Below are 72,089 nucleotides of genomic sequence, written 5' to 3' on the forward strand. Positions count from 1 at the left end.
GGTCGTTAAGCGGTTAAGCCAACAGATCGGAATAGATATTTATCAATGAAAAGTGGACATCACAGGCGAGAGATGGACGTGATACGTCGGATGGTGGGAGGTGCCGGATCGCTCCATGGCTGCTAGCGGCGTTCGCTGCGTCGAGGCTCCGACGATCCCACCAGCGGACCGGCAGACGGCAGCGTGAGAGGCTGCGTGCTCTGTGGACCGCGCGGGAGACCTATCACCGCTCCCCGATCAAGACCCGACGCTTCTGGGGGACCTAGCCAGCAAGCGAGTCCCCAGGTACACCACGGAAGGAGATCACATCGCCACTCAGCGCCATTCGATCCCCTGGGTGAACACTCTGCCCTGTACCGGACGGCAGAGCGAGGCGCAGCAGAAAGCATGGTTAACACGCAGCATGTGAATCGGCGGGGCTACTACTGTGATAGCCCCTCGGAGCTGCACAGCCCTGCGGATGGACGGAGGGAGGGCCTAGAGGATTGGTGAGGTGGGTCGGGACCTACCCCCCCCCCCCTTTTTTCTCACCTCCTCACTGTGAATGTGCTATTTTTGTCCTCAGGCATAAGATGAATCAATGTGTAATGCAATGCAAGGACTAGCTGCTAACTCCATCAAGGCATTACACATGGGAGAACAGACAATTAATTTTTTCTTTTCCCTCTGAATTGGGTCTTGGGACGTACGTAGCTATCTGTGATTTAATTGTGCAGGAGATACAGGGGATAGTAAAGTGAATCATTTGGACCCCACATTCATGCATCTCTGATACCAGTATCTCGAGCACATGTATCCATCTATGTTCCTAGTACTCTGAGCATAGGCACTCATCCCTGATCTCAGTTTCGTGGGTGTGTGCATCTATCTCTGATCCTCGTGCGCTGGGCACGTGTATACATACCTGAGCACATACATCCAAGGGACAGTAGAGTGGACCATTTGGACCCCACATTCATCCATTATTGACCACAGTATTTTTGAGCACATGCATCCATTTATGATTACAGGGCTCTGATCGCACGCATGTATTCCTGATCCCAGTATTTGGAGCATACTTGCTCGCTTTGCTGAATACCTATCGGGGAGGTTAGGCCTCTCATCTTCATGGTATGGAACTCTCTTGAACTGCTTAGGATATTCCAGGTCTAACCTGCGGAGCAAACAGTGTAAAAAGAGCAGAAGTACCGTAGAAACCTAGCTGGTATAAACGCCCTATTTAAATGACGGTTATCTATATATAGGGGGCACCTTCAGTTGCACTATTACCCGTAAAAGCCATAGCATTACTGTTTAAGTCTGGAAGTGGTGTAGTGACTAGAGGGAAATAGGATAAGCTAATCTACTACAAACAAGTTTAAACAGCCAAGAGGCGGAGGTGTATCCATCTATCTCTCAGCAGGACTTACCCATTCTGCATACTGGACCCCCCTTTCTGTACTGAGTCAAAGACAGCCATTAGGCCTGACTCTCAGAAGGGGAAATATATATATATATATATATATATATATATATATATATATATATATATATATATATATATATACACAGGGACCTTCAGGCTCTGGTGTAGTTGGCAGTAGTGGGACGTGATAAATTACCCTCAAACTGGGGGAGAGAATTAGACATACAAATAAAAACAAGATAAACAGGTCCACGAGAGGCATCGCCTCAAAAGCACCTAAAAGTAACGCTGGGACTAGCTCAATACAGCAGTATATGACCCAAGAAGGAAACCCCAAAAGTCCTGGACCGGTAAAAAAAACTGAAAAAAAGAAGAACGAGACTAAAACAGGGGAAGGCAGCTCGGATCGCTCAAAAGGAGAAACAACTATTGAAAGTGATTACGAGCATAGCAGATCAGAAGAGCTAAGCCAGGACATACAACCGCCAACGAAGGCAGAGATGAACGCTATGTTACTGAGGATGGAAAATGTCATAAAAACAGAAATCAACAGGATAAGAACAGACCTAGGAGAGCTCTTAGATAGAGTGGAAGAGACAGAGAAAAAAATAGAAGAACAAGACCATGAATTAAACAAAGTAAAGGCACAAGTCAAAGCTCTGACCGACAACCAAAGAATGTTAGCATACCAGTTAGAAGACCGGGAAAATCGCAACAGGCGTCAGAACCTCAGGATTTGTGCGATAGTGGAAGAAAAAGGAGAAGACATAAGAACGATTATGAATACACTATTTAATCCCCTATTAGACAAAACAGCAGACGCAAAGCCCCTCAAAATTGAAAGGGTACACCGAGTGGGAAACCCCAAACAGACAGAGAGAGATGGACCAAGAGATGTCATAGTTCGGTTCAGGAACTATGAGGATAAAGCTGAAATTTGGGGGAGGTTGAGGGGGAGATCTCCCATTAAATATAGAGAGACTGAGCTACAAATATTCTCCGACCTATCAAAAGATATTATTAGAGCTGATGCACACTCAAAATGTAAAATATCAATGGGGCTTCCCCGCATGCCTTATTGGTCTAAAGAGGGGGGAAAACCGCACGATTAAGACATCCAGAAGAGTTGATGGGATTCTGTCATAAAATGGATTTAATAATACCCGATCTGCCGGACTGGGTAGCTTAAACTAATAAAACTGGGTCAGATAGTGAGTTGGGGGGGGGGGGGGTTTGGGGGGGAGGGGGAAGAGAGGGGGCAGCCGAGGAGTTTTCCTGAGCACCACCACTAGTGAGGAGACGATGGTGAAGGAGAGGAGGCAACCAATAGCGGCTCCTAAGCCAAGAGTGGGCCAAGGGGAGGGAGGAGAAGGGGGGGAAGGGGTAGTAGGGAAGGTGTTGGGGGGAGGGGGGGACCATCTTGGGGATTCTACAAGAAAGATTTCAACATTTTCAAAACACCTATAGATGACAGAAATCAGTTTTCTCTCGTACAATGTTAGAGGTTTGAACTCTCATGTTAAGAGACAAAGTTCTCAGCGAATTGAAGCATCATAAAGGCAGATGTTGTCTTCTTACAAGAGACCCACTTAACATTAGAGTCCAACATAAAGCTGTATTCCCCTAATTACCCCATATGGTTCTATGGAGACACAATATCAAAGAAGTCCTGCGGGGTCGCTATAGGAATTGCGAGAGGTGTCCAATTCACATTGGAGGACAGATTGACCGACCCCAAAGGAAGATTTTTATTTCTGAAAGTAAAATTGGGAGGGGTGGATTACACCCTGTCAAATGTCTATGCCCCCAATGTGAATCCGGTTAAATATGTAAGCAAAATCCTTAGAAAATTTTAAGATTTTGAGGTGGGGCATGTGGTGTTAATGGGGGATTTCAACTTCTGCATGAATCCCGTACTTGATAGCACGTCCCGGGCACAGGGGACTAATAGTGAGCAGTTAAAAGAACTGAAACATCGAATGTCATATAACCAAATGGTAGATGTATGGCGAATCCTGCATCCCAAAATCTGCGACTATACTTTTTACTCCCCTGTGCACGGGACGTACTTGAGGATAGATTATATCCTCATAGACCATAGACTTCTTGAGAGGGTAATTGACACAGGAATTGAGATTACGACGATCTCAGACCACGCCCCTATAACCATAAAAATTAGTACATCTTTACAGAAAACAAATTCACAGGAGTGGAGACTGGACGAAAGTTTATTGGGAGATGAAGAGGTTGTAGGAAGAGTCCAAAAGGAACTGGAACTTCCGGGAGAATGATACGGAGGGGATCTCCAGGGCCTCCCTATGGGATGCCCACAAAGCATATATAAGAGCAATTTTTATTGCTGAGGGGGCAAGGAAAAAGAAAGAAAGAACCAGGAAATTAAAAACATTAACTGAAGAAATTTATAAGTTGGAACAAGACCATAAAACACAGGGCCAAAAGAGAGAAACACTCCATGAATTGACCCTAAAAAGAGATGAATATAGAGCACTCTCAGAGCAAGAAACAAATAAATTACTAAACAGAAGGGTTAGAGAAAGATACATATGGGGGAACAAACCCAGCAAGAACGTAGCTAGAATGGTACAAAAAAAGAAAACAAGAAACTTTATTGAAAAGATTAAAAAAAAGAATGGGGAATTAGCCTATGCAACAAGTGATATTGCCGAAGTCTTCAGAAGCTATTATGAAGGCCTATATGCAGTACAACAAAATAATTGGAACCCTGGTGAGAAAGAGGCCAAAATAAGGGAAGTATTACAGAAAGCAAATTTGCCTAAGATAGATGATCACGTAACCGTAAAAATGGACGAACCTATAACGGAGGAGGAAATAAGCGAGGCCCTAAAAAATTCTGTTAAGGGGAAAAGCCCAGGGCCAGATGGCTTTACGACCATATACTTGCAAAAGTTTAGTACCATTCTGATAGCTAGACTTTGCCACTACTTTAATGGGTTGGGGGCTGAATACGAGATGAGCCGGGAGGCACTGGCAGCAACCATTACTGTAATAAAAAAAGAGGGAAAAGATAATACGCTCTGCTCAGGGTTTAGGCCTATTTCATTACTGAACGCAGATACAAAATTGTATGCCAAGATCCTGGCCGAACGCATGAAGGGGATAATGACAGCAATGGTACATCCGGACCAGGTTGGCTTTATACCCGGCAGGGAGGGTAAGGACAATGGGGTCAGAGCAATCCTACTCCTTCGGCAAATTAAAGAAAATGGGCCCCCCATGTTCGACAGGGTAGACTGGGGGCTCATGATGCAAACGTTAGAAAACATAGGAATTGGCCCGAGGATGATGGGGAGGATTAAAACTTTGTACTATCACCCTTGCGCTAGGATCAAAATCAATGGGACTCTATCTGCACCCCTCGAGTTGAGGAACGGGACCATGCAGGGGTGCCCCCTGTCCCCTCTTTGTTCTATCGCTGGAACCCCTTCTGGCAATGGTACGGAATAACCCCGATATTATGGGAGTTAGAGTTGGAGAAGAAGAGCATAAATTGTCCGCCTTTGCGGACGATATCTTATTCTTTATAAGCAGCCCCAGAACCACACTCCCCAATCTAATTGCCAACTTAAAACAGTATGGCGAGGTTTCTAACTTTAAAATGAATGTATCCAAGACGGAGATCTTGAACGTTAATATTCATAAGGAGGAAGAACGACACCTTCAAAAGGTGTTTAACTTCTCTTGGCAGAAAGAGATAAACTATCTGGGTATAAAACTAGCTAACTCTCTAAAGAAAATGTATAGAGTAAACTACATTCCCCTGTTAGATGAAATTAAACGAGAAATTAAAACTATCCTTAACAGACCAATCTCATGGTTCGGAAGGATAAATGTCGTAAAAATGGTCTTAGTCCCTAAAATTTTATATAAATTTCAAATGATCCCAGTAGCATTGCCACAGACTTACATTAAAATAATAAACTCTCTGCTGATGAACTACATTTGGAAAAATAAAAAACAGGATTTCCGCTCAAGTACTAAAAAAAAATAAGAAAATGGGTGGACTGGCGGCTCCAGATATCAGAAAATATTACTATGCTACGGTCCTTTCACGGGTTATAGAGTGGGCCAAAGAGAACCATGACAAAAGATGGATTAACATTGAATGCGCACTTGCAAGGGCACAACTAGGGAGAATAATTTGGAATCCACCAAAATATAGAACCTTACTCACGTCCACACACGAAATTACATTTAACGCACTACGGATTTGGGATAGACTACACAAACAATTGAAATCGAAATTTAATTCCCCACTTCTAGATCTTAAAGATAATGAATATTTTGCACCATGGACAAAAGGGGTGGGTGGAAATTGGATTAGAAATAGAACCCAGGTTAGGGATATAATTCAAAAGGGTAAAATTTTGACATTTCACAAGATTAAATCCAAGATAGAATCCATGATGTTAGACGAATGGCGATATCTACAGCTATCACTCTTTATTAAGCGCCTACCGCTACCCTTGCGCCCACGTAAGGAGTATACACTGATCGAACAACTTTGCATAACCGATAGTTCAAAAGGTAACGTCTCCAAAATTTACAGGTTTCTGTTGAAAGGGGAAGAGTCAGAGATACCAAAATATATCTTAAAATGGGAAAGAGAATTGGATGTACCTAGAGGGAAAACGCCAGCAGCAAGAATCATCAATCTGACCCATACTTCGGCAGTAGATGTAAGGACCGCCAAGATGAATTTTAAATGCATAACGGGTTGGTATTCTACCCCCGACAAAACCAGCAATTATAGAGAAGGGCAGTCAGCGGAATGTTGGAGAGGGTGCGCAGTAAGGGGGACAATGGCCCACCTGTGGTAGGACTGTCCGAAAAAAAAAAAATTACTGGAAAAAAATACTGTCACTGATCAAGGTTATAACTAAGAAAGAGATACAAGAAGATCCATGGGTTGTCCTGTTTCACAGGGGGGAAGAGACCTTAAAAGAATATAAAAGATCCCTGATTCCCCACTTGCTCAATGCAGCCAAACGACTGATACCTAAGAAGTGGAGGGAAGTGGAAAGCCCACAAGTATGGGAGTGGATGGATTCCGTGGAGAATACATATAGGAGGGAGGAGTTAAAGGATGGGGTGGAGGAGCATAATGTAGATCACAGGGACAAATGGGTAACCTGGAAAGAATTTTAAAAAAACTGGAGCTTCGCGGAAAATCTGAGAGAGCTATAGAAAGGTTAAGTAGTAATAGGTCCAAATTTGTAAAGATGGGACAGTGGAGTCACGAGATGGTGGGGAGGGGGGATAAGAGGGAGGGGGGTAATGTTGGCTCTATTTATGTATTTTCTTACTTTTCTTTAAGTCTACTTATCCCTTTATAAAATCACCAAAAAAAAGGGGGGGGGGGAAGGAAAAGAGTAGACGATAAAAAAAAAAAAAAAAGGGAATTAGCACGCATATTTAGAAAAAGTAATCATTTATCCGCATATGATGCTAAACTTCAACGGAGACGATGGGGGTCCATCTTTCATGAGAAAGTCTCCAAGAAAGTTAAGTCTGAGTGGTGAAAAAAAAAAGTGGACATCACCCAGCTTGGATTAGGAATATACTGAAAGGCCAAATGCTGAGGGTGAGATGTAACTGCACTAAACAAAAAGATTTTATCTTGCAGGCAAATGTTCTTAAAGAGGAATTTTTGCAAAAAGGTTACAGGGAGGATGTCCTGGATAAAACAATTAATGAAATAGCCAATATACCCAGAACCCAATGTCTTGTTAAAAAGGATCAACAGCCACCATCTGACCAACTTCAGTGGGGATTTATTTCAAATTTTCATTACCAACCTAGGAAAATTGAAAAGATTAAAAAAAAAATATTGGTATATTTTTTGTATATATTTTAGATCCACCTGGCCAACAAAAAATATAAATTGATTTAACCGCTTAGGGACCGCCCACTGTAGATATATGTCGGCAGAATTATCACGTACCTGTACATGGCCCTTTAAATGCCTGCCATGTGGTCGTGAGCGCGCCGGCAAGCTCACGACCCTGCCGCCTTCCCCGTGAGTCGGACCGCGGGTCCCACGGACTCGATCGCCGCAGGGATCCCCGCGATCATCTCACGGAGGTATAGAGCGGGGAGATGCTTGTGTAAACAAGCCTCTCCTTGCTCTGCCTAGTAAGAATGACACTGATCTCGGCTCCGTGTACTCGGAGCGGAGATCAGTGTCATGTGACAGAGAGCCCATCCCCCTACAGTTAGAAGCACAAGGCAGGGAACACTTAACCCCTATAGCGCCACCTAGTGGTTAACCCCTTCACTGCCAGTGTCATTTTCACAGTAACCAGTGCATTTTTATAGCACTGATCGCTATGAAAATTACAATGGTCCCAAAAATGTGTCAAAAGTGTCCGATGTGTCCGCCATAATGTCGCAGTCACGAAAAAAAATCACTGATCGCTGGCCATTACTAGTAAAAAACAAATAATAATAAAAAAAAATGCCATAAAACCATCCCCTATTTTGTAAACGCTATAACTTTTGCGCAAACCAATCAAAAAACGCTTGCATTTTTTTAACCAAAAATATGTAGAAAAATACGTATCAGCCTAAACTGAGGGAAAAAAAAAGTTTTTTTAATATATTTTTAGGGAATATTAATTATAGCAAAAAGTAGAAAATATAGATTTTTTTTCAAAATTGTTGCTGTATTTTTGTTTATAGCGCAAAAAATCAAAACCGCAGAGGTAATCAAATACCACCAAAAGAAAGCTCTATTTGTGGGGAAAAAAGGACGCCAATTTTGTTTGGGAGCCACAACGCACGATTGCGCAATTGTTAGTTAAAGCGACGCAGTGCAGAATCGCAAAAAGTTTATCTGTGTAGAAAATGCATTTCATAAAGAATGATAAAACATAGTAATAGGGGTATATCTAGCATTATTAATATTCATAATAAATCATTTTCTATAGATGAATTTATCACATGCAATACCTCACATGTGGTTTATTTGTTGTGGTGTCCATGTGGGTTGTACTATGTGGGGAGGACTAAAAGACTCCCCAAGATTCGTTTTGCCAAACATGTAGCCAATATAAAGAAAGGGTTTAAAAAGCATAGTGTGTCCCTTCACTTTAGGGAAAAGCACAATCAAGATCCCACACTACTGCAATTTTGTGGGGTAGATTGTGTATTTCCATCATGGAGGGGCTCTAATCGAGTTAGGGACTTATCACAAAGAGAAACTAAATGGATTTTTCTATTAAAAAGTTTTAAAAAGTTAAAATATTGAGCTGGCTCTCAATTGTTTCATAAGTATTTTTTTTAATTTAATTCATGATTTTGATTGGCTTATGGTAATACTAATAATAGGAATGGGTTCCTCATGTTTTACATGTAATTTTATAAATAATTTTAAAATGTATATATTTATTTTGTTAGTTCATTGTTATAGTAAGTATATAACATTTTTTAACATACACTGCTAATTTACATTATTGGCTGCAATCAGTGACAGAGTCGCTTTGGTTTGGTGTTGTCTTTCTTGTTATTAATAATATGTTAATCTATGATAACACTATCCAGCCAATCAGGAGGAAGACATGATGATGAAACGCGTCGGCACGTGGGTGTACGGCAACCATTAGTGATGTTGGACGCAATACCGGAAGTGACGTTCCGAGGGTTACGATTTTGTGTGGGTGAGATACCGTTCACACACGCTGGTCCGCTGTGACCATGTTATGCCAGTTCCTTGCTGCTTCAGTGGACTTGTTACATGCTTTTATTTATTTGATCCCATGTGAGTGTAATGTTAGAAGCATTTTTTAACTTGAATACATTTTCATCAAACGATTCTGCACTATTGGAGCACTTTGTTTCTTTATTTGTGGATTTTCCATGAGACCTACTTTCACAATTGGATATCGATGGATGATTTAACCCTTTGTGAGCTGTCGTGTATTTGTCGAGCACAAGAGTGCAAGGCAACTTCATCTGGTGAGTGCGCATCTAAAGGGGAGCCGAGTCTTCATTTGCACGCTGTTTTTTTAAGTTAATCCTTTCATACTACACAGTGTTGAATCACACTGAGCTTTCACGCTTGTTTAATGGATTGTTCAGTTGTAAACTTTGTTCAATCATTCATGCAATTCAGAATGACCAATGTATGTTAATGATTATCACTTGTCACTGTGTAATTTGTTATTCATGATTTAAAGTCACTTTAACTAACAGCGCCGCTATTTCCTATTAATTTACACAGTAAATGCTTATGATTATCTGTTTAATTTAAGTGGCAGCTTTAAACACTATTAGGTGGATTCAAAAAGACGTGCATAACGTTAGGCAGGCGTAGCTTATCTCATATACGCTACGCCGCCGTAAGTTAGAGAGGCAAGTGCTGTATTCACAAAGCACTTGCGTCCTAAGTTACGGCGGCGTAGCGTAAATGGGCCGGCGTAAGCGCGCCTAATTCAAATTGTGATGAGGTGGGCGTGTTTTATGCTAATGAATCGTGACCCGGCGTGATTGACGTTTTAAACGAACGGCGCATGCACCGTCCGTGGACGTATCCCAGTGCGCATGCTCCAAATTACGCCGCAAAGACTCATTGGTTTCGACGTGAACGTAACCTACATCCAGCCCTATTCTGAATCGACTTACGCAAACGACGTGAAATTCGACGGCGGGGCCGAAGTCCATACTTAATATTGGCTGCGCCATCTTTTTGGTGGAATATCTTTAGGCCTGAAAACGCCTTACGTAAACGGCGTAACTTTACTGCGACGGGCAAGTGTACGTTCGTGAATAGGCGTATCTCCCTGATTTACGCATTCTAGGCGTAAATCAGCGTACACGCCCCTAGCGGCCGGCGGAAATAGACAGCTAAGATACGACGGTGCCGGCGGTTGTATCTTAGCTAGATTTAAGTGTATGTCAATTTGAGAATACACTTAAATATAGGACGGCGCAGATTCTGAGTTACGACGGCGTATCTACTGATACGCCGGCGTATCTCTCCCTGAATCTGGCTATATATTTGCTCCTGGTGCTTTGGTGGTACCTGTAGTGTGGGTGTATGTAGCTTTTGGACCTTCTGATTTTATCTATGTACATATTTCTACCTTTTGTTATTCTGAAGAAATCCATGTGTGTTTGTCTGTGTCCATGTGGAAAGTTTATCTGATGGGAGCGGTTTCTTAATTATAAATCAGCTGCTACCCCTGCAGGGCTTTAATGAGGAAAATTGCGGCATCTGCATCCCTTTAGACATGATTTCCTATTGGTAGTATCTCACAAAAAATGTAATTTTTGTTGCAGAGGATGCTTAAAATCTGACTTGTATCTTAGGGTAGACTTCTGGGAAATCAGTGAGCCAATCACACAAGCAGGAAATTATGTTTCTGAGGGGTGTTCTGTACACATTCTGTGGTTGCCATATTGCATTTTACAGAGAATTACAGAGCTGCAGATTGGAAAGGAAAGGTAATTTTTAATAACATTCAATTATAATAGGACTTGAGTCACAATAGTATATACTATTTTATATGTAACACTACCCCCGAAGGAGCTGCTGGTTTAGATTTGGGCCTGCCGTTACCTTACTCTTCACCATGCTTATCCTAGGGGTCCTTCTTAAAGAGTTATAAATGTCCACACCAACACTTGGTTTCTTTTTCTTCAAGCTTTTTTACTAAACAAGTTCTGTTATAGGGACAGAGGGTTAGGGAAGATTCAAGTACCTTGCTTTGCGGATTGTGGGTATGATCTTGGATCCAGAGGACAACTGTTCCCACACTGAATCCAGCGACCACCGGATAGGCCTCTCTCACTGACCTAGCAGCCGGTGCGAAGCTCGTTCAAAAGTCTCTGCCACAGACTTGATGAATGCTGTCGAGTCATTACACGGTCCTCTGTCACAGGACCATGCAACCACACATGAATTTTGCAAAGTTCAAAGAAATTACACAGCTCACGGTGCCAGGATCTTTCAGCCAAACCGGCTGCACTATGAGGCCAGGATGCATCCTCTAATTGAATCCTCAATTGTTCGGCTTCTTCCTGCAGAGAAGACAGCACAGGACTACCCCTGGACTAGTAGGCCCCAAAACTTCTTGGCCTACTCGCAGTAACTGAGCCTCGGGCCAGCAGGCCCAGAGACCAAAAGATTGCTAACACATCCCTGAGGCCAGGAGGGCCCTCAGGTCAGGATCAGAAGACCCCACCAGAATGATGTCTGTCCCTTAAGTACCCCTCACCAGAATGCACAGCGGCGGGGACCACTCCACTGAGCTGCTTCTAGGCAAGAAGCACCCAATACACCCAGCCTATTGCAGTTCCAACCTTGACCCCTGGTGACAGCGACACCCACAGCTAAACTACAGCTCAGATAACTAAATTTGCAAAATAGAGCCTACTCAACAGGAGCAGGGCGCTATACATAGTATTATAATTTTTCCCACTAAAGGAGTATTACCCTTTAATGAATTTTAAAATAAATGCATTCATGGATCATGGATTTACACTAGTTGGTATTTGGCCTATTTTATCTTATTGCTTGCTGTTTATCTACTGGATTGAATGCAAACTAATGTAGGGTACAAGGATAAGAGCTTCCGGGTTTTCCTTTTCAACAAGCACTCTTCGATCACTCTTACTTTGGGGGCCGTGCCTTTCTGATAAGCCTACAATTTGGCCACTGTGGTGATGTGGAGGTAATGCGGAGAGCACAGTTGAAGATTTCACTTTAAAAAAAATTCACTTTGCATCTGTTTGCGCATTTCACATTATCGAAATAATATATTTTTTTTAGGAATCACTTCTGCATGTTTTAATCAGCTCTAAATGTAATTTTATTTGTTCACACATCTACAGGGATTCAGACCCTGCCACTTAAAACACTGCAAGTGCAGCAGCTGACTGATTATTATAAAATCACTCACATTCACGTTGCATATGATTACAAACAAACAGCTATTTTTTTCAGAATACCAAAAGGTAGGAATCTGCAACAACGTTTGGTAAAATTCTTGCACATGTACATACAGTAGACCAGCCAGAGGTGAATTTTTTTTATTTCCTCAACAAAAAACGAGTAATGCACACGACCGTTTTTCGGGTTGTAAAAAAATGTCATTAAAAACAATCGTGTGTGGGCTCCAGAGCATTTTTCACGATGTAAAAAATGGCCATTAAAAATGTAGAACATGCTCTAATTTTTCACGTAGTTTTTAACGTTGTCGTTAACGTCGTAAAAAATGGTCGTGTTTGGGCTTTAACGACGTGAAAAAAACGTGCATGCTCAGAAGCAAGTTATGAGGGAGCGTTCTGGTAAAACTAGCGGTCGTAATGGAGTAAGCACATTCATCACGCTGTAACAGACTGAAAAGTGTCTGTTACTAACACGAAATCAGCAAAAGCAGCCCCAAGGGTGGCGCCATCCGAATGGAACTTCCCCTTTATAGTGCCGTTGTACGTGCTGTACGTCATCGCGCTTTGCTAGAGCATTTTTTTTTCACGATCGTGTGTAGGCAAGGCCGGTTTAATGATCAGGTTGAAAAAAAGGTCGTTTTTTCTAGACCATTAAAAATTAAAGCGGATGTGCCAGTAACAAATACTGCAGCTGCTGACTTTTAATATTAGGACACTTACCTGTCCTGGAGTTCAGCGCCGTCCGCAGCAGAGGATGAGCGATCGCTCGTCTCTCTGCTGCTCCCCCCGCCATCCACATTGAGGGAACCAGGAAGTGAAGTGCTCCGGCTTCACTACCCGGTTCCCTACGGCGCATGCGCGAGTCGCGCTGCGCCTGCCGATTGGCTCACACGCTGTGTGCTGGGAGCAGAGCGTTCCCAGCACACAACGGGGAACAGACGGGAAGTCTGGAAAAACCCGTCTTTTGCCCGAGACGTGTGGCCGGAAGTGGGTGCAAATACCTGTCTTTAGACAGGTATCTGCATCCCCCTCCCCCTGAAAGGTGTCAAATGTGACACCGGAGGGGGGGCGGGTTCCGATCAACGTGAGTTCCACTTTAGGGTGGAGCTCCGCTTAAAAAATTTTAAAACCCCGAAAAAACGGTCGTGTGTACGCGGCATTACTCTTTAGGTTTTTGTCAGGATGAAGAACAGTTAGATCCTTTCTGTCATGTCAGTGCTGGGGAAAAGGGAAGGAGAATCTCTGTTACCAGGACACGACATCAGCAGTAAAACTGTAAGTGGGACATATATAAATGGATAAATCTCCCAACTGCTGCTACAGACACCAAAAAACAGGGGGAGGTTCTGTAACTCTATACAAAACTAAAAAATGTTTTGGCTGGAGTTACAATTTAGCACGTCCTGCTTTTACTTATTGCAAGTTGAGCACCATAAAATAGATGAGAAGGCACAGTCCAGATATTACAAAGGCTAAAAATTCCACTGCTGCCATCTTCCTGCCAACGGGAATCCAGCTGCCAGTGTTGCGGCTTGGCTGCTCTTGTTGTCCGGGGCCACATGACAGTACAGTGGAGTTCCAAGGGACTCCAACTGTGTGGCCAGCCTTCCAATCATGGTACGAAACACTCCTTGGCCTCGGTAAAGTTTGTCTGTGTAGCCCACACGCATTTCTGAAGACTGCTCACTTATCACCCATGAAAGGGGTGCTCCTACGCCTCCTCTCCTCATGCACACTGTGGGGAAGCTCTGGATGCACCGACTTAGGTAACGCTCACTTCGTTCGTTACCACCAAAACCCCAGAGAGCGTTCACGAGGTGTGCTTCGTCCGAGACGAGCGATGAGTATTGCAGATCCCTGGGAAAAAATTTGAAACATAAAATGATATTTAAAGGGGAAGAAAAAATGTGAACAGAAACCAAGTTTTTAAAAGGAAATTATAATGGGGCTGGCTGTGTACCTTTTTTTTTGTTATGTCAGTGTAATTAAGCTGTTTTAAATCTTTCACCGTTTATTTAAAACCCTTACTATTCAAATAAACATTTAATACAGGCTTGAATCCAAGATGGGAGTTCCACTGAAAATTGTGGGTGAGCATGTGATCCTCCTTTGGAGTTTAGCTTTAGAGACTCCATTTCATTTTGGTTATCCCTTAAAGTTTCCTTTCTTCAGCTGTGTATTTCTCTGCATCAAGCCAGTATTGACCTTAAAGCGGAGGTTCACTCAAATAACATCTATATCAGACTAAATTCTTTATACTTCTAACATGTACAATTGGCATTTTTTTTTTAGGCTGCACATACCTTATAATCTATATTTGCAATCCGGCTTCTAGGTACTTCTCATGCGGGAGTAGGCGTTTCCAAGCTGAGTCGCAATGTAATCTGGGAGTTCGCCCAGATGATTGATGTCTATCAGAAAATGTTCCCCCCGGCGAATAAGGCCCCGCCCCCCGTATTGCGTAGTTGCGTCACGGAGTTTCCGAAAGAACCCGAACATGCAGAGCTGCGCGTCAGCTCTATACGGCGCATGCGCAGTCAGCTCTCACGGCTCCTAGTCGGTGCGCAGGTGTGTAGAGCTGACTTGCCGCTCTGCATGTTCGGGTTCTTTCAGAAAAACTGTGACACTCGTGACGCAACTGTGCAATACGGGGGGCGGGGCCTTATGCGCCGGGGGGGAACATTTTCTGATAGACATCAATCAGCTTGGAAACGCCTACTCCCGCGGGAGAAGTACCCGGAAGCTGGATTTCAAATATAGATTATAAGATATGTGCAGCCTAAAAAAAAAAAAAAAAAATGCCAATTGTACATGTTAGAAGTATAAAGAATTTAGTCTGATATAGATGTTATTTGGGTGAACCTCCGCTTTAAGTGTCTACTAAGAAGAACTGTATTTTTTATTTTCAGTCGGCGGTATTGGCGGACATCGTGATTTATGTTGTATCTACTTCGAGGGGACATTTATTTTTCTGTTTTTTAATAAAGTACTTGTCAAAAACTGTTGTGTTTTTTTATTTACTTTTTTACACTTTTTTTGGTGAATGAGTAGGGGTACAGTGTACCCCATATTCATTCATGGGGTGGGATTAACAAGGGGGCTTCCAGATTCAAATAATAAAAAAACACTTATATGGTGTGCTGTGTGTCAGTACAATATTTCTGGCTCTTGGCTATGATCTAATAAACTGAAATATATATATATTTTTACCTTTTACCTTTTCATCTCTTCCTCTGACATTGTACAAATGCTTGCTTGATAGGCAATGAGTCTCTACAATACTTTGGACTGTTGAGTTTGGAATATCCTACTTTAATTGTATTTTTTTTTTTTCAACTGATTCATATTCATGTTCAGCACATCAGCTGCCTGAGCTCCACAAAAGGGGTTTGAGGATTGTGGTTTGTGGCTTGTACAATGTGTTACGTAGATCACAAAAAGCTATAGTCTGACTTGCTTGGCAATTTATATGATAATCGCTTTTTTTTTTTTAAGTAAATACCTCACAATAGTTATTTTGCTGTGTTGCTGCTGCAATGCTCAGTTATTACTGCTACACAAAATACATACTAGAAGGCAAAAACTACCTACAACTACTCACACTGAAGCGCTGCAAAAACGGCAGATAAAACGCTGGTTGCTTTTGAGGCGCATTTGATGCGCTAGCGGTGACCTTAAAATGAAACAAAAAAGAGTAGTTTTGCAGTGCTTTTGAATCCATTTTGGGCAGGGGGGGGTTTTTGAAGCATTTTGTAAAGGGCTCCAAACATTCCCCAAAGATGCTGATTGCAGGACTTTTTTCACCTCCCTGCAAATGCACCGCCCCATTGTGAAAGCATCTGTTGAAATGAATAGGAGCAGTTTTCAGGCGCTATTTTTAGCGCAAAAGTGCCTGAAAACCTTCTGAGTGTGAAAGAGGTCTAAGACATCGCTCAAGTATGTAAATAAAAAGACTTGCATTTTTATATTTTTTCCCTTGATACAAGTCTCCCATGTCAGTTCCTGGCCCTCCATGCAATTTCTTTGCCAATCCCTTGACTATTAGCTTAGATAATGACCTTTTTTTTATCCCATTCATGTGTAAGGGTTTGGACTGTGGATCAAAACTTCAGTAACGTTCTCTGATCCGAAACCAGGGTAAAAAAAAATGTATCACTATTTATAACCCAACCATGCTGGGCAAAGCAAAAATATAAATAAATTGCATCTGCATATACTCACTCATTACTGACATAGCGTGTACATAGTTTTTTTTTTTTTTGCATCCCTGCAGGCAAACCTGATTGGGGGAGCAAAAAAAATTGATTATAAGCATTGGGAGGAAGCAATTAAGTGAACATATTGCTTTGTCCTGCATATGTGTAGCACAGGTCACCTAAGTGGCAAAGAACCAATTCATGACACAGGTGTCAGTAAGATGTGTGTATAGAGGGGAAAATGACAAAAATGACACCCTAGATGTAGCAGTAAGGACTACAATTGCAACAAACAGTTATTCCCTGCCCTATCTGTATACTATAATATCCCCCTAGTGCCCGGTGTTACTAAACTGACATCATATTTGTGAGCCCAACCAAAGGGATTAGTAGTTCCACCAGATGGCTATTCCCCTGCATGGCCATATGCTCGGACCACATATCCCAGGGATTTTTGCTACCATCAGGGAGATAGCTGGGAAGGTCTATAAAAGAAACCAGAGACCCACGCCAGCCTCTCTTCTTCCCAGGCCTCGTGTGTGACGGATCTCTCTGTGCAGGAAGAGTGAGATTGTGGCCTACCACGCGGGTGTGTGCAAAATTCCTGTCCGACGGAGAAGGGGTTCAGCGCTGCCTGCTGTTCATTCTGACATCTGACCAGCACCAACTTGACCATACAGCAACGCACGTTTGTGTTCCATATTCGATTGATCATCACAAGCGTGTCCACAGTCAGGATGTCTATTCGGGAGTTGCTGTCTGGAAGGCGGTTGATCGGCCTGGTCGTTGGTGAGAGGGCAATTGCCCACCTTTGCAAGTCTTTCCTTGGTTGTTTTGCTAGGACACTGTGTACAGACAGCATTACTTTGGGAACACTTCACTGCACTTCTATTCAAACACTGTACAAGGGCAGTTTTAGCTGCTGTAAGCACAAGATATACTATCACTCTGTTACTACACCTTATTGGATACAGTTAATGAGCTCCGACTGCCGGTGAAGACCATAAGGTCCGCAACGGGGACATTTGTCATTGCTACTTAAAGCGGGGGTTCACCCTATCGACGGGAAAAAAACATTTTTTTTTCCTTTTACCTTTAAATCAGGCATTGTAGCGCGAGCTACAGTATGCCTGTCCCGAATTTTTTCCCCCCATACTCACCTTGTAGTCGTCCATCGAAGATACCGGGGAATGGGCGTGCCTCTGGAGACGGAGGATGATTGACGGCCGGCTCTGGCGCGTCACGCTTCTCCGGAAATAGCCGAAATAGGCTTGGTCTTCACGACGCGTGCGCATAGCCTGTGCGCACGCGCCGTGAAGAGCCGAGACCTACTCCGGCTGTCTTCGGGGAGAGTGACGTGCCAGGGCCGGCCGTCAATCATCCTCCCTCTCCATAGGCACGCCCATTCCCCGCGGGAGCCGGAATCTACGATGGACGACTACGAGGTGAGTACGGGGTTAAAAAAATCGGGACAGGCATACTGTAGCTCGCGCTACAATGCCTGTCTCGATGGTAACATCAAGTACGAGAGGGTGAACTACCGCTTTAAAGGGTATTATGCCATCCTTGTTTAGCTTCATCTCTAATTAGGAAAAAGGTTAAAAACTCTGGCCTGTGTTTATCTTTTTAGAAGTATTGTCAGAATCTATGCTTAACTTTGTACATATGTATATATAGTATCCTGTTGTTGCTAACTACCTTAACTGTTTCACTGGGGGAATCATTCTACCGAGCTGATGCTGTTAACCAAAGCTCAGTTCAACACCCCTCTTGTACAACTATGACTTATCTGAAGCATTTCAGTAAATATTAACAGAATATAAACATATTGAGTTCTGTCTTATTGCTTAAAGCGGTGGTTCCCCTAAAAATAAAATGTTGACATCGCATTTAGCAAATAAATTACAGTTAGAATCGGCTTGTTTTATTTAAAAAATACCTCCGTACGTATCGTTTCCATTATTCGGTCCCACCGCCACTTCCGGGTACGATGCAGGCGGTGGGCGTTCCTAATTGATTGACAGGCATCCGAACGACGCATCCATCGCGTCACGAGATGCCGAAAAAAGCCGAACGTCGGTGCGCATGCGCCGTATAGAGCCGCACCGACGTTCGGCTTTTTTCGGCATCTCGTGACGCGATGGATGCGTCGTTCGGATGCCTGTCAATCAATTAGGAACGCCCACCGCCTGCATCGTACCCGGAAGTGGCGGTGGGACCGAATAATGGAAACGATACGTACGGAGGTATTTTTTAAATAAAACAAGCCGATTCTAACTGTAATTTATTTGCTAAATGCGATGTCAACATTTTATTTTTAGGGGAACCACCGCTTTAAAGGTGGTACAAGGATGTCTGAACCCAGAGTGTCAGGTGGTTTGGAATGTTCACATGGTCATGGTGATGCAGATGAGCAAGTAAATCCAAGCAGTCCCCAAGGGGGCCATGCTACATATATATCATTCAGCCATAATGATCTTGGTGTGGAGGAACCCCCAGTGTCTACTGCCTGTACAAGGATATTTGAATCGCATATTCTTGAATGATGATACTTGAGTGAAACAAAAGTTTTTATTTGCTGTTGAGCAGAAAGCAGTCATATTCACAAGTAATATGTATGAAAAAGTTTTATGATTACACAATTTCATACAAAACACATAAACAAAGAGTTCTGATGACCTGGGGGTCCCCAAGGAATACCCTTAATTTGCATAGATTTCCTCTCACTTCCTGTTTGGTTATGGGATAGGAAGTGAAGAGAAATCTCTGCAATAGGACATAGATGGCGAAAAAAAAATATGACAGGGGTTATAACCCTCCATTATTCTATCCAAACTGAAAAAAAAAGTTTTGCCTATAGTTCTACTTTATAAGTCCATAGTATATTAGCGACTAATGCTTGTTTTAGGAAGTATTAGGTGTGATTGCAAAAGGGAAGTAAGGGAAGGGAAGGGATAGAGGGGCTTTTTGTCAGGTGCTCAATTGCAAAAAAAGGCGAAAAAGGAAGGAAAGTGAATAATGACAGCAAAGGGGAAAGATTGTAAGTGGGAAAAACAGGGTAGTAAATTGTGTGGCAAAAGAGACCCCCAGACCCCTGTGGTTGGCTTCTCACAGGATTGTCAGACATTTAGCAATACAAGTTTGGTGATATCATTGATTCCATGAGCTCCACACCTTGAAAAACCTGTCATAGCTATTTGTGAGAATGAAAGTTATTTTCTTTGTTAATAAAAAGGCATTGATGCATCTTCTAACCCATGGGTCTTCAAACTACGGCCCTCCAGTTGTTCAGGAACTACAATTCCCATCATGCCTAGTCATGTCTGTGAATGTCAGTGTGTTACAAAGCCTCATGGGATGTGTAGTTCTACAACAGCTGGAGGGCCGTAGTTTGAGGATCCCTGTTCTAACCTCTGTAAATGATGTACCTAAATAGTTTTTTCCACATGTGTCACTATCCACAGTGCCACTATCTGTTTGATAGACTCCTCTGATCTCCGGGTAAGATTGTGTGAACCTTCTTATTCTTAAAAATGTCTTAAAAAAACTGTGGTCTAGAACTGGCACCAGGATAAATGTGAGCTGGTTTCTTATGCACCAGCAGGTTTCCTTTGAAACAGGGTAGTTTTGCTGGTTTGCAGTTTTTTGATAGCTTGTACGTTTAGTATGTTTAGCTCTTTTGCTTGAAGTAACATTGCTCCCATCTGCCAGTGAGTTGAAACCCTGCCTTTAGTATAGAAGCTTGACTTGGTATATTATCAGGTGCTGTATGTACATAAGTTGGAGCTTCTTTTTCATAATTGGCTGCTGCAAGCTTGAGTAGTACGTTATGTGCGAGACCAAGATTCCTGTAATCAGAAAGGGTATAGCCCATGCGTATTTCCATGGAGTTCTCTATTAAGCCCCAGGCAATCGGATGATCCAGCCCTTTTTTCCGGACACAGATGGTAGGCAAGTTCTGAATGCAACGTTCTATAAAGCGAAGACTTCTCTGGTTCATTCCAAATGCCCATCGACTGTTAACAAGTGGAGCTTCATGAACCAAGAGTGGGGTGTACCACAATTCATGTGAACTGTGTAAGGAGAAAGGAAAAAACTGTGAAGGACTGAGTGTAGTCTTCACTAGAAGTCTATTTCACTTTCATTTTGTTTCATTACAAGGTACTTGCAAATGAGTTAGATAGGTCGTTTTGTTTCAAAATAGTCTGGATAACTGTGGAAGAACTGCTGATGGGAGGAAAGTCTCAGAAAATGGATTAGGCCCAAACTGGGAGTCCCATTAACCTACAAAGGAGATGATAATGTTCCAGTGCTTATGGGTAAATACCTAAGCTGGTAACTTTTGGTATTAGCCTGAAGACTCTGGCAAATCATTACTAATATTTGATGTCTAGACTGTATTTCTATGACTGGAATTCTGTAGTTCTGTGATACAAGTATCAGTACTACAGAAACACAACAGGCTAAAAACAGAGGGCCAACATTGCAGGGCAGGAAAGCACTCCTCTGTCTCTCACACTTCCCTCTAGACACTGAGGGGATATCCATGTCCAAATGAAGATGGAGCCTAATGCCTGTTACTGGAGTCTTTGCAGTAGAAGTAAGAGGGGGTCTTTGGCAGCTGTGATGAATAAACCTGCATTTTAATGACTGTCTCTTCCTGTTATTGTCCATTTGCTGCCTCTGTCTTGGCACAACTGCTAAATTGTAACCCACAGTCATAGATCCCAACTGTCCCTGATTTTGAGGCACTGTCCCTGATTTGGAGCAATGTCCCTCATTCCTCCTCATTTGTCCCTCATTTTGGTCAGATCCATAAAGTTGTATATAAAAAATGTACTTGTTATCTATCAACAAGTGTTTCCCAGTGCTAAACCTTTCATCTGATTTCTAAATTGCTGTATTTGTAAATTCCAAAACCCAATATAAAGGAATAGTCGTAGTTAAAAAAAAACAAACACTTTTGGGTTTAACCAATCTTGTTATTTGTACAATTCTCCTTTAAGGGGGCGTGGCAAGGGGGTGTGTCCTATGCCTGCATACGTTTGCTGATAGGTGTCCCTCATTCCCATCTCAAAATGTTGTGAGGTTTGCCCACAGTGCTGTGTTTTCATCTTTTGGGGACTAAGTTAGTGCTGAAGGTTTTGGGATTTGTAAGTGTAGGACTAATTTAGTGTTGTATTTTTTAGGGATGTATTGTCATGATTCACTACATCCCCCCCCCCCATCCTTTTTAATGCTTATCATCGGTGACCAATGCCCTAAAAACAGCAATATCTGGGCCACAGCAACAGTGTAACTGTTGTGAGATATACATCTAATGGAACCATTTTAAAGAACTTCTAATTTGGTGATGACAAAAATAAAACCAGGAAAAGACATGCATATCATAAAAGGCATATAGCTCGATTCAGTAAGAGTTAGGCCGGCGTAGCAGTAGATACGCCGACCTAACTCGGAATTTGCGCTGTCCTAAGTTTAAGTGTATTCTCAAACAGAGATACACGTAAACCTATCTAAGATTCGACGGGTTGCGCCGTCCTATCTTGTGGGTGAAATATTTAGGCTGGCCGCTAGGTGGCGCTCCCATTGCGTTCGGTGTAGAATATGTAAATCACTAGATACGCCTATTCACGAACGTACGTCCGCCCGTCGCAGTAAGGATACGCCGTTTCCGTAAGAGATAGGCCGCGTCGAAATTTGAAAATGTTACGTTGTTTGCGTAAGTCGTCCGTGAATAGGGCTGGACGTAATTTACGTCCACGTCAAAACCAATATGTCCGTGCGGCGTACTTAGCCGCAATGCACACTGGGATATGTACAGGGACGGCGCATGCGCCGTTCTTAAAAAACGTTAATCACATCAGGTCACACTTCATATACATAAAACACGCCCCCCAAATACTCATTTGAATTAGGCTCGCTTACGCCGGCCCCATTTATGCTACACCGCCGTAACTTTGCAGGCAAGTACTTTGTGAATACAATACTTGCCTTGCAAACTTACGGCGGCGTAGTGTAAATGCCATACGCTACGCCGCCGCAACTATGCGCCCGCCATCTTGAATCCAGCTAATAGTCACCTTTGAGGAAGTTCCATCTTCAGGGGCCGCATCTCTCACCTTAGTATTGTCTCTGGGTCCCCTTCTTACACCATTCTGTATAGAAGCAACACACTGCCACAGATACAGCCATATGGGGTTCAGTTCTGGGCTGGGGCAGCATTAATAAACCCCTTAATTGATGTCAGTGGCAGCAATAATAAACAACCCCTTGGTTGGGGTCAGTCTAAATCAACAATAATATCCCCCCTTTATTGGTATCAGTGGCTGTATCAAGGTTAATACCTCCCTTTACAGTGGCAGGGTTAGCAATAATAAAACTCTCTCTTCACTGGTGTCAGTCACAAAATGACTCCCCATCATTGGTGTTCAGTGCTGGTATCAGCACTAAATATCCAAAACCCTAATTGGTGTTGAGTGGCACTGTCGTTAATAAATAGCCCCCTTCACTGGTGTTTAACAGTAGCAATAAACATCCCCTTCCATAAAGGCAATGGCAGCAATAAAATTACTGTATTTATTATTTTATAATTGTCAAATTTTTAAAAAAATACACAGTTTACAGGTGTTTAGTAGTGGGGGGAAAACTTTATACAACGTTTGTGCAGCACCACTAAACAGAGTTTCCATATTTAATTAACAAATGTGGATGCCCCATGTATAAAAGGGAATAATGCAATTAAAATGTATGCATAAAAAGGTTTTATACATTAAAACAGATTAATAAAAAATATATGTATTAACCTGACTTGAAAAACACAGTGGAGTCCCCCTCTTTTGAATGGATCCTATAACATACCTGAACTGAAAGCTAGTACCTCTAGGTCTTTTCCAACAGCATCTACTTGTAAAATGTTGTATTGCAGCATGACAATGAAAATTAGTAGTTCTTACTGAATTGTGACAAAGTACAACATAGAATTGTGCAATTTAATTTTTTTACAAAGGTGTTGTTGGAGGTGAAGACACCCACCTATTATTACTACAGAGTGTAGCTGTTGTTATACTCAGGCTACCAACAAGCAGGCAGTGTCATAACATACTCTGCATGGATTTGTCCTTGTAAATTATTTTTCATTTCAATTCATAACATAAAATTAAAGTAAAGTAAAATAAATTTCTTGTTAAAAAAATAAGTAAAATAAATATTTTATACACCTTAAAGGGGTTGTAAAGGGATTTTTTTTTTTCATAATAAGCATCCTTTACATGCAGACATTCCTCTTTTCACTTCCTCATTGTTCGTTTTTGCTCAGAAGTTGCTCTATTTCTCCTCTGTTCTGTTCACTTCCTGCTTGTCTGATTTTACTGACTACCGTGACGGGAGGGTTTACGTAGGGTGCCCACGTGTCCCGGATTGCCCGGGACTATCCCTTAATTGGCATCTGTGTCCCTGTTCCCGGATGCCTTTATTGCGGGACAATACAGTGTCCCGGAATGAATGACCGGGTAAAGTCATGATGAATTCAGCAGAGTCTGAGCCGCGGTAGCGCTGTCTGCGGCATGCAGAACCACCTCCACCTGACTTTCATTGTGCTCACTGGTTGCTAGAGCCGCTTGGCGTGTAGCAACCAGTGACATCACGGCTGCAGTGCACCCCCTCTGTGTTCAGAGCTGAAAGCGCGGGGAGGCTTTCACTTCCTCCTCCGACCTCCGCGCTTCTGCTCTGTCTGTCTGTCTCCTGGGACCCAAAGCAGCTGAGCTCCGAGGCTGCCCCTTGACATACCAGAGAGGGAGAGTTTCACAGGCTGCATCTGATATGAGAGGGACAGCAGCAGCAGCATCTGAGAACAACAGAGAGTGGTGGCCCCGGGGAGAAGCAGGAGGCTGACTGGAAGGAACAGCGCGAGAGGGAGTGAGAGAAGACCTGAGCAGCAGTGACATCCTCCCAGTCCCAGAGCCTGCACACCTTCCTCCAACGTCTGCTCCAGCTGTGCCTATCATCAAGAAGGCTGACAGAGAGGACAAGGATGGTCTGGAGGTAGGTGCATACATCACACACACCTACCCACAGACAGGGGCTGGGACAGGCTGTACAGGAAGGACTGCAGGCCAGCTTAGGGGGTCAATTTCACTCACCACCCCCCCTCCCTCTCTCTTCCATCCCCCTCTCTCTCTCATCTACCCCCCTCTCTCTCATTCACCACCCCCTCTCTCTCATCCACCCCCCCTCTCTCTCATCCACCCCCTCTCTCTCTTCCATCCCCCTCTCTCTCATCCACCCCCCCTCTCTCTCATCCACCCCCCTCTCTCTCATCCACCCCCCTCTCTCTCATCCACCCCCCTCTCTCTCATCCACCCCCCTCTCTCTCTCCCTTTTTCTTTCTCTCTCTCTCTCCCACCCCTTCTCTCTCTCTCTCCCACCCCTTCTCTCTCTCTCTCCCACCCCTTCTATCTCTCTCTCCCACCCCTTCTCTCTCTCTCTCTCTCCCACCCCTTCTCTCTCTTTCTCTCCCACCCCTTCTCTCTCTCACCCCTTCTCTCTCTCCCACCCCTTCTCTCTCTCTCCCACCCCTTCTCTCTCTCTCTCTCCCACCCCTTCTCTCTCTCCCACCCCTTCTCTCTCTCTCTCTCTCTCCCACCCCTTCTCTCTCTCTCTCGCACACCCCTTCTCTCTCTCTCTCGCACCCCTTCTCTCTCTCTCTCTCTCGCACCCCTTCTCTCTCTCTCTCTCTCGCACCCCTTCTCTCTCTCTCTCCCACCCCTTCTCTCTCTCTCTCCCTCACCCCTTCTCTCTCTCTCCCACCCCTTCTCTCTCTCCCACCCCTTCTCTCTCTCCCACCCCTTCTCTCTCTCTCTCTCTCCCACCCCTTCTCTCTCTCTCCCTCACCCCTTCTCTCTCTCCCCCACCCCTTCTCTTTCTCTCCCCCACCCCTTCTCTTTCTCTCCCCCACCCCTTCTCTCTCTCTCTCCCACCCCTTCTCTCTCTCTCCCACCCCTTCTCTCTCTCTCCCACCCCTTCTCTCCCCCTCTCCCCCCCACCCCTTCTCTCCCTCTCTTTTCCACCCCTTCTCTCCCTCTCTCCCACCCCTTCTCTCTCTCTCTTTCCCACCCCTTCTCTCTCTCTCTTTCCCACCCCTTCTCTCTCTCCCACCCCTTCTCTCTCTCTCCCACCCCTTCTCTCTCTCTCTCTCCCACTCCTTCTCTCTCTCTCCCACTCCTTCTCTCTCTCTCCCACTCCTTCTCTCTCTCTCCCTCACCTTCTCTCTCTCTCCCTCACCCCTTCTCTCTCTCTCTCCCACCCCTTCTCTCTCTCTCTCCCACCCCTTCTCTCTCTCTCTCCCACCCCTTCTCTCTCTCTCTCCCACCCCTTCTCTCTCTCTCGCACTCCTCTCTCTCTCGCACCCTTCTCTTTCTCTGTCTCGCACCCCTTCTCTCTCTCTGTCTCGCACCCCTTCTCTCTCTCCCACTCCTTCTCTCTCTCTCCCACTCCTTCTCTCTCTCTCCCTCACCTTCTCTCTCTCTCCCTCACCCCTTCTCTCTCTCTCTCCCACCCCTTCTCTCTCTCTCTCCCACCCCTTCTCTCTCTCTCTCTCCCACCCCTTCTCTCTCTCTCTCCCACCCCTTCTCTCTCTCTCGCACTCCTCTCTCTCTCGCACCCTTCTCTCTCTCTGTCTCGCACCCCTTCTCTCTCTCCCGTACCCCTTCTCTCTCTCCCGCACCCCTTCTCTCTCCCCCGCACCCCTTCTCTCTCATTCTCCCTCATCCCTTCTCTCTCTCCCACCCCTTCTCTCTCTCTCTCCCACCCCTTCTCTCTCTCTCTCCCACCCCTTCTCTCTCTCTCTCCCACCCCTTCTCTCTCTCTCTCCCCCACCCCTTCTCTCTCTCTCTCCCCCACCCCTTCTCTCTCCCACCCCTTCTCTCTCTCTCCCACCCCTTCTCTCTCTCTCTCCCACCCCTTCTCTCTCTCTCTCCCCCACCCCTTCTCTCTCTCTCTCTCCCCCACCCCTTCTCTCTCCCACCCCTTCTCTCTCCCACCCCTTCTCTCTCTCTCCCACCCCTTCTCTCTCTCTCCCACCCCTTCTCTCTCTCTCTCCCCCACCCCTTCTCTCTCCCACCCCTTCTCTCTCTCTCCCACCCCTTCTCTCTCTCTCTCACCCCTTCTCTCTCTCCCACCCCTTCTCTCTCTCTCTCCCACCCCTTCTCTCTCTCTCTCCCACCCCTTCTCTCTCTCTCTCTCGCACCCCTTCTCTCTCTCTCGCACCCCTTCTCTCTCTCTCGCACCCCTTCTCTCTCTCTCGCACCCCTTCTCTCTCTCTCCCACCCCTTCTCTCTCTCCCACCCCTTCTCTCTCTCTCTCCCACCCCTTCTCTCTCTCTCCCTCACCCCTTCTCTCTCTCTCTCCCACCCCTTCTCTCTCTCTCCCACCCCTTCTCTCTCTCTCTCTCTCCCACCCCTTCTCTCTCTCCCTCACCCACCCCTTCTCTCTCTCCCTCACCCCTTCTCTCTCTCCCTCACCCCTTCTCTCTCTCTCTCCCACCCCTTCTCTCTCTCTCCCACCCCTTCTCTCCCTCTCTTCCACCCCTTCTCTCTCTCTCTCCCACCCCTTCTCTCTCCCTCTCTCTCGCACCCCTTCTCTCTCTCTCGCACCCCTTCTCTCTCTCTGTCTCGCACCCCTTCTCTCTCTCTGTCTCGCACCCCTTCTCTCTCTCCCGTACCCCTTCTCTCTCTCCCGTACCCCTTCTCTCTCCCCCGCACCCCTTCTCTCTCATTCTCCCTCATCCCTTCTCTCTCTCACCCCTTCTCTCTCTCTCTCCCACCCCTTCTCTCTCTCTCTCCCACCCCTTCTCTCTCTCTCCCACCCCTTCTCTCTCTCTCTCTCTCCCCCACCCCTTCTCTCTCTCACCCCTTCTCTCTCTCCCACCCCTTCTCTCTCTCTCTTTCCCACCCCTTCTCTCTCTCCCACCCCTTCTCTCTCTCTCTCTTTCCCACCCCTTCTCTCTCCCACATCTTCTCTCTCTCTCTCTCACCCCTTCTCTCTCTCTCCCACCCCTTCTCTCTCTCTCTCCCTCGCCCCTTCTCTCTCTCTCTCTCCCTCCCCACCCCTTCTCTCTCTCTCTCCCACTCCTCTCTCTCTCTCCCACCCCTTCTCTCTCTCTCTCTCTCTCTCTCTCTCTCTCCCACCCCTTCTCTCTCTCCCACCCCTTCTCTCTCTCTCCCACCCCTTCTCTCTCTCTCTCTCTCCCACCCCTTCTCTCTCTCTCTCTCTCTCTCCCACCCCTTCTCTCTCTCTCCCACCCCTTCTCTCTCTCTCTCTCTCCCACCCCTTCTCTCTCTCTCCCACCCCTTCTCTCTCTCTCTCTCTCCCACCCCTTCTCTTTCTCTCTCCCACCCCTTCTCTCTCTCTCCCACCCCTTCTCTCTCTCTCCCACCCCCATCTCTCTCTCTCCCAACCCCTCTCTCTCTCTCTCCCACCCCTTCTCTCTCTCTCCCACCCCTTCTCTCTCTCTCTCCCACCCCTTCTCTCTCTCTCTCCCACCCCTTCTCTCTCTCTCTCCCACCCCTTCTCTCTCTCTCTCCCACCCCTTCTCTCTCTCTCCCACCCCTTCTCTCTCTCTCTCCCACCCCTTCTCTCTCTCTCTCCCACCCCTTCTCTCTCTCTCTCCCACCCCTTCTCTCTCTCCCACCCCTTCTCTCTCTCCCACCCCTTCTCTCTCTCCCACCCCTTCTCTCTCTCTCTCCCACCCCTTCTCTCTCTCCCACCCCTTCTCTCTCTCCCACCCCTTCTCTCGCTCTCTCTCTCTCTCCCACCCCTTCTCTCTCTCTCTCCCACCCCTTCTCTCTCTCTCTCTCTCTCTCACCCTGTAACGGATTATGGACTATTCTGCCTGGACATTGATAATAACTGCAGGATCTTGAGAGACTACAGGATGTTGGTTAATTGTGACCCCAACCAGTCAATATTCTATGACTCATTTCTATGATTAGTCTAGTGACATGCTAATTGCATCAGGGCTTGGAGGACATTCCATTGTCCTTGTGGAAAGGTGTTGTAACGGACAGGTGTTAATCCCAGGTCTGCTCCCAGAACTCTAATTATGCATACTAAAGACTGCTTACGTGTGATAACCCTGTCTACAATCTATTGATGCTCAGAGGTGTCAAGCGGTATGCAGAGACGGAGTGGGTGAAGGCTTTTGTTGTTAGTAATTGAGGAATGTTTAGTAATTAGCCTTAGTGTGTGATTAGGGGGGGAGGAGTGTCATTTGTTTCTGTACAGTTTGTAACCAGATATAAGGAAGAAAAATGTGGCATTAAAAGTCAGTCCTGCTTGACTCTGCAAACGTAGCCCGTCTCGTTTCTTGGAAGGGCGTTCGATGGGATATACCGGCGGTACCTGCATATCGCAGCTTGCCAGGGAAAAGGACGTCTCCAACGGCTGAGACCCTCACACTACCTGGGTAGCCGTTACACACCCCTTCTCTCTCTCTCCCACCCCTTCTCTCTCTCTCTCTCTCTCACCCCTTCTCTCTCTCTCTCCCACCCCTTCTCTCTCTCTCTCTCTCTCCCACCCCTTCTCTCTCTCCCACCCCTTCTCTCTCTCTCCCACCCCTTCTCTCTCTCTCCCACCCCTTCTCTCTCTCTCTCTCTCTCTCCCACCCCTTCTCTCTCTCTCTCTCTCTCCCACCCCTTCTCTCTCTCTCTCTCTCCCACCCCTTCTCTCTCTCTCTCCCACCCCTTCTCTCTCTCTCTCTCTCTCTCCTACCCCTTCTCTCTCTCTCTCCCACCCCTTCTCTCCCTCTCCCTCTCCCACCCCTTCTCTCTCTCTTCCACCCCTTCTCTCTCTCTCTCTCCCACCCCTTCTCTCTCTCTCTCTCCCACCCCTTCTCTCTCTCTCTCTCCCACCCCTTCTCTCTCTCTCTCTCTCTCTCTCTCTCTCTCCCACCCCTTCTCTCTCTCTCTCTCTCCCACCCCTTCTCTCTCTCTCTCTCTCTCCCACCCCTTCTCTCTCTCTCTCTCCCACCCCTTCTCTCTCTCTCTCCCACCCCTTCTCTCTCTCTCTCTCCCACCCCTTCTCTCTCTCTCCCCCACCCCTTCTCTCCCTCTCTCCCCCACCCCTTCTCTCCCCCACCCCTTCTCTCCCCCACCCCTTCTCTCCCTCTCTCCCCCTCTCCCCCACCCCTTCTCTCCCTCTCTTTTCCACCCCTTCTCTCTCTCTCTCCCACCCCTTCTCTCCCTCTCTTTTCCACCCCTTCTCTCTCTCCCACCCCTTCTCTCTCTCTCTCTCCCACCCCTTCTCTCCCTCTCTTTTCCACCCCTTCTCTCTCTCTCTCCCACCCCTTCTCCCTCTCTCTCTCCCACCCCTTCTCTCTCTCCTTCACCCCTTCTCTCTCTCTCTCCTTCACCCCTTCTCTCTCTCTCCTTCACCCCTTCTCTCTCTCTCTCCTTCACCCCTTCTCTCTCTCCCACCCCTTCTCTCTCTCTCTCCCACCCCTTCTCTCTCTCTCTCCCACCCCTTCTCTCTCTCTCTCCCACCCCTTCTCTCTCCCACCCCTTCTCTCTCCCACCCCTTCTCTCACCCTCACCAAGCCCCTCTCCCCTCCCAAATGGACACTAACAGGTGACAGCTAGGGAGAGTAAGTGATCCCATCCCTTCCCAAGCACTGCCACTTAACCCATGCCCCCAGTCTGCCACTGACCTCATCCTCCTAATGAAGGACTACAGGTCCCAGCATTAGTCCCTTAGAGCTGAGGATCTGACATGCTCCCCCAATGGATGGGGTAGGAATCGGGTAGGTCAGTGTAATGATAAGGTAGGTCAGTGTAGGAATCAGGTTAGTGTAGTGGTCAGGTATTTCAATGCAGCAATCTATTAGGTCAGTGTAGGGATCAGGAAGGTCAGTGTAGCGGTCAGGTAGGTCAGTCTAGGGATCAGGTACAGTAGGTCAGTGTTGTAGTTGGGTAGGTCAGTGTATGTGCAGTTTTTACCCCAGATCCCTTGTGTCATTTGTATTTCTTTTGTGGTATAAAGTACAGGGTTTTATATACAACTTTAGTGCCTTAGATATAAACAGCATTTGTTTCATGTATGTTAGCCCAACATCGCAAGAACAATTACACTCTGTGAATCTAAGTGGCTGCCTGCAGCTGCAATGTTGGGCTTCCATACATGAAACAAATGCTTAAATAGGTGCGGGGCCTCTCGGCCACGTCATATGGCGGCACCGACCGCTGCTTGCTGGGGGGGGGGGTGTGTCCCTGAATGGCTGTATGGAAATGTGGTCACCCTATTACTGCGGTGGTCAGTAACGTGCTCACCCGCTCCTGGTAACTACATCTGTGCGTTAGAGACCTCAAGGAGGTGTGAATTACTGGGCGTGCCGCAATTCATACTGGGAAATGTAGTTCTTACATGAACGAACGCCGCAAACCAGGAAGTGAATGAGAGAACAGAAACTAGAACGCCGGAGGTGATATAGATGAAGGAATTTAATAGGTATTTACTCGTTTTTTTAACAGAATCATTACACTATTCTGTCTGTCTACCTTGCAGACATTAATTTTAGGCAAAAAAAATGTTTCCTTTACAACTCCTTTTAAACCCTGTACACACGATCAGACCTTTGTCCGACCAAATTCACATCGGAATTCAGACAGAATTCCATCGGTGGAAAAGAGAACATGTTCTCTATGTAAACTCCGACATAAATCCTTGGAATATCCAATGGAAAAACTCAGGTGGGCATACACAAGGTCGGAATTTCCGATGGAAAAAGTCAGTCGGACTTTTTCCATCGGAAATTCTGATCGTGTGTACGAGGCATAACAGAACGGAATAGAACATCACTTTATAACCTTGAGAACATTTGAAATTTTTTTTAAATAAGGGATAAAAAAGTGAATTCTATAATCCACGTTTTCAGACAAACAAGTTCTGAAAACCTATTATAGGCACATCATAGGCATCTAAAGTGTCTCATGAGCTACTGACTGACAAGCATTGTTTTACTTCTCCATACCTTATACTGTTGACGTTCTCCAGCTCTTCATCTGTCATTCTGTCTCTCATGTATAGAAAGTTACTGGTTGTGTGTATCTGCCTTCCATGTTTGGAACTAACTTCTTGCAGTACACCTCCCAGTGTTGGCTGGCAACCTGTGTATGTATAAATAATACAATAATATTGGTTCAGTGGCTATGCAGGTTGTTTTTTACTATGGTGCATATGACTGAGGCGTAAAATGAACTAAACTATGGTTTAACTACCTCAATAGGGGACACTTTCACCCCCTTCCTGCCCAGGACAATTTTCAGCGTTGTCACACCTTGAATGACAATTGCGCGGTAATGCAATGTTGTACCTAAACAATATTTTTATTAAAAAAAAAATGAGACAGATAGAACTTTCTTTTGGTGGTATTTATTCTTTGGTAAACCAACGCAAATAGACCAAAAATTGTGAAAAAAATAAAATTTTTATTTTTATTTTCTGTTATAAAATGTTGTAAATAAGTAATTTTCCTCCTTCACTGATGAGGCTGCAGTGGCAGGCACGATAGGCTGCACTGATGGGCAGCATTTATGGGCACTGAAAGGCAGCACTGATTGACATCACTGGTGGGCATCACTGGTAGGAACTTTATTTTTAGCCTTTTAAACCTATTGCCCATGGAAATGAATTTTGCAGTGTATTTGTATATAGTCTAAAGCCTTGTACACACGATCATGATCAGATCGTGTGATGACAGCCTGTTTGTACGCTCCATCGGACAGTTGCTGTCGGATTTTCTGCAGACTGTTGGATGGCAGGCTTTAAAATTTTCCGCAGACAATGGTTTGTTGTCAGATTTTCCGATCATGTGTACACAAGTCCGTCAGACAAAAGTCCAAAGTACAAACAGGCATGCTCGGAAGCAATGCTCACCAAACACAACATTAGCAGAAGGTGCCCAAAGGGTGGCACTAAAGAGCTGAAAAAACACATAGTACGTCACTACGTTTGGGTTTGTTGGCCGACAATTGTGTGCCGTTTGTATGCAAGACAAAATCCAGGCACACAACCTTCGGGCAAAAGTCTGACGCTTTGTCTGCGGAAAATCCGATCATGTGTCTTGGAGAGCAGCCCTCAGCCTTAGAAAATTTGCTCTTTTAAACTATTAATATGTAAACCCATCATTTCATGTTCCTGATATGTGCCTGCTGTACCATGTACTTGTATGTACTTTCTGTGAAATCTCTGGTGTTCCTGCCTCTGCTTTCCTATTAAAAACTTACCACACTAAAAACAGGAGAACACAGTGTGGTCAGTTCTCTAGCTATACTTAGCCTGCTCTCCTCCAATGATCAGACTTGTCCTGGCACTCCCCCATCCTGCACAGCAGGGGTCAAGTCCTGGGGAAAAAGTGTGGCAACTCCCACCAAAAAAAAAAAAAATTATACGCTCATATGCATAATTACTAAACCGCAAGTTTTTTTTTTGTTTTCGATCCACTGTACCTTAGTAATCCTTTATGTTACTGGCTGCTTCCTGTATATGGATTCATCGGGTAGTGTGCGGGTATTCCCTCACTTCCTCAATGCCGCAATGTCTCCTGGGAGGTCTGCCGCGAGTTATCGCGAGATTTTGAAAGAAGCAAGTTCTTTCTAAATCCCGCGATAACTCGGGGCAGACCTCTGCAATGTCTCCTGGGAACAATGACAAAAGCTCCCAGGAGACATTGCGGCATCGAGGAAGTGACGGAATACCCGCACACTACCCGATGAATCCATATACAGGAAGCGGCCAGTAACATAAAGGATTACTTAGGTTCGCCTGCCCCTGACAGTGACTCGTGCTGGGTATCGCTGCTTAATAAAGGATTGGTTCGGGCGGCTCGGCTGCTCTAGTCCTGCAAAGGGAACTAAGTTCCTGCTGTGAAAAAAGTGCAGGAACTCCGTTCCCACGCGTTCCCGCAGGGCTTGAGCCCTGCTGCACAGCCATTCACTGGGAAGTTCTGTGTGCTGCTGTTTCTCCTCCCCTAGCTCTCACAGTATGCCACTAAGAACAAAGGGAACAAAAGGAACTGATGGATCGATAGAGCACAGCTGGCTTGAATCCTGGATACCGGGTTCTCCTAGCTGCAAAAGCATCCACACACTGTGAGTTGACAATTATTCTGTTCTGTATTCACCTCTCCACCTTTCTGCACTTAGATTAGTGCCCTCTTGATGTATCTCTTAGCTGGTGCCATCCAGACTACTGTATAGCCCTGTACACATGGCCCAGAATCTCGTCAGGAAAAAAACGTTGTTTTTCCTGACGAGATTCTTGGCAAGACTCTTGCCGGCCGAGTGTACACACACTCCATTCAAAAGAACAACCATTCTTTTGAATGGCATGAACGCGGTGACGTCATCGAGTACGACGAGCATGCGCTCGTCACATTCGATGCCGTCGCCACCATCTTGCTTCACCCTACCTATTCCTTGGAAGCTACCGCGCATGCGTCAAAGTCATTTTGAGATTGCACGGTTTCCATGGAGAGGTAAGTATACACACGCTCGGGTTTCTCAGCAGGAAAACACTGCCGAGAATCTCACGATGAGAAAATAGAGAACAGGTTCTCTATTTTTCTCGTCGAGATTCTGGGCAGTTTTCTTGACGAGAAACCCTAAAGCCTTGTACACACGCACGGTATACTCGGCAAGAAAGCTCTGCCAGCAGTTTTCTTGCCAAGAAAACCGTGCGTGTGTACGAGGCTTATATCCAGTGTATCCATTCTGACAGTTTCCTTGGTGTCTTCCCGAGCTGAGAATCCTTTTGAGAACCATGATAAGCATAATTCGACTTACTTTATGTGAGGTGCCAATTGTCTTCCTTTAACCAGTTAAGGACCAGCCACCGCAGTTATACTGCGGCAGGTTGGCTCCCCTGGGCAAATCTCTGTAGCTGTACATCGGCCGCTTTAAGACCACTAGGGGGAGCAACGGCAAAGCCGATGCTTGTGCCCTACGGCCGTGTTGTCCGCCGGGCACCTGTGATCACTGCTGAGAGACAGAACGGAGATCTGTCGAAGTAAACAGACAGATCTTCATTCTGTCAGGAGAGAGGAAACAGATCTGCTGTTCATACTGATTATGAAGAGTGATCGGTCTCCTCCTCCAGGCAGTTCCACACCCCAGTTAGAAACACTCCCTAGGACACAAATTTAACCCCTTGATCGCCCCATGGTGTTAACCCCTTACCTGTCAATGACATTTACACAGTAATCAGTGGCTATTTTTTAGCTCTGATCGCTGTATAAATGTCAATGGTCCCAAAAAAGTGTCAAAAGTATCTGATTTGTACGCCTCAATGTCGCAGTCCCACTAAAAATCGCTGATCACTGCCATTACTAGTAAAAAAAAAATCATAATAAAAATGCCATAAACCTATAAGCTTTTTGTAGATGCTATAACTTTTGCACAGATCAATTAATATACGCTTATTGCGATTTATGTTTTCCCAAAAACATGTAGAAGAATACATATTGGCCTAAGCTGACTAAAAAGAAACATTTTTTTAAATTTTTTGTGGGGGATATTTATTATAGCACAAAAAACAACAACCCGCAGAGGTGATCGAATACCACCAAAAGACAGCTCTATTTGTTGGGAAAAAATGGCCTGGTCATTAAGGGGGCAAATCCTTCCGGCCCTTAAGTGGTTAATAAATGTTTATACACCCACTACACTAAGAAAAGGGAGTCACCGCTCCAGGTGGATCTTTAGCAGACAATAGGAGGAACCTCCCAGGAGTCCAAGGTGCTGGCAATGCACTAGGCAAACATGGAAAATATGGAAATCGATGGACAGCCGCACTCCGGATAAACTTGAGAAAGTTGTCTTTATTGATAAAAGTAAGACATGTACATCCAAAGATACAGTCACATAAGGGGACAGCCGACGCGTTTCGCACACAGTTAGTGCTTAGTCATGACAAAGCCTGGTACACACTATGAGTTTTTTTCCATTCAACCCAGTGGGTTGAATGAAAACAAACTGTCTTCTCTGGTCTGACGTTAGTACAGTGATCTCCCGCACTAAGCTGTTGTGTTCTTTATTTTAATTTGTTTTTATTGGGGTTTTTTAAAACATAACATAAATACAGTTTTCCTTATTTTATCATTAAGCGTACAAAAAAGTTTTTTTTCTATAATTAAAACATTTCATACATGTACATCACAACAATAAATACATATACATCACAACAATAAATACATATACATCACAACATTAAAACAATTACACATAACACAACAATATGGGACCATCCTACCTCCTCAATCTTTATTCTCTCCTCCCCCTAATCCCCTTTTAAAGTGCTCAGTGCCCACTTCTTAAACTATTAATACCTGTGCCCTTCATAATCTGTTCTTATGAGGGGACGAGAGTAAGCTCTCGTACCCCATTACCTATAAGCCTCTCTCAAACATAGTGAGCTGTTGTGTTCTGACAGGGGGACGGCCCCCCCGACAGAACACTTCGATCTGAAGCCAGTCAGCTGCTGCTTTTCCAGACAAATGGCCGGCTTCTGTCAAACCAGCTGTCATACACACGGGCCGAATGTCGGACGTTTTTTATTGAACCCGACGATGTTGCCTGGCATTCGGCCTCGGTGTACAGGGCTTTAGTCTACACACTTTGCTCTTTTTTAGGTAGATCCAACAGAGATGGCCGCAACTTTAAGGCGGCGTAGCGTATTGTATTTACGCTACGCCGCCTTAAGTCAGAGAGGCAAGTACTGTATTCTCAAAGTACTTGCCTCCTAACTTACGGCGGCGTAGCGTAAATGCGGCGGGCGCAAGCGCGCCTAATTCAAATTCGGCTGAGGGGGCGTGTTTTATTATAATAAGGCTTGACCCGACGTGATTGACGTTTTTTTGGAACTGCGCATGCGCCGTGCGCCTACATTTCCCAGTGTGCATTGCGGCTAAGTCCACCGCACGGGCCTATTGATTTCGACGTGGACGTAAACGACGTAAATCCCTATTCACGGACGACTTACGCAAACGATGTAACATTTTCGAATTTCGACGTGGGAACGGCGGCCATACTTAACATTACTATTCCATCAATTTGATGGAATAACTTTAGGCCTGCTAATGCGTTACGTATACGGCGTATCTGTACTGCGTCGGCCGGGCGTACGTCCGTGAATAGGCATTTCTAGTGATTTACATATTCTACGCTGACCGCAATGGAAGCGCCACCTAGCGGCCAGCCAAAATATTGCACCCCAAGATAGGACGGCACAAGTCGTATCTTAGATAGGTTTAAGTGTATCTCTGTTTGAGAATACACTTAAACCTAGGTCGGCGCAGATTCAGAGTTCAGTAGATACGCCGACCTAACTCTACCTGAATCTAGCTATTTGTCTTTTGCCTCTTATGCCGTGTACACACGATCGAAAACTCTGACAAGAAAAGTTTGATGTGAGCTTTTGGTCGGAAATTCAGACTGTGTGTAGGTGCATTCTGACTTTTTCTGTCGGAATTTCCGAGAGCAAAAATTTGAGAGCTTGTTCTCAATTTTTCCGACAAGAAAAGTTCTCGTATGCAATTCCGACACGCAAAAAAACATGCATGCTCAGAATCAATTTGACGCATGCTTGGAATCGTTAAACTACATTTTTCTCGGCTCATTGTAGTGTTGTACGTCACTGCGTTCTTGACGGTCAGAATTTTGTGTGACCGTGTGTGAGCAACACAAGTTTGAGCCAACATTCCGTCGGAAAAAAATCCACGGTTTTCTTGTCGGAATTTCCAATTGTGTGTACGCGGCATTAGAGATTTCTTCAGTCTCTCAGAAGTGCTGGATTAAGAGTGCTGGATTGTATTCCTCAGCGGTTCCTGAAGCCATAGGATTTATCCTGAGGATTTGGACCATGCTGTCTTTTCCATCAAAGTTGTTTGTCCCTGCCTAGGCTGCACCCATCGCAACATTTTTTTTATCATAGTAGCACTAACACAACTATCTCTCTGATATCAGCTTTCCCTCACTATTCCAACTCAAATACACAACAGTGAACTAGCTGATGGGATAGCTTTTTTTACATAGGGAGGGGGCAGGCACATTTTCAAAGCTTAATTATTTGCAACCTTGTTCACAGTTCATGCAATGAACTTTGGGAGGCTTCATTTTTTAATGAACCCATTAGTCCAACTGTTTGAGCTAACTGTAAATGTCCAAAGTTTGAGGCAAAACGAACCCAGCGGTGAACCCAAACCTCATGCTGATTCATGAATCTAGTAGTTGACTCAGCCCACCAGGCTCTGCTTACAGCTAAAATATCAGTCTTGGTGAATTGTACTGACCTTTCAATTTTACCAGTAGATTCACAAATTCATTCAGAACCTCTTCCTCACCTTGTATTTGAAGATCTTGTTTCCAGTTTACAACTCGGGGATCTTCCAGCATTTGGCGAAGATTCTGAAGGTCTTTACTGAACAGAAAGTAGGTATTGGTATACTGATCTGAGGGGTCCTTCATGTACTATACAGGGAATAACAGAATATTCATTGAAAATTTGATCAGATATAAAGGACAGACTGTAATAATTACTGTTCCTTTTAAAAGCCATATTTAGATGGTATAGGTGGCCAAACATTTGAAACTTTATATATGTAGCATACCCCTGAGGGAGCTGCTTTTGTTTGTTCAGTCCGTTACTCTAACTTTCAACCCCAATTAATTGTCCCAGCCCCTCTGGCACACCTAGCAATGTGATTAATGGAATAACAACAGGAATACACAACACAGTTCTGTTTGTAATTTACTTTAAGAAAAGTTAAGGTTAACATTAGTCAGCCAGGACCTGTGTAAGTACCCAGGACTTAGCTGAAACAGTTTAAAGAAAACAGTCAGGAACACTATGCAAACAACGAAAGCAATAGCTAACAATATGTACAGATTAAATTGACTCCCCACTAACTTTTGGTGTGTGTGGGATGCTGTGGCTAAAGGCGAACTCTAGGCCGGCCTACAATACCTCTAGTACACACCCAGTGAAATGATCTCAATATCCGGGGTGTGTCCCCTTTAGGGGCAACCGCGGTAATGTCCTGGAGGCAAAGCTTTGCATTTTATTATCTTCACTGGCAATGTAGGAGCTCTGTGGACAATATTTGGATGTGGTATTCTATGAAAAGCATTAAAGATTCCTGGGCAAAGCCCAGTCACCAAATCCTGTACACAGTCAGCGGTCCTCCCCTGAGCGATCCATCGATCTTAGATGCACGTGTGTCACAGTGGCATTCAGTCCTTGAGCTGTTGCAGGGTGTCGTTCTTTAGCATGGAAAGTCTGTTCCTCTGGGCTGGAGCTGCATGAACAATCTGTTCCTCTGGGCTGGAGTTTCAGGCTGTGTGCCCCTTGGTAGGCCGCGATTCCATACACACAAAGGGCCAGATTCTCAAAAGAGATACGACGGTGTATCTCAAGATACACCGTCGTATCTCTGTTTTAGGCCCCGGGTATCTATGCGTCTGATTCCTAGAATCATTTACGCATAGATACAGCGTAGATCCGACAGGTGTAAGTCACTTACACCGTTGGATCTCAGATGTAATTCCACGCTGGCCGCTAGGTGGCGTTTACGACGATTTCTCATTTGTCTATGCAAATGAGCCTGATACGCCGATTCCCGAACGTTTTTGCGCCGGCTCGTCATCGTTTACGTAGTTTCCGTAAGCGTAAACTTACCCCTGCTATATGAGGGGTAAGTTTACGAAGGTTCGTCGTATGCCATGTTAAGTATGGCGTCGGGTCAGCGTCGTCTTTTTCCGTTGTTTTACTAAGTCGTTCGCGAATAGAACTTAACATCAATGACGCTCACGTCGGCTTCATTGACGTTTTCCGTCGTGGGCTGGAGCATGCGCACTGGGCTATTTTTACGGCCGGCGCATGCACAGTTTGATCGGCGCGGGGAGGCGCTTAATTTAAATACAAGCCGGCCCCTTTGAATTACGCGGCCATACGCCGGGCCATTTACACTACGCCGCCGCAAATTACGGAGCAAGTGCTTGGAGAATACGGCACTTGCTCCAGTAAGTTGTGGCGGCGTAGTGTAAATGGCTTACACTACGCCGCCGCGGATTCTATGTGAATCTGCCCCAAAGAGTGCAGGAGATGCTCTCCTGATGGGGTGCAGGCACAAAGAGACTCTGGCCTAGTTCCTCTGGCTTTTTATCTCCTCCCCCACAGTCCTTTGCTGCTGCCTGATGATTGGCTCAGGCTCTTCCAATAGTGATTTTACAGACAACTTCCAATAGGGAGTTTACAAACAAGCAGTTCTGAGTGTCCGTGTGAAGAGAGAAAGGGGAGTAAAAAAGCCAACACTGCTGCAGCAGACAGTTCTCCCATCATAGATTAGATCAGTCTGGAGAAGTACCTGCTACACACTCCCCCCACCAAAGAACCTTTGGTCCCCAGAGGAAATAAAAAGTCTGTAACCTGTTACATGCTTTTTATATACAAGCGGAGAAAACAAGTTAGTGTGCACAAGAAATCAAACAGTTTTCACTGGCAGAGGAACCTCCCACCAATCAGCATGGGAAGGGAGGTTGTCCTGCCTACAGGCCACCTTAACTGGCCCAGCTAGATGTGCCAGGAGGGAGTTGAGGCTGTCCTCCACTAAATGTGTGGTGGAAGGATCAGGCGTCTCAAGAGTCCTTTTTGAGGTGAACACAGCTTGTCATGAGTCATTCTCTTAGGTGGGTGAATAGCCCTTCGCTCTCTGTTCTTTCGGCTCTGGTGTTACAGGCATGCTGGACTTTAATTCTTCCACAACTTCTTCTTCTCCCTGTATATCAGCCTCAATTCCCTCTTCTGTGAACGATTGGACATCTTTGGGGTCTGCTGTCGGCAGGGAAACTTGAGTGTCTTCCAACTCCTCAGAAGGCGGACTTTGGGGCACAAACTCAAGAGCATCTGGTCTGAGAGTCCCAGCGTCTGTCACTTTAGCCGGAGACGAAGGGGTGGTGGCAAACCCTGGCAGTTGATGTGGCCACAACCAGTCTATCCCATCTCTTCATCTTCACTGTCCTCATCTTCTACAGCGAGGGGTACTAGATCTCAATCTAGTGACTGGTCGGGATCTCTGAGAGGTTATGGGTGTGGACTGTGGATCTGGCGGTGGTGACAAACAAACTGCTTCTGATAGGGGAAGTAGATGGTTGCAATTTCAAGTCTTCAGCGGGCCTGTGCTCCCCTCTGGTTGGATTTAGTACACTGGGAGTTCTGGCAGTTGTTTGCAAATGACATAAGGCTGCGACTTCCAGCGGTCAGCCAACTTGTGCTTTTTAGGGACACCCAGAGTCCTTAGCAGCATCCTGTCACCTGGTTGTAAATCCTGCACTCAGACTCTGAGATTAAAGTTATTTTTATTTCTTAGTCCTCGGGCATCTGAGTTAGCTTGGGCCTTGTCATAGTCGGTCTTCAGACTTTTTTGCAGGCGGTCTACATACCCTCTGTGAAAGGTCGTTGAAGTATGATCTAAGGATGTGCCAAAGGCCAAGTCTACTGGCAGCCGGGCCTCCCATCCAAACATTAGACGATAAGGGGAGTATCCTGTGGCATCGTTTGCGGTGTTATAAGCGTGCACAGTGCTGCTTTTTCTCCGAATTCAAAGTCCCAAGCATATCCAGAAGGGTTCGGTTGAACCTATCTGGCTGAGGATCTCCTTTAGGATGGTATGGGGTGGTTCTGGAATTCTTAATACCTAACAAGTCTAAAGCCCTGTACACACGATCGGTTTGTCTGACTGCTTTCATCGGACAACCCGATCGTGTGTGGGCCCCATCGGTTTGTTTTCCATCGGTGAAAAAAATAGAACATGTTTTAAAATTTTCCTATGGATAACAAAACGATCGTCTGTGTGGAAGTCCATCGGTCAAAAATCCATGCATGCTCAGAATCAAGTCGACGCATGCTCGGAAGCATTGAACTTAATTTTTCTAAGTGCGTCGTAGTGTTTTTACGTCTCCGCGTTGGACACAGTCGGATTTTTGACCGATGGTGTTTAGGCAAGACTGATGAAAGTCAGCTTCATCGATATCCGACGAAAAAATCGATCGGATTAGATTCCATTAGATATTCGATTGTGTGTACAGGGCTTTAAAGTCTCTTGATAAGGCTGCTTTCAAAATCTCTTCCTTGATCAGAATGGATGCGTTGGGGCAGGCCATAGTGTACAAAGAACTTCTCCACAAGGACCTTGGCTACCGTGGATGCTTGTTGATCCTTTGTGGGGAAGGCCTGGGCATACCTAGTGAAATGATCAGTCACTACCAGGATATTTCCTTGTCCACTCATATCAGGCTCCAAGCACAGAAAGTCAATGCTCACCAGCTCCATGGGTCCCTGACTCTGAAGATGGCCCATTGGGGCTGCTCGGTGAGGCAAGAATTTCCTTTGGATGCATCTGATACAGGAGTGGCAGTAGCCCTCGACTTCAGCCCGCATGCAGGGCCAATAGAATAGGCCAGAACTGGGGCAGTCGTTAGACTCCATTTCAGCTGCCTAAAGGCCTCTTCACATTGGGCAGTCCACTGTTTCTGAATGGACTCTCTGGGTTTTCTGGGCCCTCCTGCTGGTCTGACAGGCCTTTTTAGGTCATCATCTTCCTCCTCACTTTTCAGTAGCTCATTGAGTGGGCAGGCTATCTTAGCGAATCCCTCAACAAATCTTCTGTAATAGGAGCCGAATCCCAGAAATGACCCGAGTTCAGTCACATTAGTGGGCTTTGACCAGAAGGTGACAGCTTCCAGCTTCTGGGGATCTGTGGCCACTAAGTCTGCAGACACGATGTGACCAAGGTAGTTGACCGAGGGTTGATAAAACTGGCACTTTGAGAGACAGCTTTAGCTTCTTTTTAGGACCTTCTCCAGACGCTCTTCATGTTCCTCTGGGTTTTCCCAAAGATGATGATGTCATCCAAGTTCACCAACACCTCTATCAAGTTCATGTCACCCACGGTCTTCTCCATGAGAATTTGGAAAGTGGCTGGGGCACCGGACAAACCCTGAGGCATGCAGTCGAACTCAAAGAACCCCACTGTGGTAATAAAGGCAGTTTTCTCTCTATCATCAGGATGCATGGGGATTAGATAATACCCGCTCTTCAGGTCCAGTACGCTGAACCACTTGGCCCCTGACAGGCTCTGCAAAGCGTCTTCTATCCGTGGTGTGTTTTAATGGTTGGGAATGGTTCTTCTGTTCAATGTTCTGTAGTCGATACAAAGCCTCAGTGATCCATTCTTCTTCCGTACCACCACTATCGGAGAAGCGTATGGGCTCCAGGACTCTCGAATGATACCTGCTTTCTTCAATTCTGCCAATTGTTCATGCAGGTCTTCAGGGAATCTGTCGCACACTCTCTCTCTTCTTGCAGATGGATCCGGTGTTGAGCGCTCTTTGCACACCCCACATCGAATTCACTCTTTGAGAATGTGGCCTGCCATCTCAAGAGCTGAGTTTTGGCTCTTTCTTTTCATTCAGGAGAGAGGGGAGTGTTCTTCGGATAGAACTCCTCTACAGGTATGCCATCCTTTTCTTCCCCCACCAATTCAGACGGTGAGACTGGGGTGGCCGTGTTCACTTGGCCCAACATCCGAGCCGGCATCTTCACAGGTGAGGTGGTTATGTTGCGAACACTAACTGAGACCTTCCCATGACTTCTCTGCAATGCCTTAGTTGGAACCACTTCAGGAATTATCTTCACTCCCATGTCTTCTTTCTGCCTGTCAGCTTCAAGGACAATGAAAGGGCCTGGTTGCTGCTAGTTAAAGCGGGAGTTCACCCATTTCTAAAAAAATTTTTTTTCTTCCCCTAGATTCCTGCTCGTTCGGTCTAGGGGAATCGGCTATTTGTATTAAAATAGGTGCAGTACTTACCCGTTTTCGAGCTGCATCTTCTTCCGTCGCTTCCGGGTATGGTCTTCGGGAGCGGGCGTTCCTTCTTGATTGACAGTCTTCCGAGAGGCTTCCGACGGTCGCATCCATCGCGTCACTCGTAGCCGAAAGAAGCCGAACGTCGGTGCGGCTCTATACTGCGCCTGCGCACCGACGTTCGGCTTCTTTCGGAAAATCGTGACGCGATGGATGCGACCGTCGGAAGCCTCTCGGAAACCTGTCAATCAAGAAGGAACGCCCATTCCCGAAGCCCATACCCGGAAGCGACGGAGAGGATGCGTCTCGTAAACGGGTAAGTACTGCACCTATTTTTAAATAAATAGCCGATTCCCCTAGTAATAACGAGCAGGAATCTAAGGGGGAAAAGTGCCCTCTAAGGGTGAACCCCCGCTTTAAGCTTGACTGACGCGCTCAAGCAAGCTACCATATTTATCGGGGTATTGCGCGCTCCGGTGTATAGCGCGCACCCCTAAAGTGGACCCGCATTCCTGTAAAAAAAAGATTTTAGTACTTACCGTTTTGGTGTCTTGCGCGGCGTCCATCCGCGGCCTCGTCTGGTCCGGCGTCCGTCTGCGGCTTCGGTGGTGTCCTCCTCGTCGGGTCCGGCGTCCTTCTGCGGTGTCCTCCCCGCTCGATCGCTGCTTCCCGCGCTGAGTTTGAACTACTGAGCCGGCATATACCGAGCGCAGTACACTCGTGTATAGTCGGGCTGGCTCGGCTCCTCTCGCAGTCACGTCCTGTGCGTCCTGTACATCCAGGACGTGACTGCGAGAGGAGCCGAGCCTGCCCGACTATACACGAGTGTACTGCGCTCAGTATATGCCGGCGCAGTAGTTCTAACTCGGCGTATATCGCGCACCCACGATTTTGCCCTGAATTTCAGGGCAAAAAAGTGCGCAGTATACGCCGATAAATACGGTACCTCACCGGGCTGCAACACTTTCTCACTCCGGTCCAAGCACCAGATCTTTCCCACTCCTTCAGCTGGGGCCTTCTGTTCTTGCACCAGACGCTGATAGGCTTGTCTCAACATGGGGTGGACATCTGTAGTTGAAGTGTCCTGCTCTTGGGCAAGAGGTGTTAGCAGTCTCTTGACAAGGTCAATATTAGTCCCGATGATGAGGGAATTTTTACTAGCCCCTGTTGGGCAGGGACAGACCACTGAGTCCAGGGGTCTGGACTTCTTCTGTGGTCTCCTTGCATCGTTGGGTTTTCTTGAGCTAGCTAATGTCGATGGGCACCCGGTTGACTCCTTCACCGGGGACCCTCTGGAGTTTCCCGCCTGCTTTCGTTATTGTGTTTCAGCCTTCACTGGGCTTGGGCATACTTGTTGATAATGTCCGACTCCTCCCCAGTTGAAACAAATCCCTTGGTTTGCTGGCTTCTTCATCTGAGCAACCATAGAGCTTAAAGACTTCTTGGGTCCCTCTGAGACTTCATCGCTGGGTAGAACAATTGGCTTGGCAGTCAACAGGGCCATCATCTCTCTCAGCTGTGACACTTGAGTCTTAAGAAGCTTGACCTGAGTGTCGCCATCAGCTGCACTGACCATCCATTCTGGCTTTCCTTTTTGTTTTCCAGCATGGCCTCCTCTTCCCGCGCAATCCGGATCAGGTCTGGATACTTCAAGATGCCACCATCTTGCCAGGTTCTCAAAAGGAGGGAGATGGACCCCATCTCCCTCCTAGGGTTGAGCACCCCTCAAGACTAGCTGTGCTCGGATTTCATCCACCTTCCTAGGGTCTAGAAGCTTCTTCAGCAAGATGGTATATAATTTTGTCCAAACGTCTTATGTACGCGACAGCTTCTCTCCCCCATTTTGGTAAGTGTGCTCCAACTGGTAAATAAGATCACAAACGTTCTCTGTGCGCCCAAACACATCCTGCAGCATGTTCAGATAGTCCTGGGCGATGGCTTGTGAGTCTCAGGAATATCGCATTCATCCAAGGCTTGTGTGGCCTTTTCCAGCCATTCTTCAAAGTTGTCCTCCCCTGTAGGCACTGGTTGCCTTCCAGAGAAAACCCTGAGCTTCCGATACCCAGTTGCCGAGTATGTCGGAGGGTCTCTCTGACATTTTGAAACAAAGTCTCCCAGGGCAGCAAGGAGTTCTGGTTCAATCGTGGCCAGAGGTGACGGGAAGGGAATGTCTTCTTTATTTGACTCAGCTTGACTGGAGGAGCTAGGACCCTCCTCTGGAACCTTCAGATGGATTACACAAAGCTCCGTCTTGTTAGCCAATTACACACTGGCACCTTTAAAGTTTTCAGGGATTCCTTGTTTCCACTCTAGGTAAATGGGAAAGTTGTTGGGGGGCAGTAAAAGTACGGCTCAACCAAAGTGTTTTATATCCCTCAAGTTTGACTTGTTAGCAACCCCTTACAATGGCCAGATATCCATAACATTATGGATACGTTTTTCCAACTGTCATTTTGCTGTATAATGAGACTGTCCTAGTGGTCAATAAGCATAACTCATTGAACTACAGAATGTCAGTTGGTAAAGGTTAGCCAGAAAGTCAAGGAAAGTCAGCCACCAGTGAGACCAGTGGAGAATGGACAAAACTTTTTAATAATGCCACGTACACATGATTATTTTTCGGGTTGTAAAAAACTAAGTTTTTCAGGCTCTAGAAAAAACAACGTTTTTTTCCGCTTCATCATTAAAACGGCCTTGCCTACACACGATCGTTAAAAAAAATGCTCTAGCAAAGCGCGGTGACGTACAACACGTACGACGGCACTATAAAGGGGAAGTTCTATTCGGATCACGCCACCCTTTGTGCTGCTTTAGCTGATTTTGTGTTAGTAAAAGACGATTCGCGTTTTTCTCTGTTACAGCGTGATGAATGTGCTTACTACATTACGAACAGTAGTTTTACCAGAACGAGCGCTCCCGTCTCATAACTTGCTTCTGAGCATGCGCGGGTTTTTCACGTCGTTCAAGCCCACACACGATCATTTTTTACAACCCGAAAAATGACAACGTTTAAAACGTTGTGAAAAAATAGAGCATGTTTGAAAAAAAATTGGGCCGTTTTTCAGAACCTGCAAAAATGCTCTGAAGCCCACACACAATAGTTTTAAATGACATTTTTAAAAAACGTCGTTTTTTAAAATCCGAAAAATGATTGTGTGTACGCAGCATAAGACTAAGGCCCCGTACACACGACCAAACATGTATGCTGAAACTGGTCCGCGGGCCAGTTTCAGCATACATGTTCGGTCGTGTGTAGGCGCGAGCGGGCCGAATTCCAGCAAACATTTGCCCGCCGGGCCTTTTCCCAGCGGGCAAATATTCTTGAACGTGTTTTAAAACCGTCCGCTGGAATCCTGCCCGCTCGGACATGTACGGTCGTCAGTACAGACCTACCGTACATGTCCGAGCGCCCGCCGTCCCTCGCATGCGTCGAATGACTTCGACGCATGCGTGGAAGCCTTTAAATGGCAGGCCCGCCCACGTCGCCGCGTCATCGTCGCGGCGACGACGCGGACACGCCCCGCGTAGTGTTTACGCGCGGACTTCTGTACGATGGTTAGTACAACCATCGTACAGAAGCCCTCTGGCAGGCATTTACGGTGAAAACGGTCCGACGGACCGGTTTCACCGTACATGTTTGCTCGTGAGTACCCGGCCTAAGAGCAGGCAGGACTTTTAAAAATGGAATATATAGATTCACTCGAAATATGCTGTTTTTTGATTTGACAAAAACCAAAGGCAAAGGAAATCAAAATACAACATCATGGTTTTACACTGACGCAGAATTCCTTTGTCAATCTCCCATACTGGTGCCATTGTTTAAACTCACCTCCAATGAGGGACGACATATGACGGTGGAGACGTCTGGCCACTGGTCAACCAGGACCTCTAGTTTGAATGGGTTGCCAATGATCACGTGATGCAGAGCTCCACATGCCTAAATGATAAACATAATGAGGATAAAGTCACACAACATACTCAGGGGAATTTAGGAGGATACCTCTGACCCACCTTCAGCGATTCTGGAAAGCTGTGGGCTAAAAGTCGTCTCAGAGTAGCAAGCTTCGATGAACAAGTCAGGACAAGCATTCTGTGAAAAGAGTACATTTAATTGATTTTCCTTTACATCCTGTCCCAAGTGATACCCGTAAAAGAAATGGGGATTGCAGGTTTCACCAGGACAGAAGGGCACAAATGGCAAGAACTCTTATGCCGCGTACACACGATCGTTTTTTGGGTTGTAAAAAAAAAAGTTTTTCAGGCTCTAGAAAAAAACAAAGTTTTTTTCAACTTGATCATTAAAACGGCATTGCCTACACACGATCGTGAAAAAAAATGCTCTAGCAAAGTGCGGTGACGTACAACACGTACAACGGCACTACAAAGGGGAAGTTTCATTCGGATGACGCCACCCTTTGGGCTGCTTTAGCTGATTTTGTGTTAGTAAAAGACGATTCGCGCTTTTCTGTCTGTTACAGCGTGATGAATGTGCTTGCTCCATTATGAACGACAGTTTTACCAGAACGAGCGCTCCCGTCTCATAACTTGCTTCTGAGCATGCGCGGATTTTTCACGTCAAAGCCCACACACGACCATTTTTTACAACCCGAAAAACGACAACGTTTAAAACGTCGTGAGAAAATAGAGCATTTTTTAAAAAAATATGGGCCGTTTTTCAGAACCCGATAAATGCTCTGAAGCCCACACACGATTGTTTAAATTACATTTTTTTTAAAACGTTGTTTTTTACAACCCGAAAAACGATTGTGTGTACGCGGCGTAAGAACTTCTAACCCTTCTCCAAGTTCTATAAATGTAATTTTATTTTTGTATCCGTCCCTATTGGAGAGATTTCCCATCACTTCCAGTCAAAGTAACCCTCCACAGTGGGAACACACACAGCAATAAAAACCTGACAGAAAATCTAAGCCTTTTCTGCTCAATACAGAACTAAATAAAATATTTTGACTGAAGTTACAATTTAACTTGTTTGCTGACAGATCTGTTTCTTTTTATGCCTGAAGATTAATTTAAACCCACAAACATTTATATACTTTTTTTTTTTCATTCAAATATTTGTTATTGTTTTTTTGATATGTAACACAAATAGTACATTAACAATTTGGTTCGATAAACAGTTATATACTTTTTGATACCCTAAAATGAAATGGTTGCAATGCCAATTTTTTTATGTTACCTGATATTTGCGCAACAGTTTATCAAGTGCAAACATTTTCAGTAAAAACCACAGCAAAGTTCATTTTGGGTCACACAATTTTGGCAAAATATAAAAGATGAGGGTTAACCAAGTAGGTACCCAATATGTCAAAGTCATATGGGCTTTGGGAGCAGACTAAAAGCAAAAAAATATATATACCAGTATATATGGCATCAGATTATTTATTTGTTATGCTTTGATACAGCCCATATATTTTATGGTAGTAGAAAATCTCCTGACAAAGCCAGATTAGGTTTTAGGCGAATCATATTGAGATGACTACTTCGGACTACCAACAATGGATATGTTCACAAATCTGCATCACTCTATGTACATTGTATAATTAATCGATATGCCTTTAGATATACAGTATATAGATTATATATATATATATTTTTTTTTACAAAACTACTAGTTTTTATGGGATTTTTGAACATCAATAAAAATGTTGAATTTCATATGTTTTTGTTGATACTCTGCACCTCAAAAGTTAAACATTTTACGCATTCCTGTTTTGGCATTTAATTGGGATGTTTGTGCCCTTGGTTTCCCCTATCTTTTGCATACAGTGGCCCGGATTCACAAAGCACTTGCGCTGACGTATCTCCAGCTGCGTAAGTGCAAATATGCGCAGTCATATCTGTGCGCCGTACCCACAAACTAAGATACGCCTAAAAACAGGCTTAATCCCACCGACGTAACTTGCCTATTCCGGTGTAGGGTGGGCGCACATTTACGCTGGCCGCATGGTGGCGCTGCCATTGATTAGCCATTCAAATATGCAAATGAGGAAAATACGGCGATTCACGAACCTGCGCCCGCCCGACGCAGGCTACGAGAGGTGCGCGTAAGTTGTACGTCCGGCGTAAAGTTAAGCCCCATAAAGGAGGTGTAACTCAGCAGCAGACATGTAAAAGGTCTGCATCAGGGAACAGAAGCCGTCGGTTTTTACGTAGTTTGCGTTGGACGTGTGTCTGGATATTCGCAGATTACGTTCATGGCGTAGGCAGTGAGCCGGCGTATCTTAGGCAGTTCCGACGTGGTTATGAGCATGCGCACGGGGATGCGTCCACGACAAGATGCATGCGCAGTTTGTTCAACGTACTTGTCTGGCTCTCAAACCATCATTTGCATGGGGTCATGCCTCATTTGCATGGGGCAAGCCCACTTCCACCTACGCCTTCGAAATATACGCCACTCCGACGCAGCTTTGGGAGCACTGGCTTCCTGAATGCAGTGCTTGCCTCTCTGCGCTGCGTCGGCGTAGCGTACAGGAGATACGCTACGGCGGCATAAATGTGCGCCGCTGTCTGTGAATCCGGACCAGTATATCCTAACCCATTACCTAGTCAATGCCAAAAATGAAATTATTACTAGTGGACTACTGGGCCAATATGTGTATCATGCCTTAAAATGATCTTGCCCCAAACACATCCATTGTGATGGAAGATGTCAAGGTAACTTTCACATCTTACCTGCTGTAGTGTAGCTTCACACGATGCCCAACTGTATTGTTATCCTTCCTACCTCATATGATGTTGGGCGTCACATGCACTAAGATCTTCAAGCAAGATTCTGGATAAAGTAACATCAAGTGATGATGAGCCTTAATATTAAACCAAAGCTTCCAACCTTCAACTTTTTTTGGCTCTATTCAAGCCTTGAGTTTTCTGAGGTAGTCTACCATATAACTTGCTTAAGTTATATATTAGTATTTTTTGGCAGAACACTAGACTAGAAGACATGGAAGATTGTTTGAACAGGTTTTAAAGATTCCTTAAAATGTAACTGTACTTTAAAATCTAATGCCAGCCAGAAGCCATTTCCTGTCCCTGTTACACCTGTACAAAAAATCGAAGATGTGGATGTTACCAGAACAGGAAGCCCTGGATAGGAAAAAAAAACACTGCCTGTAGTTCTAACCCTTTCTCATTCTGCTATAAACATGTTTTTGTCTGTGTCCCAAGATATTTTTCATCACTTCCTTCCCTGGCAAGAAGTGAGGGCCAAGCTCCCCCAGTAGAGACACAGAGGTCAATAAAAATAAAAGCCGCTAACCCAACCTTACTCTATCCAAAGCAACAATTATGGCTAGATTTGGGCATTGAGCAAGTGTTAGTCATAGATGCTGTTTGAACACAATTCAGGGGAAAGCAATACAATAGTTCTATCTTTATATGTACAGGATTGTGTGCCATTACACTCTTTTTGAGCAATGAGTCCCCTTTGTGTAAGCGATATACATTGCAAGGATTTTAAATATGCATCTTTGCAGATTCAAATATTTCGCTGTTCTGAGGAAGCAGCTGTTTCAAGAAGATCACAAGACACAGCATACACAAAGCATCAGTGGAAGAGGACCCGAACCAGTGTGGAATGCATTGGCCCGGAAGTGACGAAAAAGGGGCAGGGCGCGTTTTGGAGCAAACACGTTTCGGAGCCAATAGACGCTCCGAAGCGCGTCCTGCCCCCTTTTACGTCACTTCCACCCAAAGCATTCCACGCTGGTTCTGGTCCTCTTCCGCTGACATCACTTCCGGGTCTTGCATTCCATGCCAATCCCGGCTGTCCCTTCTGGCATTTCCTACTGCTGCGGCTCCCATCTGCTGGTCACTTCTGGCCAATGTGTTCCACGCTGGTTCTGGCTCTCTTCTGCTGACGTCACTTCCAGGTCTTGCGTTCTGGTCCAGCAACGTAGCTGTCCCATCTGGCTTTTCCTACTGCTGCAGCTCCCCTCTGCTGGTCAGCTGGGATCTCCTGCTGCATACTGGACCACCTCCAGGACCACCCCACCGGGACCACCCTGACACTGGACTATTATTCCACCATACCTACCATTATGAGCCTTGTTTTTATCTTACTTCTAGTAAGTGTATTTGAACTCCTTTGGGCTATTAAAGTCTTTCATTGCTGCACTTAGAGGCGCCTTTGTGTTTGTTTTGTCTTTACCAGAGATTGCTTCCCTCTTGAAGTGTTGCCCAAGAGCCTATATTGTATGTTCAATTTCTAAGGACTAAGTATCCCATAGTACCTTTCTGCCTGAAAGCAACGATCATGTGGTTTGTTTCCTGTACTGGTTGTGTCTCCTGCAGCTCAGACATCTCAATGAAATGTGTGACACAGTGGTGTATATTTACAAGGCATAGTAAAAATTTGTCACAAATCTCAAGAAATATCAAGTTTCTGTTGTAATGCATTTTTGCTGGCATTTTTAACTCCTTGTTTTTGGGCATTTAAGTGAGTTTTACATGCGTTTTTATTTGCTGTGAATATCTGCTGTTAACCAATGAAGATGCTCTTCCTGTAGGTAATAGAAACATGGCTGATTTTGCACCCCTGTTTACAGCTGCCACAGCAAGTGTTGCAGTCTTCACTGCAGCTGAGCACATAGGGGGGTATCCAGGGAAGGTGTTTCTAACCATGGGATGACAAGCTGACATGTGCTCACCCACAACAAGTTGAAATGCATGGAAAATGTATAGAAATAAGGAAGATTTGCATTTTATTGTATTTCCATAGATTTTAATGAGCTAGAAAACAAAGATAATTGCATGTAAGTTTGGACATGCCTGATTTTATACAATGCAGCACACAGATGTGAACTCCCTAGTTGGACTCAATGGGGGAGATTGACTAAAACTGGTGCACAGAGAATCTGCTGAAGCTGCCCTAGAATTGAACCGTGCCTAGGTCCATGTGACAGCAGGATGGAATTCCAACACTCACTTTGCTCTTATCTATCATAAATTGGCCCTTAAGTCACATAGGGGCCTCTTTGCACAAAATGTTTTGCCTGACCGCAGGCTAAATAGTGACATTTAACCATTTCTCGACCGGCTCTAGTACATATACAACGGCAGGATGTCTCTCCTGTGCGAATCGCTGTATATGTACGGCGGCTCCTTTAAGAGCCTTAGCAGGCACGCGCGCGTGTGTGTGTGTAAGGAGAAACAGATCGTCTAAGTAGGAACAATGGGCCTAATCCACAAAAACCCGGCGCAACGTATTTTTTGCCATTTAAGTTACACCGCCGCAAAATCTCTACCTAAGTGCCCGATCCACAAAGCACTTACCTAGAAATTTTTTGATCGGTGTAACTTAAATCCGTCCGGCGCAAGGCGTTTCTAATTTAATGGGGCGAGTCCCATTTAAATTAGGCGCGCTCCCGCGCCGGACGTACTGCGCATGCTCCCGACGTCATTTTCCTGACGTTGCGCCGGGTTTTGAGAATCGCGACAGGCGTAAAAAAAAAAAAACGAGTTGCGGCGGAAAAAAAAAAAAATAATAAAAAAAAAAAAAGACAGCGACGCGGGATAGAAGGGTCTACTTTTACAAGGTGTAAATAGTTTAGGCCTTGTAAAAGTAGCCCTAATATTGCGACGGCAAACTAATACTTACGGAGAAAAAACGAAGCGTAAAAGCTTCGTGGATCTCCGTAAGTGCTAATTTGCATACCCGAAGCGGCATTCCGACGAGAAATGCCCACAGCGGCGGCTGCGGTACTGCATCCTAAGATCCGACAGTGTAAGTCCCTTACACATGTCGGATCTTCTGCCTATCTATGTGAAACTGATTCTGTGGATCAGTTCCATAGATAGAAACAGGGATACGACGGCGTATCAGTAGATACGCCGGCGTATCCCTTTTAAGGATCAGGCCCAATGATCTGGCTCCTCCTTTAGTCCGTCACATCCCCTCACATTTAGAAACCCACCTAAGAACACATTTAACCCCTTGATCAGTCCCTAGTGTTAACCCCTTCACTGCCATTGACATTTACACAGTAATCAGTGCAGCACTGATCGCTGTGTAAATTTTAACGGTCCCAAAAATGTGTCAAAAGTTGTCCGATCTGTCCGCCGCAATGTCGCAGACCCGCTAAAAAATCACAGATTACCTATTTTGTAGACGCTATAACTTTTGCGCAAACCAATCAAAATAAGCTTTTTGTTTTTTTTTGTTTTTTTTACCAAAAATATGTAGAAGAATACATATTGGCCTCAACTGATGAAGAATTTTTTTTTTTTTTAAACATTTTGGGGGTATTTATTATAGTAAAAATTATTGTTTTGTTTTTTTCAAAATTGTTGCTCTATTTTTGTTTATAGGGCAAAAAATAAAAAATGCAGAGGTGATAAAATACCACCAAACGAAAGTTCTATTTGTGAGAAAAAAAGGACGTCAATTTTGTTTGGGTACAGCGGCGCACGACCGTGCAATTGTCAGTTAAGTTGTCAGTGCCGTATCGCATGCTCTGGTCATTAAGGGGGTAAAACCTTCTGGGGCTGAAGTTGTAATTTTGTGTAAAGGCAGCCCCCTCAAAAGGATTCTGATTTTTTTTCAGTTGTATTGAACAGTCGCAACCTGTTGTTCACAAATATTCGAATATTGTTCACATATATTCAAATATTTTTTTTTATGTATCTTTTTTAATAGGGAAGTCTTGCTTAGAACCTTTCCAACAGTTTCCAAGACAGGAAGTGTCAGCAAATGGCCTAAATGGGAACACAAACCGCAATAAAACCCTGACAGAGATCTTAAGCTGGGTATACACTATTATACACAAATGCCCTAAATGGGAACACAAACCACAATAAAACCCTGATAGAGATCTTAAGCTGGGTATACACTATTATACACAAATGCCCTAAATGGGAACACAAACCGCAATAAAACCCTGATAGAGATCTTAAGCTGGGTATACACTATTATACACAAATGCCCTAAATGGGAACACAAACCGCAATAAAACCCTGACAGAGATCTTAAGCTGGGTATACACTATTATACACAATTTAGAACAAAATGCATACGAAAACTCTCAAAACATTTAATTGCCATTTGAACGAATGTGTTTGCTTGTAACCTTTAGGCTTCACTTCCATGGACGTTTTTACTGCCACTTTGTTTAGCCTTTTTTACAGCTTAAAAACGCCTTGTTTTTTTTTTTTTTTTTGAGCTGGAGCTCAAAAACGCTGCGGTAGAGTTTTTTTGCGCGTTTTTGAGCGTTTTTTAACGTTTGGCGTTTTTACAGCTCTAAGGCTGGAGCTTCAGAACGTACCGGTCCTGGTTTTTTTTACAACTTAAAAACGGCTCAGCCATCTACAGCTCAAAAACGTCATGGTGGGCAAGAGGCCATAGACGAACATGGAGAGCCGTTTTTAAGCTGCAAAAAAAGCTCAGAAAAGTGGCTGTAAAAACATCCAAAAACGTCCATGGAAATGAAGCCTTATAATGGCTACTCTGAGACACTGTTATCTGCTGTTTATTAGATTGGTGACTGGTGTGTTTCCTACTATGAAGAAAAAAACGCTTTTTAAAAAGGCATGTTGCCATCTGCTGTTTCCTATTATGCACAGCTGTATATAACTTATTATTATTATCTTTGTGACCTACTACTGTCACGTCATTGGTTCACACTTCTTCACCACTCCTTTTTCTGTTTTTGCTCAGTGTTTTGGATGCTTATTTCCATCGCTTAAAGCTAATTTACCTCATGTAAGTCTATCTATTACCTACCATCTCTTCATTTTCCAATACAATGTGATCCAATGTGATATTTTTATGGTTCACCTACTATTTATCCTATTTTTTACACTCTATATTTTATATGGTCGGTCCCCCTGTTCCCCCTGTGTTTACCCAGCACCTTGTGATGTGTTGGACCTGACTGGTCATCGAATGGGGTGATACTGGTGGTGTCCATTATAGGAGAAAAACAGGTAGGTGGTTGTGCTCTGACATTTGGGGATGCGCGGACATATATAAACAATAAAAATTTCTTTTTAAAAAAAATGTCAAAATTTCGTTAAAAAAATGGGTTATTAATCGGTTTATTTGATCCGATTATGATTGATTGTTTTTTCTGTATTGCTCTGTCTTCAGAATACATGTACTACTAGCCGGACAGTTCTATTCCCTTTTAAGAAGCCCGATCTATGGGCGAAACATGTCGGGGAATGCCAGCTGATACTACTGTCCTGTAATACTGTATCATTCTAATACTTGTACTCTGCTTTTTTGTTTTATGTTATATTTTTTATTTTGTTCTACAAAATAAAAATATTTTTATACAAATTACTTGATTTATCGATATCTGCTTTGCACCCTAAAAAATTCCATCTATCTCCCTATTTTGTTTGCTTTTAACAATCAAATTTGAAATGAATTGTCTTTACCTAATGGAAACCACATGTACGGTTAGAAATTTGTACATTTGAAAAATGTTTCAATCATGTTCCTTTTTGCCTGCCTGTTCACAGCCTTTTATTTTATAGTAAAGTTCTACTTGAACAGTAGCTTAAATCTTCCTAACAAAGACACAGACAGCAAGAAAATCATATCTGAAATATTACTGCAGCCAAAAGAGTATTGTTAATTGTAAGCTCCTAAAAGTAGATAGTGATATTCCTCTTTAATACTGGCCTAAACGTATGCTCCTCAGCAGCTGTTTATGTTATCCATGTAACCAAGTTATAGTACTGAGCCACTAATGACTCGTCTGTGCATAAGAAAGGTCACCTGGCAAACATACTGCTTAATATACAGTACACAGGATTTGAGAAAATGCTATCTAGCAGACAAAAATACTTTCCCCCCTCTTTTAGACTTACCTAGATTATGGTAGTTGTCAGCAGAGTCCCAGATCCCCTTTTGGTTTCTTGTTTTTTCACTGTTCTCTGACCTTCCCTCAACTTAGTGTCATGTACTTGTTCCTGGGCCAGACGGGGACATCTGCCAAAACTTAGTTGTGTTGTAAGATTTTTGGCTCAGAAAGAAGAAAGGAGGAGGTCTTTTAGGGATCGCGGGTTAACCAAGGACCAAGGTTCTGAATTTGTTTTATTAGTGATCCAGTTGCTGCTGGTGTGAGCTTTCAATCTTAATAAAGGAAAATCCACACCAATATAAAATACAGGACTTAATTCACTAAGAATTAAATAGCGCATTAGTACTGACTTTAAAATAACTCATGTAGTATTTATCTCAGAAGCAGGCAAGTCACCAAAAAATACTGCATGCTTTAAATTTTTATTTTGTGGTATGTAATGTGTTTTTTATATATATATATATATATTGTATTTTGTTTACTACAGACCAGATCTCCGGCTGCAGTGGGAAATTAAACATTTAGCAGTGGATTTCCTACCACTGCTAAATGTTACACTTCAGCTCAGGGATGCTGGTTGTTAAACAGTGTACAATTTTGACAGCAAATTTCAATTTAGTTTTAGTCCTAGTCTTAGGACTAAAATGGCATTTTAGTCACATTTTAGTCTTTTAGTCGTATTTAGTCAACTAAATTTCCAGTACATTTTTGTTGACCAAAATGTTCTACGTTTTAGTCAACTAAAACTCATTTTAGTTGTTTAAAATCTAATAGTGTAATTAAATTGTAATGCATTACTTAACACTCTACAGTTTCCAAACTCATTATATACTGCTGGAGTGAAAAATCTCATATGTTATTACTTATGGTATTGAGGTATGAACATGCACTACCGACCAGTGTTAATTTTGAACTCAAATTTTAATTTAGTTTTAGTCTTAGTCTTTTGATTAAAATGCCATTTTACTTTTATTCATCTCAATTGTTTTAGTTTTAGTTGTATTGTAGTCAACTAAAAAAGTATTCATTTAGTCGACTAAAATGTTTTCTTTGTTTTAGTCGACCAAATTAATACCGTTGTTAAAGCAGATCTTCGCTGCATCTGAGCACCACAAACCAAAAACACTATTTAAAGCGGCCATAAATGTTCCAGCCAAAACATTTTTAAATTAAAAGCCAGCAGCTACACCTACTGCAGCTGCTGGCTTTTAATAATAGGACACTTACCTGTCCTGGAGTCCATCGATGTTGGCACTGCAGCTGATGTTTTCATCAGCTGTTGGATGCTGCTGCCATTGTGGGTAAGGGAACCCGGCAGTGTAGCCTTTCGGCTTCATGCTGGGAACCCTACTGCGGATGCGCGAGGCCCGGCTCCTCTCTCCTATTGGCCCGGAAGGAGGGAGCCCCGCAGTGACGTCACGGGCCCAGACGTCCAGAAGTGGGAAAGGATACCTGTCAAAGATAGGTATCCTGTCCCCCCTCCCCCCGAAAGGTGGCAATTGTGGCACTGGAGGGGGGAGGAATCAGATGAGTGGAAGTTCCACTTTGGGGTGGAACTCCGCTTTAATTCATTTGTAACCCTTTCATGACTAATGCCGCGTAAAAACACGATTGGTTCATGTGTGGGCCCCATCGTTTTTTTTCCCATCGGATAAAAAAACGTAGAACCTGTTTTAAAATTATATGATGGTTAAAAAAACGATAGAAAAAACGATAGAAAAAAACGATCGTCTGTGGGGAAATCCATCGGTTAAACATCAACGCATGCTCAGAATCAAGTCAGTGCATGCTCGGAAGCATTGAACTTAATTTTCCTCAGCACGTCGTTGTGTTTTACGCCACCACGTTCTGACACAATCGTTTTTTTAACTGATGGTGTTGTAGGCAAGACTGAAAGTCAGCTTCATCGGATATCAGAAATCCATCAGACCGTTTTCATCGGATGAACCGATTGTGTGTACAGGGCATAAGTCTATTTCTGACATTTGTTGCTTGCAAGATAAAATCTGTATTTTTTGCTAGAAAATTACTTAGAATCCCAAACATTTTATATATTTTTAGCAGAGAATCTAGAGAATAAAATGGCGACCATTGCAATAGTTTAGGTCACACTGTATTTGCGCAGCGGTCCTTCAAATGAATTTTTTTAGGGAAAAATAAGCAGTAAAGTAACAATACAGCGCAGCGCAAACCAATAATATTAAAAGTGAAAATTAATAGTAAAACAGTAAAGTCCAAAAAGCAATTAAAATCCAACGATCCAATTCTTTGGAATCTTCACCAAGTGACAGTAAACACACCCGAACTTAGTATGTGATCCCTCCACTCAGCAATAGACCACTGTTTCACCAGATGGTCAAATAAGCAGAGTATAATCAGCACAGGAGCCCAGGTAGTCCCTGCATTACTTTGGTCCCACTTTGGTGTTGTTCCATACGACATCATGACAGGCAGGCAGGCATAGCTCAGCTTACCTGTTCCTCGGTCGGGCGCACTGAGCTCCAGCAGTCCCGACGTCACTTCCTGTTTTTCCAGTGACGTCGGAACAAGCACAGAGACGAGCGGGTGCACACTGAAAGTGTGTGCACCCGCTCGACGATAACAATACTGTCCATCGCGCCGGAAGCAAGTGGCACGATGGAGAACGCCACAAAAGCATATTTTGGCTTCCAATGTAATCCCGTGATTGCACAGACGTGGCGCTACTCTTTCTGCACTGTGCCCGGCGCGCGGACACAGTGCACATATAAGGCCCTTTTTTGGATTTTTTTTTTTTTTAAAGGGACAGGTTTAAAAAAAACATTTTTTTTACTGACAGGGGGATGGGGGGCGGCGCCCGGGCGCCCCTTATGGACGGGCCGCCACTGAAGCTGACTTTCATCAGTCTTGCCTACACACCATCAGTTAAAAAAACGATTGTGTCAGAACGCGGTGACGTAAAACAACGTCGTGCTGAGGAAAATAAAGTTCAATGCTTCCGAGCATGCACTGACTTGATTCTGAGCATGCGTTGATGTTTAACCGATGGATTTCCCCACAGACGATCGTTTTTTTCTATCGTTTTTTTAACCATCATATAATTTTAAAACAGGTTCTAAGTTTTTTTATCCGATGGGAAAAAAAACGATGGGGCCCACACACGATCTTTTCTTCAGCATTAGTCATGAAAGGGTTACAAATGAATTAAAGCGGAGTTCCACCCAAAGTGGAACTTCCACTCATCTGATTCCTCCCCCCTCCAGTGCCACAATTGCCACCTTTCGGGGGGAGGGGGGACAGGATACCTATCTTTGACAGGTATCCTTTCCCACTTCTGGACGTCTGGGCCCGTGACATTTGTGAGAGCTCTTGGGATGGCACCGAGCGATTCTTTCCAATATGATTTTCTTTATTGTGCTAAAGATATTATTTTTATTTTCGGCCACAAGATGGCGAATGTTTTCTTTCAAGTTCCCAATGCCGTTTGTCGACCTTTCCTATGAACAATAAAGTTGTTCTCTGATAGCACGTGACGCGGGATGTGCCACACCACGTGATCACGTTATGTTTGAGGAAGGTTGCCATGACTACGGCTGTATATTTAAAACCGAGTGCGTTATACGACAGAGTCTGCCCTGCTGAGGAAGTTGTGAAACGCAACGCGTCCGGGGGACAGGAGTCTGCACCACACGTCGCTCGCTGCCGTCCTGAGAACTCCCTGAGGTCCATATTTTGTTACATGCCTATTGTTATCGGCTAAAGTGTGAGTAGCCTGTGTATATGCTTTTATCTGAATTAAATACGTGAACCCAGCGGAAGCTCTTAGATTTTGTTTTTTTCCCTACATGCTCCGGTCCTTGATCTTGGCTGTTTACATGAGGAACTGAATTACCATTTTTGCTCCCTGGGCTCCTGTGCTGATTATACTCTGCTTATTTGACCATCTGGTGAAACAGTGGTCTATTGCTGAGGTGAGAGTACCCATCTTTACTGGTGGAGGGATCACATACTAAGTTTGGGTGTGTTTACTGTCACTTGGTGAAGATTCCAAAGAATTGGATCGTTGGATTTTAATTGCTTTTTGGACTTTACTGTTTTACTATTAATTTTCACTTTTAATATTATTGGTTTGCGCTGCACTGTTTTCTATATATTGTATCTCCCTTGGATTTTGTGAACATCCGTTTAGTGTCCAGCTGGCATTCCGGTGAATTTTAACCAGGGGGGTTTTTTCACTAAAAATGATAAAAATTATATTATTTTACATATTTTTTCACCCATATGAATTTATTCATTTTGAATTTTTTTTTAATTATTAATCTTTGATCTAGATTTTTTGCGCTGATTGCACCACTTTTGTTTCTATTATTAAGCAGTAAAGTAAGCCCAATTTTTTTTTATATTGTGAAAGATGATGTAAATAGAGTAAATAGATACCCAACGTGTCATGCTTAGAAATTGCGCACACTCGTGGAATGGTGACAAACTACGGTACCTAAAAATCTCCATAGGCGGCACTTTAAAAAAAAAATCACCGTTACCGGGTTAGAGTTACAGAGGAGGTCTAGGGCTAGAATTATTGCTCTCGCTCCGACAATCGCGGCGATACCTCATGTGTGATTTGAACACCGTTTACAAATGAAGGAACGACTTACGCTTGCGTTTTCTTTGCTGTGCGAGCTTGCGGGGATCTCATTTATTTTATTTATTTATTAATTTTGTTACTGTGAAAAAAAATTTGATCACTTTTATTGCTGCCACAAGGAATGTAAACATCCCTTGTGACAGTAATAGGTGGTGACAGGTACTTTTTACGGAGGCATTGAGGGTCTAAAAGACCCCAAATCCCTCCTTTGCACTTCAAAGTATTCAGATCGCCAAAAACGGTGATTCTGCATACTTTTTTAAAACTGGTGCCATTGGCAGCCGAGTAAACTGAAAGTGACGCGATGTTGCATTCGTGTTTACAGAGAGAGACGGGAACTAAGCCATTTCTGGCTTTGTGCCAATCTCTTTCTAGCTGGCGGAAGTGCCGGATCGGGTCTACCGGAGGGACGGGAGGCCCAGTAAGAGCAGCGGAAGGGGGGATGTCCTCTCTCGCTCCTCCTGTATAACAGCCAAGCGGCTCTAAAAAAACAGTATGGGGATGATGCCTGCAGCTGCAGATATCATTCCGGTATAACCCCTAAAAGCTGAGGCTGCATATATGTGTACTCTCGGCGGGAAGGAGTTAATATTCTAAGCAAACTCCCCCATCCATCCATGTCTCCATGCTTTATTTTGTAGAAAAATCACTTTGAAAAACACCCCCTAGCATTTCTGGCCATGGCAATCCTGAGTAATCCATCTGCCCCTAGCTCAGGCATGCAGGCAGGAGGGTGTGCTTAGCTTAAAAAAGTCTTCCTTCTCTCCTCCCCTCCCGAAGACTCCTCTTTTGCCTAGACAAAAAACGAGGAAGTAACTAAAGAAATGTAAAAAAAAATATTTTTTGTACTCACCGTAAAATCTTTTTCTCGGAGTCGATGGACAGACACAGCTCCTTAAATCTTGACAAGTGGGTTATATTCCCTGTTTACAGGAGAGGACTAGACAGAAACATGTTAGATAATTAAATACATGTTACATTAACAGAGTTGAACAGCCCCGCCCTGGGTGCGGTCCCTCAAGACATAACCCTCACTGCAGCATGCAGTCTCAGTTCGTAACAAGCAGTACAAACCTAAAAAGGAGGGGTAGGAGCTGTGTCCGTCCATGGACTCAGAGAAACGGATTTTACAGAAAGTACAAAAAATACTATCGTCCATGGACGGACACAGCTTTTTAAATCTTGACAAGTGGGACGTCCCCAAGCAGTGTCAAAAACGAGGGGTGGGAAATATATCAGTAAAACCAATTTTAACTTCACCCCAAAACAAGCACAAGCTCCTCAATGGAGGAGGTGCAACTTTAAACAGCCGCCTGCAAAAACTAGCGGCCGAAAGAAGCATCAGAAGATGCACTCACAGCAACCATGTAAATTCTTGAAAAAGCGTGAACGGACGAGCAAGTCGCCGCCTCGCACACCTGTGAGACCGACGCATGCCGTCGGAAAAAAAAACCCCAGGAAGCACCAATTGCCCTGGTTGAAAGTGCCGTGATCGGAAAGGGGAGCCTGCCCCTTAAGAGCATAGGCCTGTATGACAGCCTGCCTGATCCACCGAGAAATGGTGGTCGACGAGACTGCCAGGCCCTTTTGTGGACCAGACACCGACACAAAAGAGAGTCAGATCTCCGAAACGGAGGCGTAGCAGGCTGGTACACCTGCAAAGCATGTACCACGCCTAAAGTATGAAAGGCAACCTCCGTAGGATGCGCCGGCCGAGGACAGAAGAATGAAAGAGCAATGTCCTTATTCTGGCGAAAGGCCGAAACCACCTTCGGAAGAAGGGAAGGTCGCGGGCGCACCAACACCTAAGCCTATGGAGGATCAAGCATGGCGGCTTGCAAGACAAGACCGCCAACTCAGAAACCCCTCTAACCGAGGTAAAGGCCACTAAAGGGGATATACAAATATATAAAGGGTTCATATAGTGAACTTGGTGTTGAGTTATTCACTTTACGGTTAACACCGAGGACAAGGGGGCACTCTAAGTCTAGAGGAAAAGAGATTTCACCTCCAAATACGGAAAGGTTTCTTCACAGTAAGAGCTGTGAAAATGTGGAATAGACTCCCTCCAGAGGTGGTTCTGGTCAGCTCAGTAAAGTGCTTTAAGAAAGGCCTGGATTCTTTCCTAGGGGGCGTGTCCGGATGTGATCACGGCAGGACGTGCTTTCAGGGATCTCTGCATCACTCCTGTCTAATCATCCGTGTTTTGGAGCGTTTTTGCCCGGATTTTGGGGGTTGAAGCTCCGGTCCTGGTGGGGGAACATCTGGTCATGAGAAAGGGGGCGACGAAGCACCGCCACCAGACTCCGAAGTACCAACGCCAGACTCGCTCCGCACGAGGCTCGAACGTGGGCCTTGCCGCCGCCATCTTGCCCTCCCCTCCTTCCTCCAAAAGCGCTAGGAAACTAGCTAGGAAGATGGCCAATGTTGAGGGGGCTGCACAGGACATCCGTGCAGGGGATCCCCTGCCTGTCCCTCCGGTTCAGGATGCAGCACAGGAGGCGATTACCCGCCCGATCCTGGAGGCGATCAACGCCAGCAAGGCCGCGGTTATGGTGAGCATAGATCACCTGGCCACTGAGTGCACCCTGATCAGGCATGATCTCGACAAGATTAGGGGGAGGCTTACGGAGGCAGAGGAAAGGATCTCCAATGTGGAGGATGAGACGCAGGCACAGGGTAATCAGCTATCCGAACTACAGGCCGTGGTGAAATTGCTACAGGACCATGCTGATGATGCTGAGTACAGACAAAGGAGGAATAATGTCCGCGTGGTGGGACTGCCGGAGGGGGCCGAGGGCCCACAGTCCACCACCTTTGCTGAGGCCTTTTTCAAGCAGCTGATGAACTTGGGTGATCGACCCCGGACGTATGTGGTGGAAAGGGCACACAGGGTGCCCGCGGGCAGAAGACCCCTGGGTGACTACCCACTTCCCTTCCTGGTGAGGTTCCTGAATTACAGAGATCGGGACATGATCCTAACTGCATCCAGGAAGACCCAAGAGCTGAAATATGAGAATACCAAGGTAATGCTTTTTCCTGATTTCTCGGCGGAAAGGCAGAGAAGAAGGCGCTCATTTAATGATGTCAGGAGAAGATTGCGTGAGAAAAACATGCAGTATAGCATGCTCTATCCCAGCAAACTGCGGGTTCAACATCAGGGTGCTGTGAAGTTTTTTGATAACCCGCGTGATGCCTGTGACTGGCTGGACAGGAATCCTTGATGAGGCTGTATCACAAGAGGAGTATTGGTTTATAGTTCCTGACTCTGTTGTGCCTTAGACGGCTGCACTTTGAGCTCAGTAATAGGACCAATGGTCCATTTTGTTTTGTTTTTTGCTACACTTTGCAGTATTTTTTCCTGTTTGCTGAAGCTGCATGACACATCTTTTTGCCCCCTTTATATATTTTTTTTTTGTGTTTTTCTTCACATTGTTCCGGTGTGCTGGGCGGCAGGACAGTTTGGTATTTTTTGCCTTTTTTACTATTATTTGTGCCCTATCTGAGCTATTAGCCCTGACGACACTAGATGGCAGTAGTGTACTGTCTTTTCCTCTATTCTTACATCATGTCCTGATTTTGTGGCTCCAAGTTAGTAACTGTTCATGTGGAGCTCCCTGGAGCCAAGGAGGACTATCGGTTTCCACTGTTGGACAAGTGATCGTTCGGAGGAACTTCCAAAAACATCTGATTTTTTAGGTGTTTTGCATTGTTTTTGGGTTTTGAAGCTGCATACCAGACAATGGGTTTTCTTGAAGCCTTTTTGCTTCAAGGTCTATTTTTTTGGTTCTGGTATAATGGCAGGGGGGTGGGTGGGTTGTTGTGGTTGGGGGAGGGGGATTTGTTTTATTTTTGCATACTTGCTACTCAATTCCCGGTCCTCGACTAGTGCGGGCCTCTCTCCAACTCTTGAAGATGCTTTCTGACCTTGACTTCTGGGTTTATTTGAGATGCACCTGGGATATGTTTTTACAGGGGAATATGGCTAATGTGATTAAATTTGTGTCTTGGAGTGTTAGAGGTCTGAATAGTAAATTTAAAAGGGCCTCTATGTTCCAGTATCTAAAAGTGGTTAAGCCGCATGTTGTTCTCTTGCAGGAGACTCACCTGGATGGTAGTAGAATACTGGCCTTACGAAAACACTGGACTCAAAAGGCATTTCATGCCACGTATTCCACATTTGCCAGGGGCGTGTCTATACTTATTAGTAAGATGCTTCCCTGCACGATCCACCAGGTGATAACTGATCCGGGGGGGGCGATATGCGGCCATGGTCTAAGACAGCCCTCAAAATTTCCACTCGCCTACTAGCATTTGGCGAGTGGATTTAAGCTGGGGGCGAGTGATGACAGGGCTGCATGACCAATCTCCCTCCAATCTGTGCCTACATTTAGAGTCCCGATGAGATTGGCCGCGGAAAGGTGCATGCTCGGGAAAAGTAGTCTGGTGAGCCGCGCACAGGCAGAGCAGTACACAGGTCCTCTCCTTACAATTCTCATTAAGCCATGGGACCTAACAGTATGACCTCTCTGAGTCTGCCCCCTCCCCCCGACCAATGTAGCTGGAGACCAGAGAGCAGGAAGCAGGAAGTAATAAGTGAGGTGAAGGATTGCGAAAATTACCAATCCGGTGCAGCGCTCACTGAAAGTTGCCCTGACATGAGAGCGGCAGCCTTCCAGTTCGTGCAGTTTTCTTCTTTTTATGCTCTATGTAAGTGACCAACAGTTCAGCCTGAGCACTGCAAACAGACTGGTCTCAATGTGTGCTGTGCTCCTCATTGCCAGCCTGAATAAAAGGGGGAAGTGGGGACATGCAAGCGTGGAGCCGCACACAGGCTCCTGATGATGAGATAAATAGCAGAGGGAGAGAGAGAGAGGGAGGATGGATGGGAGTTGCAGAGGAGACAGTAAGAGAATGGGGAAGAGACCCAGTTCTAGTGCCCTGTCCCTCTGGTCTGCCCCCAGTGCCCTGTCCCTCTGGTCTGCCCCCAGTGCCCTGTCCCTCTGGTCTGCCCCCAGTGCCCTGTCCCTCTGGTCTGCCCCCAGTGCCCTGTCCCTCTGGTCTGCCCCCAGTGCCCTGTCCCATTTTGTTAAAGTTGTTGTTGGTATTATTTAATTGTGTAACTTGATTCTGCATAAAACATTTAACAGTGTCATTCCATGAGATAATCTACGAGGGCGTGTTTACGGGTGCAATTAGGCGCAGGGCAGTGTATGAATTAGGTGGGGCAACTGGTGGCGAGTAACTCTTGAGGCCTGGCTAGTAGCTCAGGGCTTGAAATTTTGAGCACTGGTCTAAGATATAGGCAATTGTAAAATGTTGCTTGTGAATGTATATATGCCACCTCCTTTTAATGTGCAATTATTGTATGACCTGTTTGTGAAGTTGGCACCTCATGCACATCTGCCGCTTCTGATGATGGGAGATTTCAATGCCACGTTGGGGGTGCTAGATTCTTCTAATCCTGGGAGGGGGGGGGGGGGTCGCTGGACTTGTTGTCCTGGGCATCTATGGCTGGTTTGACTGAAATATGGAGAGCTAAAAATCCTACTACTACATGCTATTCCCACCTTTCTCAGACACATCGTTCCTCAGCTAGGATTGACCTGGCATTTGGGAATCAGGCCATGCTGTCCTATGTGAGGGGGGCAGATTACTTAGCGAGAGGTCTATCGGATCATAACCCACTCTCCGTCTCCTTGCTCTTCCCGGCAGTTGGGGGGGCGTGGAGTTGGAGACTGTCCCCGGGTTGGTTACAGGAGGAACAGGTCTCTTCACATTTGCTTGAAGCAGTTAATAACTATTGGGCTTTGAATGCGGATTCGGCAGACCCGACGGTTGTGTGGGATGCTTTTAAGGCAGTGATTCGAGGGGAGTCTATCACGGCTATTAAGAGGGTGAGAGTAGATCAAAACGCTGACATTCAGGGGCTGCAAGATAAGGAGAGGGAGTGTGCGACTGTGCATGCTGCGGATCGAACTTACGCCTCTTATACTGCCTTATTGGAGGCTAGACGTACACTCTCTATGCACTGTAATGACCTGGCACATACTGAGGCTAAACAAAGAGCAAATTCATTGTTTTCTGAGGGGGACACAAATGGAAAATTGCTGGCTAGGTTGGTGGCGGACCAAAATCACATATTTCAGTTGTTAGGGGGTTAGGTGGTGACCTGGTTGGGGACCCGACTGCGGTTTTGGCTGAGTTCCAGGCTTATTTTTCAGCCCTGTACGCCCCGATCCCGACGTATGACCCTGCTGCCCCGAGTGATCTGCTGGGAAATCTGACCCTTCCTAAGCTGTCCGAGGAAGACCGTGCAGCCTTGGATGCCAAAATTACGAACAAAGAGGTGGTGTCGGCGATTTTTGCCTTCCAGCCTATTAAAGCGCCGGGTTCGGACGGGTTCCCGGTGGATTTTTACAAGTCATATGTTGACCAATTGGCCCCCAGGCTCACGGCCTTGTTTGATTGCTGCCTACAAAAAAAAGGCGCTTCCGGCGTCAATGCTTGATGCCTATATAATCTTATTACTTAAGCCAGGTAAGGATCCGCTGGAATGCTCGTCGTATCGACCCATTGCCTTACTGAATATGGACCTTAAGATTCTGACGAAAGTGTTGGCGAGGAGACTGGCGGTGGTTATTTCCTCACTGGTAGATGTTGACCAGACGGGATTTATGCCTGGTAAGTCCACAGATACCAACCTGAGTCGACTTTTTACGCACTTAAAGCTTCCTAATTTAGATTCGTCCAATAGAGTAATTGTTTCTATTGATATAGAAAAGGCCTTTGACTCAGTGGACTGGCATTTTATGCATACAGTCCTTGAGTCCATGGGCTTTGGGCAGTCTTTCCGGCAGTGGATTTCATTATTGTACAGCACACCTAGGACAGCTATTCGTATGGGGGGTTCTACCTCTGAGTATTTTTCGATAGGTAGGGGCACCAGGCAGGGGTGCTCTTTGTCACCCTTCCTGTTTGCTCTCATGATGGAGCCACTGGCGGTGGCACTGAGGGCATTGGAGGACGTAAAGGCAATTAGGGTGGGTAGTATAGATGAGGGCTTGGCATTGTATGCGGATGATCTTCTGCTGTTTTTAAGGGACCCGGGGGAGTCGTTAGTGACTGCCTTGGATATTATGAACACATTTACTACCTATTCCGGGCTGAAGGTTAATTGGGGCAAATCGTCCATATTACCTTTGGATGAAGGGGCTAGAGCAAAGGCGAATTCAAACTTACCACTAAAATGGGTTACACAGATAACATATCTGGGGGTGAAGGTAACAGCGAGCGTGCTGGACTACATGTCTCTCAATTTGCTGCCCCTTTTGACATTTTTCAAACAAAAGGCGCAGGCTTGGCAAAAGCTTCCCTTATCATTGATTGGCAGGGTTAACCTTTTAAAGATGAAAATTCTCCGGTTATCTTATATTTTTTGAGGAATGCTCCGGTCTGGATACCGAAGTCCTTCTTTAAGAAACTTGACAGTATCACCAGCTCGTTTCTCTGGGCACCTAAAATGCCTAGGGTGGGATTGAAGGTCTTGCGGGAGCCATGGGGGACTGGCGCTACCTGACTGGCGTAAGTACTACTTGGCAGGTCAGTTGGTTTTTGTACATAGGTGGCTGAGCTCGGATGCGGGAGACTCGGCTACTATATTGGAGGCAGCTCATCTGGGATCCTATGAGTCCCTCCGTTTGGCTATACATAGGGGTACGGGTCGGGATCTCCCTCTTACTGATTCTATGAAGGCTACTGTTAAGGCTTGGGAGGAGGTGGAGAAGTTAGCTTGTCCAAGTTACAAGGGGTTTTCCCCTTCAACCCCCCTGTGGATGAACCCGAAGCTACAACAGTTCTATAAGTTTGACGATGCTGTGGGTGGGCATCTAAGAGGGTTAAATTGCTTAAAGATATTACTCGCGATGGGGTACTCTTGACGTTTGATCAATTGAAGGCCAAACATGATCTTCCCAACACACAATTTTTCCAATATCTCCGACTGAGACATGCATTTCAGACTCAGTTTGGGACACAGACGGTTGAATCTTTCCCTTCTAGATTAGAGAACTTACTTAGCACAGAAGACTTGCCCAAGACCTTGTCAGTGACTTATAAAGAGTTATTTAAAACCAGCCCCAAGGCATTACTCAAGTGCAGAGAGAGGTGGGAGGCAGAAGTTACAGGGCGAGGAATGGGACGACATGTGGGACCGTCCATTCAAATATTTGGTGGCGGCTAGGGACCGGCTGATTCAGTTCAAGTTTCTACATAGAGTGTATTATACCCCTGCCAGGTTGGCTTTGATCTATCTGTTGGTGCCCTCAGAGTGTTGAAGGTGTACGTTTGCTCCGGTGGACGTGCATCATGTGTTTTGGGGCTGCCCCCAGATCCAGCAGTTTTGGACTGGTGTCACCTCCTGTATAGCAGGGGTTTTGGGGGTACCTATCCCACAAGAAATTAGTGTATGTCTGCTCGGCCTGGTGGAGGAAGTGGTCCCGTCTAGGGCTCACAGAACATTAATTAGTATCTTACTGTTCTATGGGAAAAAAGCTATTTTACTCAAGTGGAGGAGTCCGGGGGCCCCGGAGGTTGCTTTCTGGAAAGGGCTGGTAAAGGCTATGCTTCCATATTATAAGGCGACGTACTTGTCTCGGGGTTGTGTTGGGAAATTTGAGAAAGTATGGAGGGCCTGGTATGAATCTGATTTGACGGTTGGGTAGTGAAGAATGATCTCTGAAGTATGAAGGTTCCCGTATTACACAGTCATCTCATTTAGTCCAGGTGCATTAGGGATAGCGGGTTGTGTTTCGCATTGGGGAGGAGGAGGCTTCTATTCACTATGATCTAAGATGTGTTTTGAAGGGGGAAGGGAACTGAGTAGGGGGGGAGGGATGGGATTAAGTTGTATGACTGCTATCTGCGATGGCAAGGTTTTACGTTAGTATGTAACTGGTCATGTTGACCGTTAGGTAAGCTTGGTGTTGTGCCAAGAAATGTATATTTTGTTATGTCCAAAATTTTCAATAAACTGAAATAAAAAAAAAAAAGAAAGGCCTGGATTCTTTCCTAAATGTACATAATATAACTGGGTACAAACATTTATAGGTAAAGTTGATCCAGAGAATATCCGATTGCCTCATGGGGGATCAGGAAGGAATTTTTTCATCTGCTGTAGCAAATTGGATCATGCTTTGCTGCGGGTTTTCGCCTTCCTCTGTATCAACTGTGGGTATAGAATTGGGTATATGTGATTGTACGATATATTTATTATTTTATTTCTTATGGTTGAACTTGGACTTGTGTCTTTTTTCAACCTGACTAACTGTAACTTTCTGAGATAGTGTCAAGAGAAAATCTCTGATGTTTCCAAAAGGAAGGTTCCTGAAGAACGGAGAGCACCATAGTCAAAACTTATGGGGGAAGAGATGGGCCAAGAGAGGAAGTATAGGACAAACCCCCTGCACAAAAAGGTACCCACCAGGTAACGGGCCGCAAAAAGGCCACTGAAAGAACACAGCCAAGGCTGAAATCTGCCCCCAAACGGTGCTTTAAGCAATTTTTTGATCCATTCCAAGCTGTAAAACAGCAGGACCCTGGACACCGAGTACGTCCGTGGACGTCACTCCATCTCTTCGCACCAAGAGATGTAGGCCTGCCAGATGCGACGGTAGATCCTCCGGAAGAAGACTACCGTGCCCTCAGCATGGTTGAGATGACCGAGTCGGACAGACCCCGGTCCCTTAAAGTCTGGCTTCCTATAGCCATGTTGAGCAAGTCAGTGACTGTTCAACAGGAGGAAGTATGGGACCTCGAGACAGACGAACCTCCCGCCCTGGCAACTGGCAGGGTACCTCCGCTACCAAGGACGCCGAGGCCAATCTGTAGCGATTAGAATCATCGGGATTCCCCAGCCTCCACTCTGTGGAGCAGCCGGGGAAGCCACTACAAAGGAGGAAAGGCATAAAGTCGCCGATACAGACCCCACAGGGCCACCAACATGACTGACGCGTCTGTACAGGATCACTAGACCTGGCCACAAACTTTGACACCCTTGCGGCTGAGACGAGCGGCTAGGAGATCCATGCCCTGTGAGACTTACTTCCTGCAAGGGAGTTGACTCCAAATACCAAAACCAGTCGTCCTGGTCCAGTATCAGGCGACTCCAGTAGCCCGCCTGCCGGTATACTTGATGGTAAACCGAAGCCACAGCCATGGCGTTGTCAAGCTGAATCCAGATCAGACGACCTTGCAACCTCCTCGACCACGAGGAGAGGCATAGCCTGACCGCCCAAAGTACTAGGACAAATAACGGTAGACAAGGTCTACAGCACCCTGGTATTCCCAGGCGGACTCCCACCCAGGTACTACCAGGCCCGACCCTGGGTAGTTACCGAGATCAGACGAGAACGGGCGCATACAGGGAGGCGTGGCCGTAGGTCCACTCAAGTCCAGCGACTCTGGGCTGACGGGGCGCCCCCACAACCCGAGAGGTTGGCGTCCATTGTAATCACCGTCCACAGAAAGGAAGAAACTACTTTCCGGACCGAAGAGTCGGGGATCTCAGCCACCAATTCAGAGAGACACTGACTAGGTGGCGCACCTGAATCTGATTATTCAGAGACAAGAGACTTGTACCACTCGGACAGTATTTCCCTCTGGAAAAACACGAGCGTGGAACTGGGCATAGATAGAGCAGGCAGGCTATTCAGTTAAAGTTAGTGTGTAGAGGATATATATGCATCCCAGGTGTTGTATATATATTTATACACTGTATAGTTTAGCTAGATCCGCTCTTCCTAATTTACTGACAGGCAGGTGATTGTGCTAGCTGTAGTATTGTTGCGGACCTTATCTTGCGGGCGCAGAGGGAGCAGAAGATGAAACATCTTCGGGAGGCCTTGCAGAAAGGTCTGTGCAATGCGTTCCCAGAGACTGGGAGGTTACAAAATCCTGGTCCTGGACAACGTGTTGCTGAGGCTTCGGTCAGTCACAGAAGGAGCGGTGGAGAAGGTGGCCGTCTGACGATGCGTTCAGACAATTTTTTAGTCCGCAGCCCCAAGGCATGACCGGTTTCAGCAACCATCCCCAGCGTCTGTTTTACATGGTGCGGGAATACCTAGGGGCAAGATGAGGCTTGGACACCTTTCCCACCGAAAATCCTCTGGCTTACTGGGCCTTGAGAATGGATCACTGGCCAGAGCTA

At 45.3% G+C, this 72,089-nt stretch overlaps 1 protein-coding gene and 1 pseudogene across 3 annotated transcripts; both read right to left on the reverse strand.

Moving 5' to 3' along the window:
* Positions 1-13,460: 13,460 nt before the first annotated feature.
* LOC120909260 (glycine N-acyltransferase-like) lies at positions 13,461-56,402 on the reverse strand. 3 transcript variants are annotated; one of them, XM_040320994.1, is made up of 7 exons: positions 56,267-56,402; positions 50,129-50,228; positions 47,447-47,525; positions 47,265-47,372; positions 37,919-38,045; positions 31,553-31,688; positions 19,942-20,603 (listed from the first exon to the last, which is right to left on the reverse strand). In XM_040320994.1, the coding sequence occupies exons 3-7, from the start codon at positions 47,522-47,524 to the stop codon at positions 20,201-20,203; spliced, it is 852 nt and encodes a 283-aa protein (XP_040176928.1). In that variant the 5' UTR covers position 47,525; positions 50,129-50,228; positions 56,267-56,402; the 3' UTR covers positions 19,942-20,200. The 3 variants fall into 3 exon arrangements, with proteins under 3 accessions (XP_040176929.1, XP_040176928.1, XP_040176927.1); XM_040320995.1 differs by lacking the exons at positions 19,942-20,603; positions 50,129-50,228 and adding an exon at positions 13,461-14,191 and having other exon boundaries at positions 56,267-56,395; XM_040320993.1 differs by lacking the exon at positions 50,129-50,228.
* Positions 56,403-71,205: 14,803 nt separating this feature from the next.
* Positions 71,206-71,324, reverse strand: LOC120912450 (annotated as a pseudogene).
* Positions 71,325-72,089: the final 765 nt, after the last annotated feature.

This window comes from Rana temporaria, chromosome 8, assembly GCF_905171775.1.
Source record: "Rana temporaria chromosome 8, aRanTem1.1, whole genome shotgun sequence".
In the NCBI taxonomy this organism is placed as follows: domain Eukaryota; kingdom Metazoa; phylum Chordata; class Amphibia; order Anura; family Ranidae; genus Rana; species Rana temporaria.

Coding starts and splice junctions, on each gene's coding strand:
- LOC120909260 (XM_040320993.1), bottom strand. CDS start 47,524: ATGCTTGTCCTGACTTGTTCATCGAAGCTTGCTACTCTGAGACGACTT. Junction 47,373..47,446: donor GCTTTCCAGAATCGCTGAAG/GTGGGTCAGAGG, acceptor TTTATCATTTAG/GCATGTGGAGCTCTGCATCA. Junction 38,046..47,264: donor TATGTCGTCCCTCATTGGAG/GTGAGTTTAAAC, acceptor TTCCCTGTATAG/TACATGAAGGACCCCTCAGA.